Below are 72,089 nucleotides of genomic sequence, written 5' to 3'. Positions count from 1 at the left end.
CATGGGATTTTTTTTCATTAATCAATTCTGACTAAAAGTTGTGATTTGGTTCAGTGGAAGAAGGTTAAAATTTAGGACTTTTAACTCAGTTCATTTGTCATGTTTACCCCATCTCCGAATTATATGTATTAATTTCAGAAAATGATGGTAAAATTTTCTACAATTTATATAAAAAATCCTGTTTGTACATATCTTTAGGCCAGAGAAGTTTTATTCAGTTTGCGCCGGTGGAATTTCTTTAATCTGCTCATATGTGTATATTGAAATGCACTTGAAAATTAATTGCGGTCTCGTGCCAGATGTATGTTTAAGTAGGTTCGCTGCTCATGTTCAGCCATTTTTTTTTTTAGATTTTCGGACTGAGTCTCCTCTGTTTCATCTATTTCACAGGATAAATATGTTTTGCCTTGTAACCTTACTTTTCTTTTCATAATTTCATGAAACACACCTTAATTAGGGAAAAAGTACGGGAGAATTTTCCCACAAATTTTCCATAGTGTATGTCAACTGAAGTTGACCTATCAATATCTTAAAAAATGTATTAACACTTTGATGGGTATTTCTTTGTGCTTAAGGGGTTCCCTGACCACTCTTACGAATATTGCTCAGAGAGTAAAAGTACGGTATTCAATGATACAGGCAATGTCTGCTCCATAAAAGGTGTCACTGTAAATGGCAAATAGTTGTAGGCACGTGCATTTGTAGTACCTAATCAGCATGTAGAGAACGTTAACGTTTTTTTTTTTATTTAAAACAAGATTATCATAAAACTATATTAGTTATTATCATTAAAATATATATCACCATTGTGTTTTTGTAACCGCATATACATTGGTCCATCCAGGCAAATTTTTCGTGTTTTAATATTGGACTATATTGTTTGTCTTTGGAATTGAGTTTGGGACAAAAGCAAAAGGGACGATATCCATAGCAACGTGATGTTCGATGATTTTTAGACGTTAAAGAAATCGTTAAAGTTTTTAAAATAATTATTTGGGACTCTTATTGTTATTTTTTACATTCTTTCCGTGACATATCACTTCCGGACGATGAAATTATAAACCCCGCTAACTTGCACGTGCATGTTACCGTCTTCACCGAAGCTTTAATTCAGCTATACTACCGCTACAAGTACCGGTAGTTTAATAAAATGGTACTAAAATATATTTTAACTTATATATACCCGGATGTAATCTCCATTTTGTTGACAATGGCGACCGCTAAGATGTAGTCGTCTGTATTCCCCTTACAAATAGTTTCATGCGCTGGAACACTCTCTATCATTTTATCTATCTCCCCGGCTGCAAGAATACTAATTATATTAATGAAAGACAAACAAACAGTGCAAAAATATATCAAATAGACCCTTGTGTGGTAAGTTGGTAGGCATGCTCAATATACACTTCTGCGAGGTAGCGCTTCGGTGGAACAAAATAATTTTCCTCGCAGAAGTGTTTATAGAGGATGCTCATCGACTTACCCCATCGTTAACAATAAGGGTCTACATGACCCTCCCCCCGCCGTCCACGCCCTCTTCGTACATTTTACCATCGGGCCAACTGGTTTACAAGAAAACACCATATGTAGTTGCATCAGAAACAATTCAACATGTAGTTCAAGAGTCTCGTATGTTTATATACTGTGTCTCAAAGGTCTTTAAACTATTAACAAATAATTACCAACTTTATAGAAATTTACATGTACATGTAAGAGTGTCTTAATCCCGACGTCATACAGGTACACCTGGTCCATGCTCCCAGTTTTTTATGGAGTCCGGGTTGCTCATTTACATTTGTTTCTACTTTCGTGTTATTGTGGTTATTTCATGTTCTTTGCTCTGCATGTTTATTTTCTTTGTCTGGTCGTTATCCATGATTTCTATTCTTTTTCATTACTAATCCTGGTTGAATTTCCCCTAAATTTCGCTTTTATAAACGACACCGTAGAGTTGTGCTCAATCGTGCAACATTTCATAAACCTGAACACTAGTCCTAGCTACATCCGAATTGAATTATTCATTACTACCTTAACTTCTTTATAAATACAACAAACTTTTAAAACATTCACTAAAAAGTGTGCGTTTACTATACAGTATATATATTTAGAGGGATAGCAGGCTATCGAATTTTGAGAATTTAAGGTCAATGACCCCTGAATGTGACCTTATATAAGACATGACTCCGAACGTTATATGTTACAGTACAATCATGTGTACAAGTTATGAATAAATCTTTATTCATTTGTATTATTTATATTATACATGTATATAATTTACAATGTACATGTATCTTCGTGACTCTTCTTACAACGGATGTACAGGTACATACTAGCCATACTAAGAACGGAGGGGCCAGGTTTAAGCCCCGGTATCTGTACTGTTGTTTTCGGTAAAAAGCGGCGCATGCATTAAAAGCACATCAATTTGACCAATATTTCCTTTTCGTGACAAAAATATACATGTACAGGTAATCCTTCATTCTTCGCCATAGGAAATTGTTAGTTGCAGTGTATTTATGGACTTATATTGTATTAGTTTTTACCTTAATCCGGGAGGGGTAGACATTTAAACAGTGTATCTGAATTTTGTTTACCCCCCCCCCTCATATTTATGGTGGAACTTTGTTGATATCCCATTCCATTCATAAGAATATAAATAACAAAGCTTAAAAAATTATAAAATTCTTCAAATATTAACAATTTACCACCTCCTTCTACAAAATAAAAGAAAAAAAAACTGCTTCCCCTTTTTTCACCATAAAAAAAAATACCCGACCCCCTTACACATTTAGAAGGCTTACCTTCCTGGCTACTAAGAACTTGACACGGATCACACACATATGAAGCATCGCAGCCCCGACCACACAGTCCACTTTCCTTCCGGGGGTCGGGGAAGACATCGACGTCCCATTCGTCATGACACACGGGATCCGGGCATTGTTGTCCGTAGACAGAAAACGTCAACGTTAATAAGTAAACAACTAATAAACCATTTACCACATTCATTACATCTATAAATACATTTAGCTCCCTGAGATTCTGTTGATACTAGCTGGAGGTAGTTATTCGAGTGTAAAATGGTTTCCCCGTCAGTGGGTTCACACACTCATAAGTAGTTACTTCTGCCTGAGGTTATTAAGTCGTTAATACCAACATATATTTATCTTATGTAAAAATGTATAGTATACAAACAATAGACACACAGGCAGTCCTAATCATTCATGCGAAGGTAAACATCATTATCGATCCGAGAAAGCGTACATTTCTGTTAATCATTTGATCCGGTTAGCGGTAGGATTCATTTGAAGATAGAGTTCAATCAAGTTCAAAAAGCAACATAGCCAGAATCTTTCATGACTATGTGCTTATAACGTAATGTGTATATACATGTATTATGTTCATGTACAATACACATGTGCGATCAAGCATGCATTTATAAGTAAAAGAAAACTTTGCCATACTAGGTGTTATTTATATATTGTGAGGATCAGCAGGTTTATACCTTTATACATAATTTAAAAATACCATCAAAAACTCTTACTAGCCTCACAGTCAACCCGGGAAAAGGGATAGCTTTCTTTTAAGAATTCGATGCACCCACCGAACTAAAATCTAAAAGATTGTACAACGACACCGATAAAAATGTTATAAAAGAACATAAACGAGGAAAATTTTCAGTCAATGACCTTCTCAGAGCTAGGCGTAATCCTGTGACGTATTGAAATTATATTGTGGAAAATATAATATTGAAATCCAAATTTGAGATGATCTTGAACTTTATAAAAATTTCAACTAGAAAGAGAAAATAAACTAAAATAAGCACGGAAGTACTTAATGTTTTTTTTTTTATTATTATTTATTTATTCCGTATGGATATAAGACATGGAGTTGTTTTATCCAAAACCCTTCCTGCTTCAACCTCTGTGGATCGCTACAGATCGTATATATTCCGTTCCACGATTAGGATTTGCACTTTAATTGTTGAAATCCTCGAGGTCGTGGTAGCTGAAATGTTTACTTATTGGAAGTGTGTTTTTTTTTTGTAAGGTCACTCCTTCGTGCATTTAAACGTTTGTGAAAAGGTTGTTTGGATTCGCCAACATAGTTGAGGTCACAAACGGGACAGCGAAGTAAATAAATCACATTTGCACTCTTGCTGTACACATTACAGAATATTTTGTAACGTTTCCCCGTGATTATGCTAGTATATGTTGATGATTGGTGTATCTGTTTGCAGCATTTACGCTTTTTGTCACCACAGGATCGACTTGCACCTAGAATTTAGCTGGGCTTAGATATTTTTGCACGTACTAACAGATTACGCAAACTGTGGCTGTCTGTGAGCTACTCCTACAACCTAAGACGTTGTAATTCCGTTCTTCCATAACCCAACCTCTTACTTCCGATCGCCATATTGCATAACGCTCGTTCCTCCATTCTTTGAAATCGGCATGATTATAGTTTTTTTCCATTTTCCATTTAAAACGTTTTATACAGTTTCTTTACCATAACACGGGAGAAGGTGACTAAAATGAAGGAAAACAAATGACCTATATGTACCTGAAGAGAAAATCCAGCAATCCTAGAAATCCTTTGTAAAAGCAGTTAAAATGACCTTCATATTTGTTTTTTTAGCTTTTTGAGTGTGTAATTCCGGTTGATAAAATTACGGATTTTAAAATTTGCGAAACGAACGTATCAAATTACCAATGAATTGCCTTTACCAACTTTAAGTTCGTTTTGTCAAAAATATATTGTATTCCGTAAAATAAGTGATATAGTTCAAAATGGCTGGTCATTATAACAACTGTCTTCATTACAAATGTTTTCTAGGTATTGAACAAATATTTAGGATTTTTATCGCTTGATTTCCGGTAGATTAAACTTCTTTTATGTAAAATAAAGATTTACAATATTTTAAAACACATGTTTAGCTAATTTATATTTGCGGTGGCTTTCAGCATGTCAGAGGTTAGGATGGCACCAAGTCCGAAAATAGCTTGCTAGACAACCTCTATACTCAGCGTCACATAAATAACATACTGTTAAAATTTGAATAAAAATATTTTCTACCACTTTATTGACACCTACCGTCGTTTAAATTGTCTTAAATGACTTGCTCATTCGTTTAGCCATAGTTAATAGTTTCCTTTTGCCATTGATCTCTAAGTGTAGGTCAAGATATGAGGCTGACTTCACAGTCTGTAGTATCCTTTATGTCAAGTTCTTTAGGGGTAGATGCGATGTAGCAAATCACTGAAACTAGGATTGTTTAACGATAGTACATCATCTATATAGCGGAAACTGAGATTAAAGGATCTGACGAAACGATGTCCCTTCTATCGGATCAGATCAGCTATAAGGTCAGCCTCAAAAAAATAAATGAATAGGTCAAGAAGTAGAGGAGAAACAATTGTTCCCATTGGAATGAAATTGGCGATTTTGATATTAGTGGATTTCCAATTCCAGCTACCAAACTAAGAACATATTAAGGAGGTAGACACAGTGTAAGGGACACAACTCTTAAAAATCATTGGAACGTTTGTTTGCAGCATCTTACATCTATCTTATGTAAGCATCCAATTAACTTGTATTGATTTTATTCTGCTGTAAACAAAAGCTTAAGAGGCTTTTGGTGAAATTGAATATGATACAAACATATCACTGATTTCAAGAGTTATGTCCCTTATACTAGGTTTATGTAAAATGTCTATTTTTTGTCACGTTTATCTATTTTGTTTGTTGTTCGTGTATGTGTAATTACATGTTTGCTTATCTATATTTTCTGTGAATGTTTTCAGTACTTTGTATGATATATCATTTTCATGTTTATTAACATTTAGTTTCATTCATTAACTGATTACGTGCGTCGGTTGAGGATCATTATTAGTGCAGTTTATCGCCATTCCCGCGTTTTATCATTTCACATGGACTGTTACATGTAGAAATGGATTGCGGTGGTGAGTCAACGAAAGACGGATTAAATGATTGTCAATGATTTCAAAATACAATAAAACCTTTCTCAACAGAATCTTAAATGATCCAAAACCTGTCTAAACCTGACATTGTTTGAAATCATTTTATATTAATTTAATTCAGTTTACACATTTTAAAACCAACACCCATTTCAACCGAACTAATTTCAAAAGTCTGAAAAGGTTTCAATTAAGGAGGCAGACCTAGGGTAAGGGACACAACTCTTAAAAATCACTGGCACGTTTGTATTCAGCATTTAACATCAATCTTATATAAGCATCAAATTAACTTGGATTCATTTTATTCTGCTTCAAATGAAAGCTTGAGAGGCTTTGGTGAAATTGAATATGATACAAACATTTCAATAATTTTATATGATTATGTCCCTTACCCTAGGTCTACCTCCTTAAGTCAGGGTACTCTGTAATTGTTCTTATATTTCACATATTTTGTGCAATGTTAAGATATTCCTTTTAAATATATTCAAAATATCTATTCACATTTCCTATTATTTTCACTTTGCAGACGACATTAGTTTTAAAATACACCGACTAGCTCATGCCTCAAATATGTCCTTATTTTTAAACATTACTTTCTTTGTTGTGTTTGTCTGTTTTCCATGTCTGGTCTTTGTCCCTGGATTGCGTTCTTTTAATAACTGCTTTAACCTTGGTTCCCTTGATTACTCTTTCATTGGACAATCGAATCAATGAGGTTCTTGTGCACTTATATTAAATTGGTTTGCCTGATGTTTATGTCCTACAATAAGTACAATAGATAGGTAAAGCATTCAGATAGAAACATCAAAGGAAAATGGACGAATTGCCGTTAAACAATCCTATTTACATCAACATTCTTTGTAAAAGCCTACAAATAGGAAAAAAGTAAATACCGTATCGCGGGCTATTTTGGCGGGTGTAAACATATTTTGAAAAAGACATATACGAAAAATTTGAGAGTTTCTTATTTATGCTTAGGGCTTGTACAAAGTACTTAATCCCAGAATTAAAAAATCGTGAAATGCTAAAATACGCCGAAATTTGCTTCCCGCCAAAATTACCCGCTACATGGTACTTGATACTGTAGCACAATAATCACATAAGACAAGTGGTCTTCATTCGCAGATAAATTGTACATTGAATGAAATATATGGTGTTAAATAGGAGACATTTTAACATCATTATTTAAACTTGGGAAAATAGTATTACTATTGAACGAAAATGCATGTGTATTGCACGTTACAACCAGATGAGTTTGGAAATAGAGAAATTAAAGTAAGATATATTGAGGATTGATACCTTATCCGAAAGGTCTACAAATTGGAAAGAATTAAATTCGATATTAAATCTGATACATGTATATTACTCCATTTAAAGTGTATTTGACTTAATATTTATTCAGTTATTTATTTTATTTTATTGTCAAATGAACCTAAAATACCAGATATGGTTCAGTTGGGCTAATGATTCAAATTTCAAAAAATACCAATATTTTAGTCTTCATTTAAGATCACGTTAATGACGTCATAGAATTTTCGCACGTGAAAATGCGAGGTAAAAGTGCAAGTATAGCCCATGGCGATATACTTCGCGGTCATAAGTGTTCTTTTCTCGACCGTCGCCTCATGAGAGGTGTTTATGTACGACACATTGACACTATTTAGACTGGTTTTCGTTTAATTTCACAGGAAAACTTTTATTGTTACGAGTTAAATTTTTTTCGAAGATATTCGGGTTATTAATATGCACAAAAAATAACTTGTTTCTTGGAATTTGTTATAGTTGTAAAAAAAAAAAAAAAAAAAAAAAAAAAAAAGAGAAAAACATTTTGAAATCCTATTCAGCTTAAAGTACTTGTACAGTGCACTGATATAGCAAAATCACAAAAGTTTTATTCCTATCATCGCATCGTTATATATGGTACAAACCCCTGGGCAGAGTTTATCTGATGATGTGTTGCTTTTAATACTGTAGTATTAATATGCGCTATTCCGCGATGGACAGACAGGCGCAAAAATAGTACCCACGGAATTAAATTTTAACTCTGTATAACGCTGATCATTTCTCGACAGCGCGAAAAATGATACCCGCGAATATATTCACTTGACAGAATCCATAAAACCTCGAAACCTCGAAAATAATCCGTTTACAGTAAATGTGTAAAATCCGTGATTTAATACAGAAAAATCATTTTGATTCAAGAAAAAAAGTTTCAACTGGATAACATGATGTATTAGTTCTAGTTGGTTTAATTCTTCGTTTGTAAAAAAAAAAATTCAGTAAACTTCATATTTCAGTCGATCTCACTAAATTAAAGCATATCGAGGTGACAAAAATGATGATAAATGTACATGCAAACTAATGATACAAAAATACAAATAATCAAACAGCCCAATGCAATCAAAACAAAGCTAACTCTAAATATTTCGTTTATTTACTTTACTCAGTTTTCATATTTCATGTGTTTATGTTCTGTTGTATAGTGTGTCGCCCAGATTATCAAGTGCAAATTTGTTCGATTGTTTCTCCCGAAACCATTTCAAACTTGTCGGTATTTATTTGCTATGTTTTCTGATTGATATGCTTGCAAACATTTCATTAAATTATGTCAGATTTATAGTTCTAAAAAATAAATTGGCATTGGGATATTATTATATGACATAAATATCTACCCGAAAAATGAGGCATTATTAAAAAATTAGTTTACGAATGATACGTAAGATCGAGTTTGAAGAAAACTTTTTTTAATTAAAAAAATACAAACAGCAGTATTATAACGTATGCAGAAGCAAACAGAAATTGATATCAGCTCTATTATTTTTTGAGGCGTAGACCCCCTTTTTTGTGGGGGTGGTGGTGTTGATTTGTTAATTGAAGGCATGAGAAATATTTTAGCAGAAGCAGTATTTCTATTTGACATTCTACATGAGTACCGGGAAATTTTGATGAATGATCATATGTCTTCTTTAGTTGGCTAAGTAAAACTTTATTCAAAAATTAGAAATAAGCATTAAATTCCCTTTAAACATCCTAGCCCCCTTTTCCGCTAAAAATGGTACAATGCTTATAGTTAGTTTAAGATAATATATACAGATTCCTTTGCAAGGACATATATTGTACAAGCACTTGTTGTACTAAAACCCTATATTGAACGAGCCAATATAGATATTCAGTGCAATTTGAACGATTACAAAATTGTCGAGTTGACTATTTATTTTATTACAAAATTATATATTTAGTTCCATGATGTACCTATTGGAGGTTCGGCTAGCCATACAAATTGGTTTAACAGCCTTTTCACTGGAAAATATCTGTACTATGTAAGGAACATTGTTGCTTATTTCATTTTTCTGGTTTATCCTTGATTCTTGACTTTTTTATTATTTGATATCTTCCTTGCCGATTTATGACTTTTAGTTCGGTAAATTTGTTATTACTTTTATTCAGGTAACTCATAAAAGTCGCAAGTAAATCTTGTTTTTCTACTTTTCTTCTATTTTGCTCTCTTTTGTGTTGTCATTTTGTTCGACTGTTCTTTTCTTCAATTGAAATACTTTTCTTCTGTATTTTGTAATGAACACGGAGAAAATTAAGTCTACGAACTATTAAACTAAAACATATAATGACGAGAAACTTTCTGGATAGATTAAATGTACATTCCATTTATGCAATTCGGCAAAATCTGATGGACAATTTGAAGGGTCATGCGTTCTTCTTTTTTTCAAATGTAAGTGTAATTTAAACCAAGAGAGACTATATCCCCGCATCATTTTCAACATGGAGTGACCCCTGTTTTAACGGGTAAACCTTGTAAACACTAGACTTACAGACTTAAAGATAACGTGCTACTTCATCTCCATTCAACTATTTGTAACAGGCTCGGTTAATAAAGATAACGTGCTACTTCATCTTCATTCAACTATTTGTAACAGGCTCGGTAATAAAGATAACCGTTCAGGTTCTTGTTTTTATTCAGCATACATATATAACATAGTTCTGAAACAATAAATATGACGAAATTAAATTTAAAGACAATCATTAAGGTGATTCACATAGTGTTCGATTACTTGATCACAATTACAATGAGTAATCAATCACAATAAGTAATATAATAAAGAACCCAATACACACCACAATAGAATGTTCTTAAGTTCAAAAGGTCACATATACTTTTAACTTAACAAACAGTTATCAAAAATATGCAAAACTACTTGTAATCTAACATTCACTATAGTTCAATATTTGATTACTGTGTATATATATATATATATATATATATATATATATATATATATATATATATATATAATTTTGGTAAAAATGATAAAAGACAAATGAAACATCTTCCTTTAAAATAATACAATAATCAATATTGTAGCAATAAAACAAATGACGTCAGAATTCGAATACACATTCAAGGAAAGTTATCTTGGATATTTCCCGAACAGTTAAAGAAAATAAATATACAAATAGCTAGCGATTATCATTTGTGGAATGAGCTATATTATGCTCGAGTGAACCAGACAATCAGTTTAGTTAAAACATCTCGGCATATCTGAAACCAATACACAATAGGTCAATACTTGTTCCCGCAAAATCAATAATCAACTATACAAGTATTATAATCAATATCTGTGTCGATTCGACGATATGTTATGATTCACATCGGTTACTCAAGCAAATACACTATGTAAAATGAAATAGATTTATTGTGCAACTACCTTGTACATTATTTGCACTGCACATATGCACATTTCGTACTTCACAATTACAGAATCAAAAGGATCAGAAAACACCTGAATGTATTATAAAACGTGGCGATAATATGTAAATATGAAATGATCTTACATGTAACACTCATACTCCGCTCTTGTTAACATTCGAGGATCGTGCAAATAGAAATCTGCGTAGAAAGAAATAAAATGTCCCTTATTCCGTTAATCATACAATTAGAGTGTTAAAAATGTGAAAATAACTTACAGGGTCATTATGTCTGTAATGGGTTTTAACTGTTCATCAATTCATGAAAATAAAAACTGGCAAGAATTGTAGAATACAACTTGTATCAATCACATCGACCCCGAGCACCACTCTCAACTTAAAACCAAAAATTGCGCAAAATCATGACGGAATTTCGAATAACCAATCAAAACCAAAGATCAGTAATTACGTGTACTTTTCAAAATAGTCTATTTCAAATAAGGCTTTACTAATGCTTTATTTTATTAATTTATCAAATACAACAATATAAGAATTTTACAATACAAAGTAAATACACATAAAAGATAATATATGGGTAAAATTCGACACTACAACATATTTGAGGCTGACCTCTTAAAATTGTATAGCTATGTGTCTCTGGTGTAAGTCGAGGTAGGGGGCATGACCTAACCCAGTGAGAGTATACTCATCTCCGCTCTACTGATACACTGTTATCTGTTCACCTTTAATTCTCGATTTTTTTGTAACTGTCCACTTTAAAAAAAATGCCTTGATTTCATTGATACATGTTTTTGTCTTTGGTGTTAATCATTGATTCGGGAAATTGTGTGTTTTTTCATAGGTCCGTCCCTATGAATCCGACCCTGTCAAAGACTGATTTATAAATAGTATCATGATAACTGTACGATTCGGACTGATACTGAGATCAATGATTTATATTTAATTTGTATCACTAAGTACACACTGTCAAATAAGAAACGTCTTTATAAGGAAACGTTTCCAGACATGTTCAATCATTATAGCAGAATATCTCTGTTGAAAGACAGTAAGCTAGCACAATGTTATGAATCTCAATGTCAAGCTCAGACCAATGAGGAACGTTTTCCAAAATACCATTGATATCGATCGGATAGAATTTGCTCAACAGCAATTTGAAAAAAAAAGGCTGAAATCGCAATTATTTGTCATATGTCCATGACGTTGCCAAAGTATTTGACGCTGATAACGTCGTTTTGTTGAGGCTTTGTGGCAACGTCAGCAACGTTCAAAATTTGAAATTGGCACTGAAAGGGTTAAATTCTATTCATTTGTGATATATATTTTAGGATATGTAGACACGTTTTGAGGTTGACATAGATTTAGTTTATTGTATTGTACTTATGATGTCAAGCTAAAGACACGGCATAATCATTATATAATTATGAAAGGATTATTTAGGTTCGTTTCGACAAGGTAAGTCAGTTGTTACTATTGGTTTTAACGCCATTTCTCGCACATGCCCCTTAGGATGAATTTATAAATTTTATAGTTTTGATCGCGAGGATTACCGAGCTATTCAAACTATAAAATTTATTTCCCGAGATGTGAGAAATTTTATAATCAACAAGCTTTGAGTGAAGATTCTGCTTCTCTAATGCCCTAAAAACGTCAAAAATACCCAAATATGAAATGTGCGCGTAACGTTATGATTCCGATTGGTAGAAGACATGTTGACGTCACACAAACGCAAACATTCCAAACAAAAGAAACCAGACGATTTCAAAGGTTTTTTTCACTTCAAATCTTCCCGTGTCCCTTCATTATTTTTATTTAAGGTAAGAAAACACCAAAATTATCTCATTTAACTGAAATATAACTACAATGGCAATCGAGGCGATTCAAGATGGAGTCCAAGATAATCGATTTCTAAGCCAATCGATCCCTGAGAACAAAAAAAGTTAATAGTGACGAGAACACAGGTCAAGCGGTATGAAAAATGAAGCAAAATTAGAGAATGATGCTTTTTCTTGCCATAAGTATACAGAACCAAGTCGATAAGATAACCATAAACGCTCCCTTCTGGAGCTTGTTAGAATAATCGAGGTTAGGTAAAATACCCTGTTCGAGTAAAATGGACAAAACAGTCATGTGATCTAGTAATATGATCAGGGCATATAAAAGCAAGTGATTAGCATTGACATTTTTCACTCCTACGTAGATGTACTTACAAGACAGTTTGAGTGGGGAAACGCTCCTAAGCCCGTGTGGGGTCTGGGAGTAGGCCTGAGCGTCTACACAGCAGCCCAGCCGCTAGTAGGACATACTCTTACAGAGTTCTTCTTTCTGGTATCTAGAAGGCTGGGCTCCGGCCGCCACCAACACTAGTTGGTTCCCCTAACCCACTAACATCGACCTTGAGAGACCTGTATTTGGTATTCAAGGTCGTTAAAACGCCCGTCATCATTTACAATTGTCACTTTCGCTTAGACCGTCGAACTATTGAAAGCATAAAATCGTAGATTTAAAAAAGTTTACATTAGATTGGGCTTTATGAACTGCTGCATGGTTTGCCGAGACCTCAAAACACACTACTGCAGTGCGTGTTGCTGGTCACAACATTCCATGTAGTCAGTGGCAATAGCTAGAGTTGCAAAACTGTTACAAAGGTTTTCGGCGACCACATTTCACACTACCGCAGTGTGACTTGCTGGTCATACCATTCCTTGTAATAGTTATTGCTGTTGTGACAAGTCATAAGGTTATGTAGTAGGTACAGCGGTCAGCAGCGACCTCCTATCGCACTACAGCAGTGTGACTTACATGCTGGTCATACAATACCGTATTTCATAGTCTAGTTTATTTTGATATATTTTGTATTTTGGTTGTCACGTTTGTTATTTGGAAAATCATTTAATAATATTGGCTGAACTAGAGGGAAGGCCTCCCTTAGAAAATTGTTATTTTAAAAAATTGTTAAAAAATTGTTCAAGATACCCTCAGAATGCAGGATTTGAGGTTTAATATTACAAAATTTTCTTGGGGGGGGGGGGGCATGCCACTAGCAAAATCAGATCACTACGTGATAATTTCCGGTATTCTTGTCAAGAAATTTGTTTGTTCTCCCCTTACCTAAAACTCTGGATCCTCCACTGAATAAAATTAACTTCACTGTTCTTAAGAAATGCAGGTATACTGGTACGAACCTAGGGTATATATCGTATGTGTATATATAAGCGACTTCGTGCGATACACATAACACATTGTTGAAACGGCTGCGATTTACATTTTCATACACATTAAGCATATATTTCATAAAATGTTTGAAAGTTGAAAATGGCAAAATATTAATTCAAGTTATTTAACGTCACCACAAGGATCCTCTAACTGAAGTCTACACTACATGTATTATAAATAAAAGTACTTCCTTCAATACAAGATGTCTTAATTTTTTCGGCTGTTGACGTGAACACGTGTGCAACAGTCCTGTCATTTATAGCTATAGTGAAATCTATCTAACCCCTAATACTATATAACATGTCTAAACGAAACCCTGAATAATCCAAGATGCATGTCTATACAAAACCCTTAATAATCCAAAACCTACCTTAACAAAACCCTGAGAGATCATCTCAACCGTATCTCAACATATCTAAACCGTGAATAAACCAGAAACTTGTCAATACTACGAATAATTCTAAAACATGTTAAAGCCAACCCCGAGTAATCTAAATAGATGTCTAAACTGAACACTGAATATTAAAAAAAACATACCTTGACCGAACCCTGAATATTCTAAAACATGCCTTGACCGAACCCTGAATATTCTAAAACATGCTTTGTCCAAAACCTGAATAAACCAAACACCTGTCTATACTCTATAAACAAACTTGAATAATCTAAAAGCCTATCAACATCATGACACGTATCATCCTAAAAATACATGTATGTCAAAACCAAAACATGCATTATCACAGAACCTGTCTAAACCAATTCCTGGATAGTTCAAAACCCTGTCTTAAAAGAGCCCTGATACATTCCAAAAACTTGTCTAAACCAAACTCTGAATAATATCAAAACCTGACTAAACGTTCCTTGAGTATTCCAATCAATAATATCAATTTAAATGTTGTATTGGACCTTGAATGATTCAAAACCTGTCTAAACCAAACCCTGAATGATACAAAACGTGTCTAAACCAGGCATTGTAAAGGTTTCCCTTTATTAATTTAAATTTATTTTTTACCTTGGTAAACGGACACTTGTCTGAACAGATCAAATTTTAAAGTGGGAAAGGGGTTCAGACAGGTACCTATTAATTTGTTCGTTAATACATTTTTAACAATAAAGCACGAATTTGCACTCACTGTAGTGCTAGTTACGTGTACATGTCTACCCTAGTCATACAGGTAACTGTAGTTACGTGTACATGTCTACCCTAGTCATACAGGTAACTGTAGTTATGTGTACATGTTAACACTAGTCACACAGGTAACTGTAGTTACGTGTACATATTTACCCTAGTCATACAAGTAAATGTAGTTGATGTAGGACATCAATAAGAAGACGCCATTTTTAAATTTCGGACTTTTTATATGAAATCTTTATTTTTTTACAAATTCTACTTCTTGAATTATTTTTGCATCAGTTTTTTCGGCAATTAATATTATCTACAAATCATCTTAACCTGTAATCCTGCAGAGTTTATGATGTTGAAATTACATTATAAATAAAAACGAGAGCAAATGCCCCTTTCAAACAATTTTCAAAGGTTGAAAATCATATATATATATTATACAATTTACATGTACCTCTGTACCCTGCACATGTGTATAGGTCATCATAAAAGATATTTTGGTATTTGTGAACATTCAATTGAATTATAAATATCCGAGTATCATACATCGTCTGGTAATACACATTTGCCAAGTCCAAACAAAACGACTAGGCTCCGAAAACAAGATTTAAGCTAGAGACATCAAGTCCACCTTCACTAAAAACTCAACTGCTAAATATAAATTAATTATGTTATATAATATTTGGGTGTACTTAATATCACCACAGAGAGGAAAGCAATAAATTTGTTTGAAATTTACAAAGAAAAGGACAAAAAATACGTACATACATATACATTTAAGGGTTGTCTTATAAGCAACAAAAATATCACTGTGATATCAATAAACATTTGAGATTTTTTTTATGAATTTGTGCACATGTCAAGAAAGGCAATTGTTCAGCTCAATATACAGCAACAGATACATCTCTGTGTATTTTTTATTGACAGAAACTGACCGACACAGCTCAGTGTATTCTCTATTGACATAAACTGACAGTGACACAACTCTGTGTATTCTTTATTGACAGAAACTGATTCAACTCTGTGTATTCTCTTCTGACAAAAACTGACACAGCTCGGTGATTCTCTATTGACAGAAACTGCATTGAGTTCTGTAACAGTGGCGAATATAGAGAAATAAATCTACAAAGGGGACCAAGAGGGCATATAATACAAACACTGCATTGAGTTCTCTAACAGTGGCGGATATAGTGAAATAAATCCAAAAGGGGGACCAAGGGTGCATATAATACAAACACTGCATTGAATTATCTAACAGTGGTGGATACAGAGAAATTAATCAAAAAAGGGGACCAAGGGGACATGTAATCCTGTCAAATTTTTTAAGCGGCTACGATATGTATGGATTGAGACCCAATTTCTTAAAATATTTCGCTCTAAACCCTCCATATAAGTTTTCAGGAAAAGTTGTCAAATTCACCTGTGAGAAAAAAGAAGAAAAAAAGGAAGAAACCGTGCAACAAAACAAAAGCGAAAATAAAACAAAACAAAAAGCAAGAGGTCCCCAACACTTCGTCTTCGGGGACTTAAATATTACATAAATTCATCCCACATGTCCTTGGGACCATCAATTTCTTTTTATTCACAAAATATTATTAAATCATTTTGGGTCAATATTTGAGTTGCTATGCGTATTCTCAGACAAGTCCCCTGGCTATTTAATGCTGTTAATGCTATGTTCAGTTTTTCGTCTCCCTCCTTCTCGAAAAAACTTGGCATAGTATAATATACAATTACGGCCCTCTTAGAAGGTGAATATCCAAAATTGTCAATCCGATCAAGTTGATTGTTGGGGTTTAACGTCCGAGCAGCAATATTTCAGCTATATTCAGACGAGTCAACCCAAACAAGGGTGATTTCCCAGAGGACTTTAGCCCGAGGGGAATAACTTTTGTAAGGTTTGTGAGGTTAACAATTTTAGATATTCACCGAATTAGAGTGCCGTAATTGTTTCTTTATACCGAACAAACAAAGGACTGACAAAAAAATGCATGGTTTCAAATGTGCTAGGCCATCCTTAAAAAATGGTTTGTTTGCAGTGTATTGACTGAAAATTTTGAATGTTATTTTCCTGCTCTTGTATTTTGGGGATTTATTCACCGGTGAATAATAGGGTTATTTAATGATGGCATGAATTTTTTTTGGGGTTATTCAACCTTTCTTGCGATTAAAACAAAAAATATCAAAATCAATCACATGATTATATTTCATCCAAAAGAATTAATCCTTTGTTATGAAAGGTATAATGAACAGCATTAAATAGCAAGTGTCTGAGAATACACATAACAACTCAAATATGGACACAGAACGATTTAATAATATTTTTGTGATAAAAAATCCCGGTTCCAAGGGCCTGTAAGTAATTCCCATATGCTAGGGGGTGTAAGGTAGCGACTGTAGCATGAGAACTCCCTCATATCAAATTTCTTTCATACCATTATAGACATGTATTCAAGGCCGTAGCTAGGGGGTGCCAGGGGCGGATTCAGGCGGGGGCATGGCGGGCGTGCGGCCCCCTAAAATTTGCAAAGCATTAGTTGACAGAGGAAGATTTAGGCGGTTTTAGGTTGAAACTTTAATTTCTCGCTAATTTTACCACAAAAGATATCTACATTACACCCAATCTAGAAAAATATTTCATAAATTTAACCTAAAAAAAAATTGAATTTGCGCCCCCCTAATCCAAAATCCTGGATCCGCCTTTGTGTGCAACGGGTGCGATCGCACCGCCCCTTTTGAAAAAAAAACCTTGATTACATCTTAGCCTGTAATTAAAGAGAAATCATACCAGACAATCAAGTAAATTGCTTATCAGTGATCAGTTCCCATCCACCATTCAGAAAAGTTGGCTACGGCCATGATATTTAAAAGGTAGCTAGTGAAAAATGATTATCTTTCATCTTTTTCCATTTAACAAAGATTAAACAATGTTGAAAATGCCACTGAAAGGTCAACCAGCCGTATTTGCTACCAGGAAGATAACAACGGAGCGTTTTCCGAAGAAGTTAATTTGGTACTTATTGGGAATATCACCGGGTCAATATTGGACAGAAAAGAGTAAGATCTATTTTCCATTTAGATTCTACTTCACATGGTACTACTTCAGTTCTTTGTACTATCCAATACGATCCATAATCGAATATATTTGATAAATTACTGTTCAAATTGTGTCAAGGTTTTTGTGTTGATTAGTCTTTGACTATCACACAATTGCTATCGCTTAGAGTTAGATATAGATTTTTTTTATTTCTTAATGTAACTTGTCTTGTATAACCATTTCCTTATATACCCGTGCAGTCATTACACTGGTTACGATAACGTAACCCTCTATCCATATATACGTTCTCGTGAGGGTAACTATTCCGGCCCATTACTTGCATTATCAGTAATAAGGACTTCGCGGGATATTTTCATCAAAAACAAAAAACAAAAAAAAAAACGGCAGCTAGTTAATTTTTTAACCCAACATTTACAATTATTTATCTATCTTGTCATCATATAACATGAACTGAATTTTCGAGATAGGTCCAGCCTCGTATTGGATTTTCCAAATATGGTCTTCATTTCCTTATATGGAATATTACGTCAAAATTTAAACATTGTGTACATGTAGTAAATCAAAGAAGGAGATCGCAGTAAAGGAGGTGAAACGGTTATATGAGCTGAATGTATCACTGACAGGTGAAGAATTTAACAACATATATTATTTTATTTAACAGATATGCTTTGTGTATACATGCATGTGATTGTGAATGGCCTGGATTATTTTGTATGTTCAAAGAGGGGGTAAAGGAAAAGAAGTTAATTAAAAAAAACTGATAATTCCAGCTATTCCAAATTCATTCTAAGTTTTATTATGTCAGGAACACTTTGTTGTGCTTTGTAGAACAAAATTATTCTGATAGGAAAAATTTCAAATTCAATGAAAAGAGAATGTATCACAGGGTTCACAAGATGTTATTTTTTAATGGGGCTGCACAGACCTGTAATTTGCTTACCCTGTTAAAAGATTTTGAGCCTCACCCTATAATTTACTTGCCCCACCATAACAAGATCACCATTAGGTGGGAAGAGTCATAATGAAGCAAACTATAAGACAAGAAAATAAAAATAGCATTTATTTGCATTTAAATAAATGAAAAACTTCAATTAAGTATCTCCAAGAGTACTAAGAACATGGACTAATGGTTGATTTGTCCCATTCTAGAATTTCAACCTGTGTTGGTCCCTGTGTTAGGGGCTATTGTGAAAACTTTCTTAATGATCAGAATAGTAACGATAGATTAATTGATATCTAGATTCTAGTTCAGCTTGAACAAGATCAGAAAATTTTTGTATCCCCACTGAACCTCTTGATTTCATTAAGAGTTTTGTTACCATGGAATAAAGTGGTCTAAATGAGGTTTGAAACTTCTGCTCTAATTGTTTCGACATACAATTTATGCACAGCTTTTTTAAAACCAACTGTGTGGTATAATAGAACTTCTATCCCCGTCATGTAGTATCTTGCTGTGGAGTATCTTCATCCCTCCTCGCTTCTACTAACCAAGCTCTAAACTGTAAAAATGATATTCTATATTGTAGTAAAAGTGTATTATAATATATACATGTAACTAGATATCATTGAGATGGAAACATCTGGGTGCCCACATATGAATTTCTCAGTTAATTAAAACAAATCTTTAATTTGACCTTGAGGTGAAGGTTCAAGGTCAAGGGTCACCAAATATGATACACAACACATTGTCTTTGGTTGATCTACCCACATACTAAATATCAAAAATCTTCATCGAACGATAACAAGATTGACCCTAAGGTCAAATGTGACCAAATATAGTACACGATCCATTAATTGTGATTTGTTCATCTATTTCCATGCTAAATATCATAAGCCTGCATTGAAAGAAAAAAAAGTAAGTTTCCCGGACACTAATTTCTCACCAATAAGTCATAAATTTGACCTTGCGGTCGTATTGGTTCCGAGGTATCGCCGGGGGCCAATACGGCTGTGGAGACCAATATGATTTACCGAAACCTACATGTATAACAGGGTCAAAATGAAATTACATATTAATTGACAATTTTATTAACCAACTCAACTAGATGATTTGTAGAACAGATGTTTTTGCGTTTTACCAAGAACATGTATGTTTATTTGCATTGCTTAGTCTTAAACATCATTTTTTGTGCAAAGTAGAAGATTGTTTTGGGTGTTTCTGCAGCTTTTAATCCTGTTGATCAAAGTTCCTGAAAGAACACAATTCTGAAAGCACATTTTAGATATACAAATGTGCAATTCAAGTTATAGTATGCCCTTTTGTTTTGGACATTACTAAAGGGTTGCCTGTTATAATAAATTATTTGTTCGCATATCATAATTATGTTGATTAAGTTCATAACAACACACTGCTACATACGGATGAAATCAGTTCTAACCTCCCAAAAAACTGTCCTAGAACTGTCAGAAGAACAGTTCTATGACAGATTTAGAACAGTTCTCGTACCATTCTAGAGTCAGCTCTTCTGTCTTGACTTGATTAAGGATCGGATTAGTGTTCAGTTATTTTGTTGTTACGCTTACTCAACTGTTTGAGTCGAATTTAAAATATAAACAAATTTCTGCGTTAATTTTACCGTAAATATTTTATGATTTAACAACTATCCCGAAATCAAGGATAATATGTAGAAGTCTCGAAAGCGCGGGGAGGGGGAGGGGGGCACTCAAATACTTCTTTGGTAATTATGTCCTAGTCATTGAAAGCTAGAAAATAACGTCCAAAATTTTACAAACCAAACTTTGCCGAATCTTGTGAAGAGACAAACAAAATTAAAAAATGAAGAAAGTCTACAGGACATTTCTGTATATTGATCTGTGATGCAACTGAAGATACTTGTGTATCAGATATTGCTGTCTAAAATAAAGAAGAGAGGGTGGACAGGGGAGTCTTCATCCCCGCTTCCCTTACCCTAGACCATTGCTTCCCGATCCCTTTTATTAGCTTTCTGTATCTTGCATTCCCCGTTCCCCGTCCCATCAACAACCGCTCCCCGTCCCCGCCATTTTAATCACAGATTTCCGCCCACTTAACCCCCGTATACGTATCGATCCCGTCCCCCTCACAGAAAAAAACCTCCGTATAGAAAGTCTGCATTATTATATTCAACAACGTTCGACAACTACATTACTTGAATTTGTATTGACATACCTTTTATTTTACACCAAAATCAATTTATTTTTATAATATCGTTTTCGTTTTCAGTCAGAATCGCAACGCAATATACTAGGTATACCTCTAGTATGAAAATACAATTTTATGTATTCAAATATGGTGTTTTCTTCATACGTCTGTTATTTTCCCACCAAGTATGAGTTTGATATGCGAAATATTAAAAAATCGAGAACCGCGGACCCAGAAATTTTTTGATAATTTTATATTTCGATGTTACATGGTATATTCTAACCACATGAACAAATTAGACAAATCATGAGTCCGTCGCCCCGCCTTAATTAACAACACTTCTTGATCAATATTAAAATTATACAAATTCAAAATTCAATTAAAATTCGAATTGGTTGATTGGATAAAGCATAGTCAAATACAATTTACAGAAAATTGATATTTGCGTAATCCAATACATGTATTGACAAAGAACACCGTGCACCCCCTCACTCATCAACTTCATGGTGATCTTAGGTACCTTTATACCTACCGTTACCGAATCAATTTGTCACCAAAGAATATTCTCGGATTCTTTTCCTGTATAAGTCTATAATTGTACCCCTCTGGGTCAAAAAGCCAAGATTGTTGTGACTCAATTGTTTGAGATTCTTAGCCTTCCTAGGATAGAGTGTGAATAAACTAAAAAATGTTAAAAATATTACACCTACCCCTAGAAAACTGGTCTCAGTATCAAACAAAATTCTCATTCACAGCAGAATTTAGTCATTCATAATTAAGATAATGATGTACCTAACATATCTGATCAATTCAGGCGCTTATATTTTCCTTATGGGGTGACATTACTATAAGATCGGAAGAATGGGAATTTTCTACTATATCACCCGATATTGTATTTTTTTTAAATATCGTAGTTTAAACAAGCTTTTGTGTGATACGGTTCATTAAATTCATGTCTTAGCTTCAAAATGAGCCCAAGTAATAAATATTTGAACTTTTCTAAGTCAAGGTAGGTGCAAAATTGCAACTCTAACCCATGATAAAAAATGCCTCAACATGAGCTAAAATGTTAATTTTTGGCATATAAACGGTGCACAATAGACATGTTGGGTACTATTGTTTTAATTATCGATGTATTCAACATATTCTCTCATTTCAGGGGACGGCGTATTTCTCAGTTTTAATGTGATGATAAGGAGTTTTTCATAAAAAAGGGATAATTTTCAGAATTTCATATTTTCTTTAATTTCACCTATAATTGGCAATTTCTTTCAAATACCGTACTTCAAACAAACCAAGCTTTTGTATAGTCAAATACAATTATATAGTGCCTTAGCTTTCTAACTAGCCCAAGTAATAAATATTTGAAGTTTTGGTGCACCTGGTCCATGCTCCCAGTTTTTAGTGGAGTCCAGTTGCTCATTTACTTTTGTTACTTTGTATATATGATTTTAGTTGCTTTATGTTCTTTGTTGTGTGTGTCTGTTTTCCATGTCTGGTCTTTGTCCATGGATTATACTCTTTTGATTACCACTATAACATTGGTTCCCTTGATTACTCTTTCAAGTTCAAATAGGTGGAAAATTGCCACCCTACCCATGATAAAAAATGCCTCAACATGCACTTAAATGTTAATTTTTGGCATATAAAGGGTGTACAATAGACATGTTGTGTTCTAGCCTGCTCATTTAAGGCGCGTATTTTTTCAGTTTCATCTGTGGCAACATCCCTTCGGCTCCTGCGTATGGAGTGTTCATATCATAACTCATACGTTATGCCAGAGCTTGCTGAAACTACGCAGACTTTTTGTATCGCGTTAGAACTCTAACAAATAGGCTACAAGATTGAAGTCATCACTACAGAAGTTTTATGGTCATCATCATGAACTCGTGGATCGTTATGGTGTATCCATCAGCACCATGAAAACTGATTTATTCAACGGGTCATAGTTTTCCTTTCCTCGTTTGTCTACCCCGGACTTGACTTTTTATGAGCAACTCGGCGGGTGTTTCTAGGAAAGCAGAGGACGCTTACCCTACCGGTGCACCTGGTCCATGCTCCCACTTTTTAGTGGAGTCCGAGTTGCTCATTTACTTTTGTTACTTTGTATGTATGATTTTAGTTACTTTATGTTCTTTGTTGTGTATGTCTGTTTTCCATGTCTGGTCTTTGTCCCTGGATTACATTCTTTTGATTACCGCTATAACCTTGGTTCCCTTGATTTCTCTTTCATAAAAAGGCGTATTTTCGGATTTTCATATTTTCTTCCATTTCAACGTTAATTGGCATTTTTCACAAGTACCCTACTTCAAACAAAGTTTTGCATATACAAACACCTATATGTAGCATCTAAGCTATCATATGAACCAAGGCATCGCATACTTTAACGTATCACAAGCAATAAAGGGGAAAGAATGGTACCCCATACCTACTAAAACCCAGAATTCGTATGTGGTAAATTTGCATTTTTTTTAAATGGTGTTGGATACATGTATGCCAATCATTCATCGTAGTTGCGTCTTTGAAACCTAATATGTATAAAAAAACAATGATAGCAAACAAAATCAAATCATGTAAAACTGATATTTTAAACAAAAAATATACAGTTTACGTGTTAAAATAGGTGATAATCGTTTTATTTTTAAATTTCCCTTTTGTTTGAATATTTTGTCGTCATCGGGACAATAAAAGCATAATTTGGCTTGAAAATGTGATTGATACAAGAAGATCTCCATAATAAATGCCAGACAGACATTGCGTGCAGTTCCTGTATACTATAAACGATAATTTTCTTTCATACTGGGGCAGATTTTAGTGGGTATGGGTACCATTCTTTCGTTCAAATGGCATGGAATATGTTTAATGGTGCATTGCCTTGGCTGATTAGAAAGGTAAGATGCTACATAAATGTGTCTGAATATACAAATGCTTGTTTGAAGTAGGGTACTTGAAAACATTGCCCATTACAGGCGAAATGGAAGAAAATATTAAAATCCGAAAATTCCCAATTTTATGAAAAACTCATTATTGTCAGCTTGAAACTGAAAATAACTCGCCTGAAATGAACAGATATGTTGAATACATCGATAATACCATACTTTAATAATCAATATATGATATAATGAACATGGCATGTCAAAATGGTGGGCCTTGGGGTGATATAGGACTCTCGGGTTGATATACCGCATGTCGGTGATACAGATCATTTTGATCTGTAATATTTAGTTTGCATCATTCAGGCATCCTAAATATTTAGCATGATATCGCAACTTGTAATGTACATGATACGAACCGAGAGATGAGTTTATAGTTTCAGCTGCTTATAAAAAAGACCTAAGTCTACGATGTCCTAGGCGGATCCAGAGGATACATGTATAGTAGCGGCCTCTCTCAAAAATGCTCGAAGATTTCTCCCTTTGAGTCCGCCACTGGTTTAATAGCGGCCATTGAACCATACGTTCTAGATTCACATAATTTTGACTCATAATTACGGAGGAGGCATTTAATTTATTGTAAACGATTTCAATAAAAACTGTGCTCTCTCCTTTAATAACTGCGTTATTATTAGATCGACCACATACCTGTACCTTTATTTCTAGTCAACGCTGGTAACTTTTAAGCTAGGGATGCATACGTAAAATTTATGTAGCAGGCGACTACTTAAATGCTTCTTTAAGTGTCAACTAGACTTACATGTGTAGTGTTATTTAGTACATGTACTCATAAAGTTTGTGTTTGTCTGTTAGATTTTGTTTTTTTTTTTAATTATAAATTTAGTAAATTGTAAATTCATGGCAGAACAACATGGTCACATTTATCATTAATTACAACCAATTAAAACCGAATATGAGTTCACAAATCATCTAAGAACCTAATATGTGTACATCTTTGTTGTGTTGAGTTCAACACGACTAAGATGCAAAAGGCTATGTGAAGAAAATTTCATTTACAAGCAAACACGGACCCATTCACTGGAATACATGTACAATACACTCCTTTGTTCGATAAAGGGTTCAGAAAGGCAGGCCAAACCAATAAGATATGTACCGTTTTTAGCCATATACCAAAAATGTACATACAGAACTGCATTCAATCTAATTATGATATCCATAAGTAAATGTACATAAACATAACAAAGTTTTGCATTGAAAAAAAGCCATTTGGTCAGATATACATTGTTGGAAAGAGGTCTGATTCGTCATTAACATACATGTAAGGTTGATTTTATCAAAACTTAGCTAATTAGGTAGGCTAGCTCGATCCGGTTTGATCTGAGAAGGCCTAGAGTGTACACTTATATTGTTCATGGATTGGTGATTTCGTATATAGTATATATAACGTTTATTTAGAAGTCGGATGATATATTGTGGTTCTTCTGAAAGCTAGTTGAAAATGACCGGCGCAATTGAACATTAACGTTTTAATGTCGGTTGAGTCGTCTCTCTGAACGAGAAATCCGGTCAATTACATTTCATTGAGGTCGCAAAGAAACTGTTAAGTGTTGCCGAACAGTTTTCTGTTGAAAAATGAAGCTGCAGGTGCATAAGTTAAAGTCGGATGCTCGGAATTTCGAGTCGGAGGCTCGGATGTCGGAGTCAGAGGTTACTGATCGGATTCGCAAGATGGCAGTGATTTCGATATGGAGTATGGCGCATTGAGGCAGTCGCAGTTGCAGAAGTTGAATCAACAAGAGAAGAAGATGATGTTGGAGAAATAGTTGAAAAGGAGAAAAGAGGTTGGGATGAGTGAGAAAGAATAGAAGAAGAAGGATGAAAGAAAAGAAAAAGGTGAAGATCTTTCTGGATTAGTTTCTGGTAACATTAATTATAAGAAACATGTTAAGGTTAAAGACAATCATCCGGTTTCATAAAACTTCTCAAATTGAGATTTTCCTGAAATCCTTAAGCTTCCCCAAATCAAATTTGACCAATCAACATTTGGAATTGGCGATTTGAGGAAAAACACAGGACTTGAAGAAATTTTCAACTTGAGATTTTGTTTAAACGAAACCCAGGCCAGGATGTTAATATAAAAAAGTAAGGAAAAAAAGTAATAATATTAAAGTATAGCTTCACGTAGAGTTAGAAAGATTCTAGATTTATACAGTTCCACGGAATCAGTTAGTTGTTATGGTAGTTCTGATACGAATGATTCTGATGTATCTTGTAAAACTTTAATGAAACGCAAATACAGACGTAGAAAGAAGTCTGGTATTTTTTTTTATAATCTGTATGATGAGGTTGTGATTTAAATATGCTGGGTCTAAGATACATTTTGATGATTTAGAGTTAAATTTATTTCCGGGTACTGGAAATTTTATTCTGAGCAAAGATTACTGGGAAAGAGAGAGACGACCGAACATAGTTATTAGAATAAATTACATATTACACAGGACTTCATGAAAGGAAGGGTTTGAAAAAACAAAACAAAACAAAACAAAACAAAAACAGCATGCCCATATAATAAGGCAAACAGAGAATGGTTTAGCTGATTGGTCTTAGTACTTCTAAAATTTGAAACCCATATTTTGATTAAATATGTTAAGACTTGTGAAAAATCAAATTTGTTTTTTTAAATTAGAATTTCAAGTGAGAATGTAAAAAGGACGAGATATTGTATTTGTCCTCGGCGTTTCAGAGAAAAAAGTGTGTTCATGAAATGTCGCAGTTTGGTAAATTTAGAGGTATAGATCGGTTCCTCTATCACATGTGTGCAATTTGTTGGATGAAGGACAGGAACCGATCCTTACATCCTTGAAGCATGTTCGTGAAATTGTCCACATCAAAATAAATGACTAGAGTCAGAGTTCGATGTATATACGCCGAGCAAAAGGCTTTTGAATTCAATCCTATGGCATTTCGTCAAGTCAGTAATCAAAACTACTAAAGGAAGAGGCCGGTTTCTTTTAACCGCAACTCATCTTAAATCATACAAGATCGAATATAGTTGTGATACGAGGTATAGATGTAGTGTGGTGTACTTCCTAAATTTGAAATAATTTTTTATACGGAATACGCTTTCGCGCATGCTCAATCGACGTACATGAATATTGTACGTTCATTATTTTACTTAATTAAACGACATTCACCACTTTTTTAGGTGCAAAACTGTCCAGACATAGAAAGGTGTAGAACGTGTCGAAATAAACCTTCCCCCTTCTATGTATAAACATCTGCGCAAGAAGTCCGGACCCGTCCCATTTTAATGTGTAAACTAGTATGACTGGTAAACCCTTACCCATTGTTTTGAGTAAAATATTGACTTATTTAATGAATTATTTAAAATTCAAGAATTTAATATGCACCTTTTAACTTGGTGGAGCAGAACTTTAAGAAAATAAAAGGGTGTTCAACACTTCCCCCCACCCCACCCCCACAAAAAACCGACTGGTTTATCAATCACAAACAACAGGAAATGACAGTTTTACACATTTTAATAGAATGAATTGAAAAATGTTAGTGGAAACAATTTCCCATGTGCCAACCATTCCTTATGCGGGATGTTAGTGTAAACAATATTTATTCATGAAAACATACAAAATATACTATTAATTTACATAAATTAACAATTAAGATTCAGAAACAAACTCAAAGCTTTTATAAATCTGATTCCTATTAAGATAAACACACAAAAAGTAAACACAAGTATGACAGCTTGCTCAGATTGTTTCGTAGAACAAATATATAGTATTAAATGTCATAATTTATAATTATTATGATTAAACAATAAGTAGTAAAGTGTAAATAATTTAAGATATTTAAAGTTAGATGATGAAATGCAGGATATACTTGCAGATTATTAGGATATGAAACGTTTTGTCTTAATTATGAAATTTTGTACCAACAGAAATATATCACTATTTTGTTTGTCGGTTAATTCATTTGAACAGTATAATAAGAGCTTTTCATCAACCGTAACAGATAATTGTGTTAAAGGATCCAGCAAATATCTTTGTTGATTTTTGTATAAGGGACAAGTTGGTAAGAAATGACTATTAGTTTCAAGGGAACCGCGGCGACAGTGAGTGAATCAGTTAAATTCCTTACAAATAAATGGGAATTTAGAGAACTTGAGTTCATGCGCATACGTGCGTGTAACATTTGACCGAGACGACACCCGGTGTAGAAATAGACTGGGACTTTGTTGTTGAGATCTTGAAGTTTCCTTTTAAAAAGCGAAATTGAATTACATGTCCTTCTCCGGTTGAAGCAATTTCCAGAGTTTGATAGATGAAGGTAGGAAATAGCCCGCATAAAGACTGGTTCTAGTGTTTATATTTAATAAATTGTCCGTCTGTTGAGTATTATGCTCGTGTCTACTACCGACACGGTTGGGCACTATATTAATTATTGTTGACCATTTTATGAAAATATAATAATTTGTGTCTCTTACGTCTGTCTGTCAGTTTTTCCCATCTAGTTTCGTCATAGAGTTTTAGAATGCTGGTTAATTTTGTTCCACCTGTTACAATACGAGCAGCGTCTAATTGTACATTTTCAATTTTATCAATAAAAGTTTGGTTTTGATTATCCCTGGTTACATCCGCATATTCCAAAATCGGACATACAAAAGACAAGTTTAATTTTTCAAGACTAAATCTATCTAGAACTGATTTTAATTTTCTGAGAATGTTGATTCTTTTGTACAATTTGTCAATTATGTAATTGCAATGGTCTATCCATTTACCATCACTCGATATATAAACACCTAGGTGCTTGTGATTTTCAACAGATGCAATTTCGTGACCGTTCATTTCTAGTGAATGGTGAATAGGTTTATTTACTTTACCAGACACAATCATTGTTTCAGTTTTTTTGAGGATTGAATTTCACTAGCCAATCTTGAGACCATTTATAAATTTTTGAGATATCACTATTTAAAGTTTCAGCCGCGCTAATAGGATTATCAACAATAACATATAGGCTTGTGTCACCAGCAAATAGTTTGATTGTTGCTTGAATTTCGTCAACAATGTCGTTTATAAATATTAGGAACAACAAGGGTCCAAGAATAGACCTTTGTGGTACTCCAGCATTTATACACAACCAATCCGAATGTGACCCATTTAAAACAACCCTTTGAGTCCTACCCTATAAATAGTTACGAAACCGTTCTAATATACTACCCGATATCCCTGATTTTGTAAGCTTGAATAATAGACCTTTGTGCCAAACTCTGTCGAAGGCTTTTACTTATAACACAAAAGACAACTCTTATTTCTTTTCCAGCGTCAAGAGCTTTTACGAAGTCATTAGATCTGTTTATTAATTGGTTCACAGCAGAATCCCCTTTCGTAAGTCCAGACTGATGTTCGGATAGGAGTTGGTTTTGTCTTAAATGATTATAAACGTGTTTGTATACACAGCGTTCCATACATTTCGACATAATACACAAAAGGAAAATTGGTCTGTAGTTTTTTACGTCATTGGGTTTACTATTTTTAAATACAGGAGTGACATGCGCTTTCTTCCACTGAGATGGAAAGATAGATTTTTGTAAAGATTTATTAAACAGTTTGCAGAGAGGTTTGTTTAGTATGTGTGAGGCTTCCTTCAATAATCTAGGATTAATTGAATCGGGACCAGATGCTATTGTACAGTTTAAAATAATAAGTACGTCTTCTATTTCAGTTTCATTTAGAGATAGTTGTGAAAGTGTAACTTGTACATGGACCTGAGTATTGGGCAAATTGAACATGAACTGAAAAAATGTTGTACCAAGTCTGAAAAGCTTATAGTATACATATGGTTGTCTTTCTTTTATTACATTGTATGATAAAATGCACAGTTCGGATAAACGCATCCTAAACCTTTTAATATGCATTGAAATTTAGTTGAGTATCCGTTTGTCTTTCTTGTCGTCCCCCATTTCATAAACAAAACTTTGTACAGTTCTTAAGCAGCAAAAATACAATAGGTGCAAGTTCGATTTTGAGCTAGATAAAAAATTAGTTTTCGAGTTAGCAACTCACCACTTTGATAACCTACTTGAAAGCATTATTGGGCGTAATTCCGTGATAACTAACAGGAAATTTCGCAGAATGATAGGATAGAATGCTAGAAAGTCCCCTTTCAACTTTTCCTGCCGATTCAACCATAACATGTAAACGATTACGAGCGAACAAGTCCCAGTTTGGACGTTGCTCACATTTGTGTATATCTTATTAAAGGGCAACTGCGGAGTGAATTTGCGTCTAAAAAACGATATATTGAAAATAATCGATATCAAGAGATATGGCTTAATGCTTCATCTGCGTCTAGATGTTGTAAGAGGGACTTCAACAATCAAAAAAACATTAACACCCTAAAACCAGACCAAAAAGCCCCATATGACGTGTACATAGGCAGAATTCTTGATAAAATAAAAATCAGGTTTACTCCCTTGCTGCCCATTGGCCATGGAGTGAAACCTTTGGCGAAGCCTCGGGATAACCAGCTAATAGCACCAGGCTTTCAGATAGAGATAACTGCTAATCTTGTATTAATCGATCGCTGCAAAAATAGGTCATTGACGCATCGCATGTCTGGAGCAGTCAAATTGTTTATTGCAAGTGTATTTTAATGGAGTTTTTTTTTCTTTCTCAACGGACCACATCAAGTTTTAAAGTCTTAACTCCTTGCGTTTATCGGTGTCCTCATCGTCGTCGTCGTAAGACGTCAGCGCCTCCCATACCCCGGAGTCAAATTAAACCTGGGATTAATAAAACAGCTTCTTAGTGCCAGATTAAAACTTTTTTTCAGAAAAGAGTGAATTGGCTATGAGGATATGAAACTTTGCTTAGGAACCTACCATTTACATGTAACTTCCGGTATGGAAGGGGTGCTTAGTTTTTTTCTTTGATTGTTAAATTTATTCCGAACAAACAACAACACGGTTTTAGGAAAAACATAGGATGTTCAACAGCTTCATCCGCACTGCATGAGACAATATACGAAAATATTGTACGTAATAGTAAAGTCTGTGTAGCCTTTTTAGACACGCAAAACGCATTTGATACTGTGTGGCATTCTGGATTACTCAAACAGTTTGCAGAGAGGTTTGTTTAGTATGTGTGAGGCTTCCTTCAATAATCTAGGATTAATTGAATCGGGACCAGATGCTATTGTACAGTTTAAAATAATAAGTACGTCTTCTATTTCAGTTTCATTTAGAGATAGTTGTGAAAGTGTAACTTGTACATGGACCTGAGTATTGGGCAAATTGGCGTTGGTTTCATCTGTTAGACTGTGCTGAGAAAAATAAATTGAATTCTTTAGCCTTATCAGTATAATTAAAAATAAGGTGATCTCCTTTTAACAAAGGAGGAATGCTATTATCTTGTTTTTTTTTTAAACCACTAAAACTTTTAATAATTTTCCACCAGTTACTACTACACGAGTTACTGTTAGAAATTTTGTTAATAAGAGACTGTTTATATTCTTCTTTGGACGTTTTAACCTGTTGAGTAACTTTGTTTCTAATTTTCCTAAATTTTTCCCAATCTGAAGCATTATTATATTTTTTTGCATGTCTATGAATACGATTTTTTCCCTGACCGATCTCTTAATTTCATTTGACAACCAGGGTGGTTGAGAATTACGTATTGTTACAACATCATTATAGATCATTTCTATAAGAATCATAATCTGCACGATCGTATAGCCATATTTTACGTTTAAATGTTCTACAATTATTTTTGGTAAATTTAGAAATGCCATAATAGGACAATGAAAACGAATTTGTTCCGTTAGAGAAGGACCGACTCCGCTATACGCAATTGGGTTCGTGTTGTTTGTCATTATTAAGTCTAGAATAGAGAAAGAGTTTTCGGTAAAAATGTTTTGGTTCATCAATTAATTGATTTAAAGAGAACTGATTCAAAAGTTGCTTAATTTTTGAGTTATGATTACAGTTTAACTGGTTTTCATTGAAATCACCAGTGATGACGATATAATTATTATTCGTATTTAAGGCCGAATCAATGCTATGCTCGAGTTTTGACCAAGTCTCTTGTGAACTATTTGGGGGTATGTAAAATGTTCCAAATAAAATCTGTTTACCATTCAAATGAAGTTCAATCCATAATCCTTCTAGTCCGTCAATTTCTAGATCACTTCTACGGCGTTAATATTATTTTTAACATATACAATAACTACAATAACACCTCCACCTGCCTTAGCAGGTCCTCGATCGAGCCGGAATGGGCTGTGATAATTTTTATTTTTAACAGAATCATCTGATTGGTTACTATTTAACCAGAACTCAATGAACGCTAAAATATCGGAATCACTATATTCTGCCTCAGTAATATCAAGTTTTTGATAAATACTTTGCACGTAAAGATGTACGAACGAGAGAGATGATCGGAATAATTCGTTAAAATTAGAGACATCATCAGAATTTACCGAGCTTACACTGGATATAGTGTCATTTAAAGGTCCGGGGTTAGATTCAATTCCAGACAATATAAGAAGAATGAGAACGACGATTAACATAAAAAATATGAATAATTTAGGCATATCCTTACATGGGGACTTATTAGTAACAGTCACTGAAGATGGATTGAGAAATTCAGTCAAGTTTTGTTCGTAAGTTAACACGAAATTGATCAAAACGCTAAAAGTAACGGCACGTTTTTTATCTTTAGAAAGGACTATTAAGTTGATACAAAATACTTCAAAGAATGATAATCGTTTTTTTCTTAGAAAACGTGACAATAAAACGACCCACTCTTACTCGGTATTGATCAATACCGATACCCATTCAATATAAGTCACACCGGGTGAGTAGAACGGAATGGAGTAACAGCAGACCGGGCAACAACAATATGTGCATGTATAAGTGCATTTCATCTTGAGTTTATACATTTATAAACAAAGATAATGTAAACAAAAATAAGGCAACGGGAGTTGACATGTGATAGAATCTAAGAGGATTAATTTGCATTCATAAACAATTCTACAGGTGTGAAATGACGTATTGAACAAATAGTCCAGATGGTTACGCATAAGTGATGAAAATTACTATCAGAGCTTGGGTATTATAGTAAACTTTGAATGAAATGAATAGACAAGAATGTACCTTCTATTTTCTATGTGTCACCATACCACGGGAGAAAATATTCATACATTTGATTGTGTATATTTTATAAAATGATTACACAGTTGTTGTTTTTAACATACATACGCATACTAAAGTAAAATATGAGATTATTGTTTAAGAACCGTGTACAGTATGTATGTGAAAAAAAGGAATAGATGACTCAGGATGTCAAACTTATTTTAACAAAATACTGTGGAAAAAATGAGTATTAGTAGCACTAATCACGAAGATTTGCAGTATTCAATGGATGCACCTTACTTACCGGCATATGTAAAAAAATATAAGCTTGAACATGAACTGAAAAAATGTTGTACCAAGTCTGAAAAGCTTATAGTATACATATGGTTGTCTTTCTTTTATTACATTGTATGATAAAATGCACAGTTCGGATAAACGCATCCTAAACCTTTTAATATGCATTGAAATTTAGTTGAGTATCCGTTTGTCTTTCTTGTCGTCCCCCATTTCATAAACAAAACTTTGTACAGTTCTTAAGCAGCAAAAATACAATAGGTGCAAGTTCGATTTTGAGCTAGATAAAAAATTAGTTTTCGAGTTAGCAACTCACCACTTTGATAACCTACTTGAAAGCATTATTGGGCGTAATTCCGTGATAACTAACAGGAAATTTCGCAGAATGATAGGATAGAATGCTAGAAAGTCCCCTTTCAACTTTTCCTGCCGATTCAACCATAACATGTAAACGATTACGAGCGAACAAGTCCCAGTTTGGACGTTGCTCACATTTGTGTATATCTTATTAAAGGGCAACTGCGGAGTGAATTTGCGTCTAAAAAACGATATATTGAAAATAATCGATATCAAGAGATATGGCTTAATGCTTCATCTGCGTCTAGATGTTGTAAGAGGGACTTCAACAATCAAAAAAACATTAACACCCTAAAACCAGACCAAAAAGCCCCATATGACGTGTACATAGGCAGAATTCTTGATAAAATAAAAATCAGGTTTACTCCCTTGCTGCCCATTGGCCATGGAGTGAAACCTTTGGCGAAGCCTCGGGATAACCAGCTAATAGCACCAGGCTTTCAGATAGAGATAACTGCTAATCTTGTATTAATCGATCGCTGCAAAAATAGGTCATTGACGCATCGCATGTCTGGAGCAGTCAAATTGTTTATTGCAAGTGTATTTTAATGGAGTTTTTTTTTCTTTCTCAACGGACCACATCAAGTTTTAAAGTCTTAACTCCTTGCGTTTATCGGTGTCCTCATCGTCGTCGTCGTAAGACGTCAGCGCCTCCCATACCCCGGAGTCAAATTAAACCTGGGATTAATAAAACAGCTTCTTAGTGCCAGATTAAAACTTTTTTTCAGAAAAGAGTGAATTGGCTATGAGGATATGAAACTTTGCTTAGGAACCTACCATTTACATGTAACTTCCGGTATGGAAGGGGTGCTTAGTTTTTTTCTTTGATTGTTAAATTTATTCCGAACAAACAACAACACGGTTTTAGGAAAAACATAGGATGTTCAACAGCTTCATCCGCACTGCATGAGACAATATACGAAAATATTGTACGTAATAGTAAAGTCTGTGTAGCCTTTTTAGACACGCAAAACGCATTTGATACTGTGTGGCATTCTGGATTACTCAACAAGTTGTACCAACTGGGGATTACGGGAGACATTCACAAGCTTATATATAATGCATACCAAAATATTTGTGGAACAGTCCTATTTGATGGTGCAATGTCTTCAAACCTTAAGACTCGCCACGGTACGCCAAGGAGGAGTACTATCCACCTTCCTTTACCAACTTTGTATGAATGAACTTTAAGAAATACTTGAAGAACTGAGTATCGGAGCCACTGTGAAGATTGTATATTCTGGTTTGCCGACGTTAGCTGACGATATTGCTTCAATAGCTACAACTCCACATAACCTGCAAGTCATGCTGAACTGTTGCTATGATTATTCTATGCGTTGGAAATTCAAGTTTAATCCAGCTAAATTTTCTATTTTAGTTTTTGAACATAAATCACGTGTGGTTGGGCATGTTTGGACATTAGGAAAAGGCGTTATCGAAGTAATGGATACACAATGTCATTTAGGTATTCATATTACTGATAACTTAAAATAGGAACTTAAACTTGATAAAGCTTATCAAAAACGTCGTAATGCTCTGTATTCCATTGTTGGAAATGGACACAAACAACCGGATATAAACCCAGTGACTACTGTAAAACTTTACCGAAAAGTCGTCATACCAACTGTGTTATATGGCTGTGAAACATGGAATAACTTACGTCAAATTGATATCACAAAAGTCAACCGTTTTCAGCATTATGCAGTCAAAATTATACAGGACTTTCGTAGACTTACCCGCTCGGATATGTGTGAAAGTTGACTAGGTATACATAAACTGGTAACTGAAATCGACAGGAGGGAACTCTCTTTTTTTTTCAAAAACTTACAAATTTACCATATTCGTCAACCTATTAAGAAAATCCTTCTAAAATACTCTACTCACTTGTGTATAAGCATGACAGTGAAATTGGTTTCTTACCGGATGTATTCGAACTATTTGTCAAGTACAACCTAGCATATACCTTTAACGACTATGTTTCCTAGTATACATTCCCGAGTAAAACCGTATGGGCGAACATTCTCAGCCATGCAATACATACCTTTGAAACTAGCGAATTGCAATCTCGAATGAACAATGATAATGAGTTTATAAGATTCAAAGAAATCCAAAACAAATATGTCCCTGGATCTGTTTGGACTATTCCAAAGACGGCTTCTGAACTACGAATTTCATTCTATGTCTCAAAAATGATTAAATGTCCACCTCAACGTTAATATGTTTGTTTATCTGGACAACTTTGAAAGTGAAATACTACTTCAAACAATGATGGGTAAAGTTCTCCCTCATGACAAATTTAGTGACTCCACAAAAGAGGAATTTTTGAGATTGTCATTTCATTTTCTAAGACTCATGAACATTTCATATCTTTCCGAGTGAATAATTTTAAAATGTCAGTTAGGATAAATTTATATTAAACTGTGCTGTATTGTACATACATTTTGTGATTACAATGTATTTTTGTCTTTTTCCCCATCTTCAAACTTATTTATTCATTAAATTATTCATTCAACTAATCCTTATAAACTTTCAAGTCTTACATTTTCAAAACTTTTGTTTCCATAACGAATATTGGTCTTTACGAAGAGTATTTATATCTAATTATAAATGACTTGAAGTCTTCATCGGCATTCATTGTAATATATATATATATATATATATATATATATATATATAAACACAAAAATACGTTTGTACATATATATATATGTATGTACAAACGTCTCAGAATGTAACGACTCTATTCGCTACACTGCTCCATCGGATCAAATTGATACAGGGGAGATATATAAACGTATAGAAAGGTCTGAAATTTCCCAACGAAATTAGAACGGTAAAATTTGCGATGCAAATTTTTGGTCGTTCCCTCCGCGGGACTCGAACTCGTACCGCTGTGACATCTATGGCAACACCGCCTGCACAAAGTCCAGCGCCCTAGACCACTCGGCCAGCTAGGCTATATATATATATATAAACTTGTCATGTTTAGCATTATGAGTTTTCATATAATCTCACTTGTCTGTATTTCAATCCTAAAAGGTCTTCATGAACAGTATTTTCCCATGAACATTACATATACACTATCACGGCTATTCCCTTCCTAAACTTACAGTCGTCATGGACATTTGCATGAATGGTGCATGTACATAAATAATTATGTTAGTTGAAACTTATGACTGACTCATCTTTTCAAAATGAATTGGTGTGTGTGTGTGTGTGTGTGTGTGTGTGTGTGTGTGTGATCATAATGTTTTGAATATATATTTGTTGTATACTTATATCATGTTTATTGAATGTAAATCTCTGTAAAGAGGAAATAAAGATTATGATTATGACCATTGATGTATGATAGATGATCATTACGTAGATCCTTTCAACGATTAGTCATTTTGTATGGATTTAGTTTATGTAATTAGTACTGTCTCCACACTCTGCTCAATCGGGCATCCTCTAGTTTATGTACTACGTCTCAGAGATAATAAGAAAGAATATAATAATAAATTAATTTGCGAATTGTTAGAATTTATTTCACCAATAGGGTTTGAAGGATCTTTTAATTCAGATTCAGATCAATCTTGTCAGGGGGTACCCAATCATACGGGTGTTATCAAGTTTTGAAGAGGGAGTGTGGAAGTATGTATACAAAGAAGCCTCCTATGGTACTTTACGTAGTCTGCATAAAAAAAAAACTGCAGGAAAATCATTAGCTAATGATGGAAGTTATCATTTGTTAAAACATTTGTTATAAACTTGCCTACATCAAAGGACAATACTATTTCGATTTATGGTTGTGATTTCATTTCGTCTCGATTTCCTTCGATTCATTTAGATGTATTTCGTTTCGATTTGTTTCGTTTCGACTTCGTTTCGCTTTTTACAAGAACTCATCTTGAAAAGACCCCTTGATCCCCTTACCAGGTTTGGTAACAACGTGCTAGATTAGTTATTTTGTTTTGTAGTGTTCCTAAGTAGAACCGCAATTGTCTTCATCTATAAGTGTTTTCCAATGTAAAAGTTCAATGAGTGCAGTGAGGTTCTACGGCAGACGATGATTTCAACAATTCACATAGACTCGGTTACTCTGACCTATATAAGGTAATCTTGGTCATATTTACAGTTCATGTGAAATGTAGGTTTTTTGGAAGAACTCCATAAATGCCATTGCTTTGTTGTTAAAAAAATCGCTTCAGTTCGAAAATTTTCACTTTTTCAAGTGCCTATAAGCCATCGTTTAACTTTATGTAAATAATACCACTTATAAAGGTGAACTAATCTCGTAGCATGTACCAGGAAGTAAAAAGATAACAACGGGGCGTTTTCCGAAAACTGACGTTCAAAGAAGTTAACTAAGTGCCAATATTTGGGAATACCGGACAGTTAAGAGTATGATCTATTCTCATTTGAGAATTACTTGAGTTCATTGTATCATCCTCCATTTTTCGTACAAAATTTGATGAATTTCTGCTCAAACTATGTCAAGGTTCAAATTATTAAAAAAACTTTTTGTGTTGGTTATAGTCTTTGACAGAGATGTATAATATACATATTGTATACTTAAGTCTCTGTCTTTAATTATCATTTGTTTGTCATCGCTTAATACAACGTGGGTAGATAAATATTTCATTTTTAGTGCAGCTGGGCGTATATAAACTTTACATCACATTCACAGTCGTTACAGTTTATATATATTTATAACTAATGATGCATTATCATTGTACTGCATTTGGACATATAAATTTGAAATAATTTTCTACATTACAATTTGTAGGCTATAAATATTTATTTATCTACAGACAGTTATTTGTTTTATTCTAATCAGTTTTGAAAAAAGAAAAGATTGAAAATATGAGTTATCTTTCTTTGCTTGAAAAAAAATCCAAATAAACTTGATTCAAACTAAATGATAAATAAGGATATTTACTGTATTTGATAATAATACGTCCATTGTGTCCTTTTATACAATATTATATACTTCATACAAAAATAAAACAGAATAATAAGAGATTTGCCAAGCGCAGCATGGAACGACAACAATCAGATGCCGATTCAAGGACTGGCATGCCGGACGTACACCCCCACCCTATATCTGTAAGACAAAAAAATTTCATTCAATAGCATCGCATTATACAATGTGGATGGATAAATATTCCATTTTTTAAGTGCAGCTCAGTGTATATAAACATTAGATCGCATTTATACACAGTCGTTACAGTTCATATATATGTCTAACTAATGATGCATTATCATTATACTGCATTTGGACATATAAATTTCTTCATTACAATTTGTGGGCTATAAATATTTATTTATCTACAGTTTTTTTTTATTCTAATCAGTTTTGAAAAAAGAAGAAGTTGAAAATATGAGTTATCTTTCTTTGCTTGAAAAGAACCAAATAAACTTGATTCAAACTAAATGACAAATAAGGGTATTTACTGAAGTTGATAATAATACGTCCAATGTGTCTTTATATCCCATAGTATATACTTCATACAAAAATAAAACAGAATAATAAGAGATTTGCCAAGCGCAGCATGGAACGACAACAATCAGATTCCGATCCAAGGACTGGCATGCCGGACGTACGCCCCCACCCTATATCTGTAAGACAAAAAAATTTTACCACAAGTTTCACCCAATATTATTTTTTGCCTTGCTTTGCATGGCATTGAATTCAATTAATGCCCCCCTAAAATCAAATCCTGGATCCGCCCCTGACAATATCTAGACATATGTTCGCTTGAAGCACAATCTTTGCTTCTATCAAAAGCCAAGTATTGACTCCGGCATCAAAATATCATAGCGAAATTTATACCTCCATTATGATAATTAGCCTTCCCCCAGTATGATATTTAACCCCTGCGATATTTTGACCCCCCAATCACAAGTTGAATAAAATAGAGGGGTAAATATCATAAGGGGTTAATTTATTGCATCACAGGAAGGGGTTAAAATATTGCGACAGGGGGGTTAAATATCAAAACAGGAGGTTAATTTATTGCAGCGTGGGGTTAAAATATAGCAATAAGTTTAAGCTATCGCAGCAGGGGGGTTAAAATATCACAGCAGGGGGCTCATATATAGCAGCAGGGGGTTAATTTATTGCAGCAAGGGGTTAATATATTTTTTAAAGAGACCTGTATTTTCTCTTGATATAACTGAATTAACAGTTATATTTTGATACACCAGTATTACAATGTAGTATCTGTTTTTTCTTGCATGTAACAGATTATCTCAAAATGCAAATGCATAGCTTGGCTAAGTGCTGAATGATAAAACCTGCAACTTGGTGAACTTTGGACAAGTGTGGGCACATAATTTGGTTTTGACACGCTTCAACATGGGAGCTTATTTGAATAAGATTCAGATGATATTTTTTAAAGTTTTTACACATTGTTCCTAAGGAAATGGTAGAGGGTCAGATAGTTTTTGGAGGTTTTTGCCCCACCATTTTTTTTAATCAAGGGCTGAAAGGCAGATATTTTAATCCCTTGATGCGATAAATTATCCCTTCTGCTGCGATATTTTAACCCCCTGCTGCAATAAAGTAACCCCCTGCTGCTATATATGAGCCCCCTGCTGTGATATTTTAACCCCCCTGCTGCGATAAATCAACCCCATGTTATGACATTTTAACCCCCTGATGCGATTAATTAACCCCCTGTTATGATAACTTACCCTCCTGCTGCGATATTTTAACCCCCTTTCTGTGATAGATTAACCTCCCTCTATGGGTGTAAAAATATCATAAGGGGTATGTTAAAATAACCCAGAGAGTCAGTATTTTATACGATATATTGACACCGGGGTTAAAATATCAGATGATATTTTATCCCAGGGGTCAATATTTTGTGGGGGTCAAAATATCATATGACACCGGTTATTACCAATATTGTATTTTGATAGTAACTGTTCATTGATAGAATTAATTGCCTGTGACTTGGAGCAAGTTAGGAAGACCATGTTAGTTTTCAACAAATTGAAACATATGGATTTGCAGTTCCATTGATACATCTGGGTTAGAAACAATATCCGCACAAAGAATTTCTGCTTTTAGGGTGTTTTTCAATACCTTAATCTTGGAACCTTATGACTCCGATTCTACTTTTTTTTGGGTGTGACCCTGATATTGGGGTGGGGGGATAGTTTCCATTTCAAACATAGCTCTAACTACGTAGGAAACAAATCAAGGTCCCTTTTTTCCATAAAATGATGAAGTTTTAACCCCTTTTTTGATCTTATAATTGACAAAAGCTTGTAATGATCCCTTCAAAAGGCAGAAAACAGCTTCCCCTAAATAAACTTATCTTAATTTTTTGGAGACCCATTCTGTGGTAACCGAGAATTTTAAGACGGCCTTCTTTTCCTGTCTCCCTTTACCCTCATAAATGGCCGACCCCTTATAACTTGGAAACAATAAGAGATATATGTTTCAGAAAACTGATTGTAAAAATGCAGATTGGCTTTATCATGAGGAATCCTTTGCAAAACTTTTTAAATCATAAAATACTTTAAAATCAATTAGTTTTTTTTTTTTTTGTTTTTTTTTTCAGGCATGGCCTACTTTAGCCCCAGTACTACATTCTGCAGTTCGCCATACCCCCCACCCACCAATTTTAAGAAATAGGTTTGAGATTGGAGATTTTTATGATTTTATTATGCAAATAAAAATAATTAGGGAACCATTAGCTGTATAATAGGATTGAACCGGCTTCACTTAAAAATGTGTCAGCTGTGTATTTCAGGAAACTGAGTTCAAAAAGGGCACAATTCCCACACAATTTCATATTAGTATTTATTCACAACTACAAATTTTCTCTTTAATACAAACAACATTTCTTTTAACTCTGGTCAGTAGTATGACAGGAGTTGTTATGAAAAAGAAAAGAATATATAAGGTACTTCTGTAAACCAAGTTCAAAGTATCATTTCATGTTTGAGAGAACAAATGTTCCTTGTATAAAATGAATTGTGTCCTAACTAGTACCTCTCTTTGAAATATATTTAGTAATTTGCCTGGAATTTCAAAAACAACCTAACTGGGATGAGGAGCTCTAAGAGTGGGACGAGGGGCGCAGTGCTGGACTAGCGCTGTTTATTATTTAGATGATATTGAGCCTATTTTGTTACATTGGTTCATCCTAATCTTGGGTCAGATTGTCCTTTAATGTATTGAGAGGGCATATAGCTCATGACACACAAAGTGAAATAAGTTTCTGTATGTCAGATTTCAATCCTTATAAGTAGAACTATTTCTCGTCATTGTAGGTTGGTTTTTTGTGTACCTTACTTAAGTAAATACTTCTGGACACTGTGATTGTGCTAATGTACGAAATCTTTTAGTTATTCCTGCCAATCCCGGCTTTGACATTAGAATACTACTTTTAAAAAAATGTATTATGTATTAGAAAGCCATAATATTATATTTTTCTTTAAATTTGTGTGCCATTAGTAGAAGGACAGGGAGAGACACTTTACAATATTGGTTAATTTCAATATTTCCCTAAATTAATGGAGTAATATGCAACGAACGTCTTCAAAAACAAAAGCAGACAATTTTTATACATCATTTTCTAATGATGAAAAAAAATCAACTTTTAATATTAAAAATACAATTTCTAATATTGAAAATGCGTACAAGTGACACAGTGATAATGAAATTTAGATTTTTAGTATTAAAAATTTATATTCTAATATTGGAAAATGGTTTTCGAATATTAGAAATTTTTTTTTTTCAAATTAGAAATCGGATTTCTAATATTAGAAAATGATTTTATATATTAAAAGATCATTTTTGAATATTAGAAAATGGATTTTTAATATTAAAAATGATTGTAGAATTTTTTTATATTAAAGATCATATTCTGAAATTAGAAATCGATTTTTTGATATTAGAAATTGATTTTTTAATTTTAGAAATTGGATTTTTAATATTAAAAATTCATTTTCTTCAGTTAAAAAATTAATTTCTCTTGTTAAAAAAAGTTTTTATTTTTGATAATAGTAATTTCATGTTTAATAGAAAATCAGTTTCGACATATACATATCAGATTTTATTTTGATGTCTAAATGTGTCGATAAAATATGCAAACTTATAAAATGTTGTATGACAATTGAAAAAAAAGTGCCAAAAGATAATGATTTGGAAAACAATATTCAGAGGTAAGAGTAAAGGAAAAGGGTTTTGTTCTCTATTGATAGATCAATGGATACGGCAATATTCGTTTTTTTAGAAGAACTAAATTATTTTTTTTTATAATCAAACAAAATACTATCAGTATCTGATGAAAAAATATGAAAAATTGAATAAGTTGAAAATATTCTGTATTATTTAGAAAAAAAGTTATATAGTGAATATATGACAGTGTGTGTTCCATTTTTTGCCAGGTCATTGATACAAGAAAGGTGTGTAACTCGACCACTCCACGTGAATGAACACAGATTGTACTTGCCAGGTCATTGATATAAGGAAGGTGTATAACTCGACCACTCAAGGTGAATGAACACAGATTGTACTTACATAAGGTAATATATCATCTGTATTGATGTGGCACGTGGATGGAATTAGGGTAATACATTTTTTGTAAATAGTTGGTTGTCACGCAACAATCTTTGGATCATCTTGTAAATAGCAATGAAATTTAATTGTTCATACAAACAGGTTTGTTATTTATTATTCTCATGTTGATAACAAGCTTGCATTTAGTTTAATACAAATAATATCCTGCCATTTTTTTCAATTATGCCTGTTTGAAATAACTTTTAACTCTTAAACTATGTTTACTTCAGTCATTATATAAAAAAATATCGTTTGGTTGACAGAAATTTAGGAAGTTTTTGACTAAAGAGAAAAAGGCCAAATTTTGGGTCAGTTGTCGATGAGACAGACATTTTGGAAGTTGTTGATTTATGTAGGAGTAAGTGTCAAATTTAGGTTTCTGTCAGATATGTTGGAAATCTATATGGTAAAGACTGTTGCCTTATTCAATTTATCATTTTTTTTTCTATTATTTTTTTTAATTAAAAAAAATGTCCCTGGTACTTTTATCTATTGAAAAAAAAAATTCAAACAACCTATTTACCATTCCATTTTTTTTTGTTGAAATATTTTATTCAACTGTCATACTTTTATCGATATTGATGTTTTTTTTTCTCTCTCCTTTTAATGAAAAAAAAATGAACTTCTATTTCACTGCTTCTTGTCGCGTTTCCTATTTTTTTTTATACTTTTCTTGTCACCTCTTGTCTCTAATTAGTGAGACCTGAGAGCACCCATCGTTGACAGACCGATTGCGTCAATCTGACAGGTCTGGGACCCCCGCTAACTTGTATCCCTGACTACGGTTCATGTCTGTAAGTTAATATTAATACAATGATTTGTCACACACAGACTGTTAATTTCAAAACTTTTTTTAAGACCTACGATTTTTATATATAATTTAGGGCCATCATTAAGAATTAGTTTTATAAGGTCTAAACTCGTTCGAAAGTTATTAAAACTCAAATCTGTGAAACTGACGTTTTAGAGTTTTCTCCTTGAGTATTAATCTAAATATCTAATTCTCTGTTTATATTACAGAATTATGACATCTGAAAGCTGCAGCTTCTGTCTGTTACTAGAAAAGACCAGCACTCCTGAAGTATGGGTCCACAATGTGAGGAATCCCTCTGTTCAACATGTAGTGAGCACCACAGAGTACGAAAAGCAATCAGGGACCACAGCACCATACCTTATGAAGATTACCTAAAATTACCATCTTTTATCCACAAAATTCAACTCGACTGCAAAGAACACAAACAAAAATATCAATTTTACTGTAGGTCTCATGATTGTGCTATCTGTCATAAATGTTTGCTGGAATCTCATAAAAAATGTGAAGAAACTTTACACATAGATGATGTGATCCACAATGTAAAATCATCAGCAGTTTTTGAAGATTTATGGACAAATATAATGACAACTCATCAAGCTGTCTTGAATGCAATCATTGATAGGGAAGAAAATGTGAAAAAACTACAGAAAAAGAAGGAAAAACTATCAACAGAGGTGAAAAAAAGAACACAAAGTCTTATTGATCAAATTAAGAAACTAGAAAACAAAACACTATCAGAGTTAGAGTCAGTTGTAAATGAAAATATAAATGAAATCAAAGCCACCAGAAAAATCCTGGAATCAAATAAAAGAAAACTTGGTGAATTATTGGAACAGGAAGAACTCATTAAGAACCATGCATCAAATTTCGAAACATTCATTGCAACAAAACAAATAGAGAGAGAAGTTCAAGAATCAGAAGAAATCTTACACAAATTATCTGAAAAAGGAGCCATGGATAATACAGACATAGAAATGAATAAAAACATCACAGCAGACGACACAATTTTTGGAATAAAAACTCTGTGTGACATAAACAAATTCAGATTTAAAGGTAAATAAAATATGTTTAATTTATAATGATTTAATTTATCAGAAATCTTTAATAACAATATCAGAAATTTTTCTTTTTTTTTTGTAAGAAGTTTTTGTCACAAACATGTTTTAATTTACTGACTTAGTTAATAATCTTTAATAACAGAACTTTTTACTTTTTTATTCACATAAATGTAATAATTAACTTGATTAAAATCTTTTAAAAATTATACAAAATTTGTTTATTTAGTATAATGAATGATTGTTTGGAAATTATTATATATTATTATATTATATTATATTATATTATATTATATTATATATTATGTACATGTAAATTACTTCAATACATACATGTACATGTCATGTTCACGTGGAATTATTTACATTATTTGTTTATCTTTTTTGTCACTTGTAAATATAAGTATGTGTGTATTGTTTTCTGTTATGTCATGTTCATGTACTTGCAAAATGGGATAGATAAATTATGAAATGGGGGATTGGGGGGGGGGGGGGTTCCCATTGTGATTTTGGCTAGTATTTGCTCATTGAAGCCCAAATATAGAAATTAGAAATTTCATTCAAATGGGGGGAGGGGCGGGGCCCAATTCCCTGAATCTGCCACTGTGCTTAGGCCAAAATGAAAGTATGTGTGTTTACCGTCACATGTTTATTTTGTTTTGTTTTTGTTTTTGTTTTTGTTTTTTTTTTTTTGGGGGGGGGTGTACAATTGCTGACAGTGCTGGCACTGGAGGCCACCATTGTTGTTTAACACGATAAATACCAGTACCGGTGACGGAAAAGAATTTCCAGAATTTCAGAAAATTGCCAATAAAAAAGTTAGGGTCACAGCAATAAAATGATGGTCGATTGGATGACTGTAAACATACATTTTTTGGCCTTAGGTTAACACTTAAATTTTATAATTATCTTAAATTAGTTCAGATCTAATGAAGGTTAATTTAATAGGAAAACTCAAGTGAAATGATGAACAAGGCCGGTGAAGCTTTTTACTGTGATGAATACACCTAGTTAGTATTTTTCTACCGGTAGTAACACTTTTTAAGGCCTTGCCATTTCAAATTACATTGTACATGTACATGTATTTTAATGGTTGAATGATTTGGAATTTTTCTCATGATAGACTAAGACAATGTTAATTTATCAAGAAGAACAAGGCTCAGTGGAAGTGGATTTTAAACACTTGGTGAATTTGGATTTTTCAATGTGGACGAGGCCATCATGATTGATCATGATCGATGTGGATATTAACATGATCAACGACAAACCTTCTATTTAGAAGTTGTGACACATTTCAATATAGCCTGTGGAATATGAATGCATCATAAGGACGCAGTCAACATGGACATTTTAAACATTGGATATTTTCTAGAGACTTTAACAATTCATGGAGTCTTCTATTATGTGCTCAGCCAATATTTTTTTTTTTGATGAACAATGTCTAGTGAGAATTTATTTATATATATGTTGAACTTACATGTAGCTATCTAAGGTTTTTTCATATGTACATGTATAATCCATTGTGTCTTCAGCTGTCCACATATCTTGAAAAGCTGTAGATACAAGTACAGTACAGGTGTTTAGTGATCATGGTGTTTGTTCGTCCTTCAACTCCCCTGAAACCCCTGAATGGAATTTAATGGAACTTTCACATATTCTTTATACATGTATTATGATGCCATTGTGCATTTCCTATTTTTTTTCCTAACTGAATGACGTTTGGGGTTACCTGATGCGAAATTTATCTGGATAAGTGGTGGGGGAGAAGGGCTTTCCTAATCTGCAACTTCTATGATATCGCTGAATTGAATTTGATGTTACTTCCGCAGATTATTCATTACTTGATATTATTTTGAATCTCATATTTAGTTTTTGCATCTGAATTGTTTAATCATTGAAGGGGTATCCTAGATGTATATGGTTTTTTGGGTAGGAAAGCGGCAGGAGGATATCACCAAGTGAGGTTTGCTTACAGGTTTTTTTTTAGTACATGTAAAGAATTGTTATTTTTATTATTGAGATATCTCTCTTAGAATTATGCAATGTATGTAATGAGTGTCAGTCTCTGTAAGAATTTGGCAGTTGTTGAACCATGGTATGAAAAAACCAACAGTTTTGCTAGTGTAATTTGACTACATGTATTTGCTCTAAATTCAAAGAAAAAAAGTAAAAATTTTTCATATCATTTTGATAACACGAGGTATAATCACATTGAAATGCACATAAAATGAAGAATTCAAGGGCAGCAAATTCTGTCAAAAATTTCATTTTTCTAACATTCTCTTGAAAAAATTTCTGGACAAATCCAGAGATGCAAAGATCAAATTATGGTATGATATAGAGAAAGTATCCTAGCATAAATTAAATTGTCAGATTGGTGGGGTTTTTACAACCATTTTGCCTGATTCTTACAAAAACTTACACTTATATATTAAGTTCAAAAAGAGATACAATCCATTAATTTAAATTCTACATGTAAGTAATTTTTAAGTACATTGTAATGGACATTGTAGTTCTAAGGGAGACAATCCATTTTGCCTCCAAACCATGTCAATGCTATCCATCAGTCATCATTAGTAGGAGTTGATGATTGTAACAAACAAAACTTTTAATCAAGATTTTATCATTTTGGGGACTTACATGTAGTTGTTTTATTTTTTATTGTTTTTTTTTATTTGATTTTTTTGTTTTGTTTTTGTAGACTTTATTACAATATTATAACAACATTTACCACTTAATTTTTTGTAAGTAATTTTAGTGCAAAAGAAATTTAAGTTTTAAAGTCGATATGACAATTACTTAATTATACCTCTATTTTGGTATGATGCCACATTATCTTTGCTTGGCTTTCACACAGATAATTAACTGTTATCAATCAGTAAATAAATCAATCAGTCAATCTCTTCCCACTGACACCATAAATAAAGCATTCACAAAATTTATACAAATTACAGAAATGAACAAACAAAAAACATATTAAGATTCTAACAGGTGTGGATCCAGATAGGTTAAAACAAATCTGCAGTCCTATAATGGTGTCACTCTGTCGTCAGTTTCGTCACTGTCGTCGTAGATATTTCATGTTGATGACTTGAGTATAAGTATATAGACCTTAAGGAAATTAAATCACAAATGAAAGTCCAGTATTGATTTTGGGGTTTTTAACTTGAACTGATTGTGAATGAGGGGCCAGAAACAAATCTTTTCCTGTTTTGCAGATAATAGCTTGAGTAAAGATGAATGGATCTTACAAATTGTACATCAAGGTGGCATACCCCATCTCAAAAGAAAGGCTTGGATTGCCCACATGCAAAAATAATTTATTTTTTCAGCAACAGCCGGAGTTAAAAGTCTTATTTGAATTATAACTCACATTGTTTAGGGATGGTGGCAATATTGAATCATATTTTTTAATCGTATGACGGAGAACAAAATTTTGGCATAAATTTGGAATAAACTTATTTTTTTGATAACAAACCAAGCCAGACTCCCCCAACTTTCTCATTTTGCAGTCCCCTGATTGTAACCTTATTCCTGCATGCACGTTTATATATAATGCCTTACTTTCCTATGAAGTTTTATCAAAATCAGTCAGGCGGTTTAGGAGGAGTTGCCCTTCTGAGATTTTATTATTGCAGCACTTGAGTTCAATTATCTCCCCTTGGCAGTAATTATATTACTTCATGCACATCTAAACATGTTGCAAACCTTTCTATAAAGGTTGCAAACCTTTCTATAAAGTTTCATCAAAATCCCTTTCATTGTTAGAGAAGATGCACTTATGATTTATAAACATGAAACATACTCGATTTGGATTATCTCCCTTTGTAGTCTCCCTGACAGTAACCATATTTCTTCATGTACATCTTCATATGATGCCAGCTTCCTACAAAGTAGGGTGGTTTGATTTTATAACGAGTTAAAAATAAAAAATAATTCCAGAGTTGTAGTCATATACGACTATCCACCGGGAGGCGCTGAAAATTTTGGTTATATATCACCAGAAATTAATACACAATAACTCTCAATAATTTTGGGGTGAAGCGAGGAGCTAGTGCCTCTGAGGTTTGTAAGTAGAAAAGCTGAGGACCTCTGATTGCCCTTGCGATCAACCCTTGATTGAAATGGTACCTTATAACTCACCGATACCAATATCTCAGGCTGATAACAAAGGCAATATTAAAAATTGGGGTGCATTAGTAAAAACATTTTTTGTGGTGGATTTTGATTTTCATTCTCCAAATTATTAATTTCAGCCCCCCATCCCCTCCTTCCTCCTTTCAGTAAAATATGGTCAGTGCTGCCTCAACTGGATATTGTGTGGGACTTCACTTTACATTGGCTTGTAATGTAAAGCCTCAAATAACAATCTGATAAAAAATAAAATTAAAGAGAAGCTAAAAAATATTGGTCTGAGGGAGATAATCAAAAAATAATTAAAAACTTGATTTGAAACAAAAAGCGCAGCTCAAAATTTAGATATTTGATAAAGTGAATTCTGTCTAAATCAGACACTTTGTTGAAGATTTTTATATCAGTGTAAATGTAGATTTTGGAACCTTAGAAAACCAACAACCTATACAAGTCTTAGAGGAGCCAATTTAAATTTGAAGGATGTAGGTTTAGACAAGTTTCACAGTATGTAATTCATACAAAAAAACATACATAGATAAATAAATATAGTGACTTTCCTTTGTTAGTTCAGTCTGTGCTTTTCCTCATTTGCCCAAAACCTGAGGCTAGTAAAAATTGATTCGGGTTAGTGAAAAGTCTGAGAATTTAAGTTGCATTCTTATAAAACAATTACTGCAATTGACTGTTTGGACCAACAGCTGAAAGTTTTGATGATACAGACAGTAACAGTTAGTAAATAACACAGTTTTTGTGTAAAACGTGGATTAAAATGTCAATTTTCATATCAAATAGCATAAACCCTACAAATCTGGAGAGCATAAATCACCTTCAATTTACTCTGATAAAAAAGATAGTTGAACATCAGAAGTTTATCATGATGATCCCAACTGGTTATACTCCACCCAAAAAGAGGGTCAGGGTAGTTAGTAGAAAGGAAGGGTCTAGATACATTCTGGAGCACTCAAGAAGTCAGGCTGGTTTGTACAAATGAGAGTCTAAATCCATTCTCCAAGATGAAGGCAAAAAATATTTGTGGTAGGTCCTCAGTTGCTGAATCCATAGATGATGATGAAATGCCATCATCTCAAACAGCCCCAAGTACATAGTACTGGAAGATGATATTTACTCAGTCAAGATGAACATGGAACAATTGAGATGAAAGCAGACAATTTCTTCCGACACATACTTCTATGCCACTGGAGAGACACCAGACCTGAAAATAGAACCGAAAAAAATGTTGTACTTACAAGCACAAAATATGCAACTATTTATCTCATGGATTTTATTTTTAAACCAAACCTGTCCTAACAGACAGAAAGACTGATACCCAGACCACTTTATACACTTGACTAATTAACCTGAGGTTAATAAACTACCTCCAACCTAACACGTAACAGACAGACATGAAACCACAATATACATGTAAACTTTAGGCTTGACTAATCAAACAGTTAGACTGGCACCTTGACAACGTTATACACTTGACTAATTAATCAGAGGTATATAAAAACTACATCCCAAGCAAACATGATACAGACAGACAGACAGACAGACAGACATGAAATCACTATATACACTTCAGGCTATACTAATCAGACAGTTAGACTGACACCTTGACCACTTTATACACTTGACTAAGTAACCAGAGGTATAAAAACTACCTACAAGCCTAACATACTACAGACAGACCAACAGACAAGAGATCACTTTATACACTTGACTAATTTACCACATATATATAGAAAATACCCAAAAACCTAACAGACAAACAGACTGACATGACATCACTTTATACACCTGACTAATTTACCAGAGGTAGAACAAAAAACTACCTCCAAACCAATAAAGCTACAGACAGACTGACATGACATCAATATATACACCTGGCTAATTTACAAGAGGTAAAAAAAAACTACCTCCAAATCAACATGCTACAGACAGACAGACACGAGATCACTTAATACACTTGACTAATTTACCAGAAGTATAAAAAACTAGCTCCAAACCCAATATGCTCCAGACAGCCAGACAAAAGGTTACTTTATACACTTGACTAATTTACCACAGGTATATAAAATACCTAAAAACCTAACAGACTGACAGACAGACAGACAGACAGACAGACATGAGATCACTTAATACACTTGACTAATTTACCAGAAGTATAAAATACCTACCACCAAACCTAACATGCTACAGACAGACAGACAGAGAGACAGAAAGGAGATCACTTAATACACTTGACTTATTTACCAGAAGTATAAAAAAACTACCTCCAAACCTAACATGCTACAGACAGACACGAGATCACTTAATACACTTAACTAATTTACCAGAGGTATAAAATAACTAGCTCCAAACATAACATGCTACAGACAGACAGATACAAGATCACTTTATACACTTGACTAATTTACCACAGGTATATAAAATACCTAAAATAAAAACCTAACTGACAGACAGACAGACAGACTGACACTTTATACACCTGGCTAATTTACCAGAGGTATAAGAAAACTACCTTCAAATCAACATGCTACAGACAGACAGACACAAGATCACTTAATACACTTGACTAATTTACCAGAGGTATAAAAAACTAGCTCAAAACCTAATATGCTACAGACAGCCAGACAAGAGATCACTTTATACACTTGACTAATTTACCACAGGTATATAAAATACCTAAAAACCTAACAGACAGACAGACAGACTGACATGACATCACTTTATTTACTTAACTAATTTACTAGAGGTATGAAAAACTACCTCAAAACCTATCAAGGTACAGACAGACAGACACGAGATCACTTTAAACACTTGACTAATTTACCAGAGGTATAAAAAAACTAGTTTCAAACCTAACATGCTAAAGACAGACTGACATGAAATCATTTTATACACTTGACTAATTTACCACAAGTATACAAAATATCTAAAAACCTAACAGACAGACAAGACTAACATGACATCACTACATTCACTTGACTATCAAGTAGAGGTAAACAAACACTGCCAAAACTAATGTGTGACAGACAGACAGACATGAGATCACTATATACACTTTACTAATCAACCCAAGATATAACAGCTACCTCCAAACCTAACGTGTGACAAACAGACTGAATCACTAATCTGTTCAGTATTGAAATTATTGCCATATTCAACTCAGGGGATACCAATCCATAAAAAATAAACACATTTTTCTGAAATTTGCACCAAAAATAGATCTTATTTACTGAACATTTTCACCAGAAGTTTCACTCCATAATTTGTTTTGCCTAGCTTTGCACGACATTAAATTCAATTAATGCCCACCCCCTTAAACTCAAATCCTGGATCCGCCCCTGATTAATGACATTTTCAGAGGCATAAATCCAAGGAGAGTCAAAAATCCCTTCTAAATACAATTTTCTTACAGCAAAAGGTAATAAAATACATAGAAAACTGATTTCAACAAAAATAAGTTAAGATATTATAGCAAATACCTCAAAAATCAGAAAATTAAATTTATACTGTAAAGGGAGGTAATTCTGCAGTACATGTACAGTTTATTCAAGATGACTCTTTATGATTGCATGTTTTATTGATTTTTTCATAAAATAAAAAAGAAATTCATGTATTTTCTTAATTTCAGAGCTGACCAAACAACATAAAGGCTTGTGTACTTTAAAAAATCCTCCAAAAAGTTGAATCAGAATAGAGGTTTTTTTTTAGTGTGTTTCTTCCAATGTTTTTTGCTGTCCTGAACTTTACATCTTTAATAGTATTTGCAACAGATATGTGGGGCAAGGATCAAATATACATGTACAAGGGATTTTTTTTTCATTCTGTAATTTCATGTGAAAATTTTTATTTGGTCCTGTGGAACAAAGTCAAAATTTAGGACATATGTTTTGGGGGGTTATTTCTGAGAATTAACGGAATAAAATTGAAATGTGGCTAAAAACAAAAAAAAAAATATTTTCATTTTGTCCATATCTAAATGGGTTTCTATGGAATTTTCAATGTAAATCTCTTAATTGCTTATGGCATCATGGTAAAATTGGGCAAATGAGCTAATTATTGTCTCATTATGAGTTTCTGCACACACAGTGTCATAATAACAGCAAATAAACACCATTCATAATCAGTGGAAAGGGTATAGGTAACAATTTGAACATTTAGAACTTGTTTTTGATGGGAAAGGTCATTTGGTAAAATAACAGTTTTTGTCAGTTGTTGCAACCTCTTGTAATACATGCACAACTCTGTACTGCATTGGTCTGCAATTCTGAAAACAAATTTGATAGAGAAATGTCTTGAAAATGTAAAAAAAGCATGATTTCCCATTCTTTTACATATATTTTGGATAAATATGCCACTTAAGCCCCTACCAAGTTGACAAAAAAACAGTTATTTTGGAGCCGGTCTTACAATAAAGAGCCTCAAAGTAGAACAAAACCTGACCTGATATGAAAAAGAAAAATCCAGTTGAGTTCACATGTACCACATAAGCATCAAAAAATGCATTTTAAAATATCTGTTCACTATTTTTTTTGGCTGTAGGGATGAAATCTGAGTATAAATATCATATTTGCCAAAACTCGCAATTTAACAGCCCTGGTCTTGGATTGATTTAAATTACATCATCTGATAGTTTAACCTAAAAGACAGCCTCTGTTATTTTTAAAGTACATTTAATGTGTCTGGAGCACTTCAGAAGCAAGTTTGGGTTCATTCATTTACTTTTAGCTTCTAACAATGAGTTTTTATATATGTACACCTGTACTAAGTGAAAATGCTCTAATACTGCAGTATCATGTATTAAAACACATATTTTTGTCTTAAATCAGATGGAAACCTGACTAGCTGGTGTTTTGTACTTCAGAAACATGCGATGCAATGGAAATAAAGAAAAAAAAAACGACAGAGTAAATCTTCAAATATTTGAATTGAGGCCATTTAGAGGACACTTCTTTATCCAATCTGCACAAAGTTGAAGTCACAACATACATGTACACCATGGATATAAAATTTGCATAAATCTTTTTTTTTTTAAACAAATTTCCGTAAAACTTTGCAGTTAGACTAAAAAATTGATGAGCTTTACACAAATGAAGTATTTATTTGAGTTTCTGAACAAGCCGATCTAAAAGGTAAGGGATCACACTTAATTCCCCCAAGACTTTTCGTTGTATACGAATATAGTGTGTTTCTTCCTAATTTTGTCATAAATGCACTACGAATAAACTGTGTTATCATACCTGTACTGGCAAACTTTATCGCTCACCTAGTCAAACTTGGTCATTTAGTTTCTAGAGCTGGACTCTTGACCTTACTGTACTATTTTCACAAGAATCATTTAATTAATAGAGTAAAAGTATCGAAAATGGTCATACGTGCGAACTTACACGATTTAATCATATTTATTTGTCCCGCAAACCACAGACACGTGAGGACAGGTCCCTATATGAGTGCCCCAGAGGCTCTGATATACAAAAAAAAATGTACATGTAGGGACCTGCCGATACATCGGTAACTAGATGTGCATTGTATTGACCCATATTGTATAGAAAAAGGGAAAAAGCCAAAAAATATGTGAAAAGTCTGTCAGAAAAAAAAGGGGATACACACCAAGAGGGACATGTCCTCAAATACCTGTGTCATCAACACGATTAAGCAGGTCAAATTTCTCCCAAAACCCAAACTTAAGAAACTTCGAATTTAAACCCATAAATTTGTGTTTCAATCTCATTTCTTTGATAAGATGCATCATGAATCTGACAAAGAGCCCAAAAAGTGTGACTTACGGTGAGTTTTGTGAGACTATTTAAAACTGGACCAAAGCGTTTTAGTATATTTAGCTGATCCTGAGATGCCTTCTTACACAACTTACCAATATTATGAATATCAAAATTATGCTTTAATATAATCAACTTCTATAATATTTTTTTTACAAAATAGCGGAAGTCAAATGTCTCAATTAAAGCCCGCTCTGGTTACGGGAACAACAAACATATCATGGAACCGGAGTATTCTGGTTTTTGACTTAAACTGGAGTGAACCAGCCCATTTATTGGTATAAATAAATTATCACATTATTCAATATTTCAATATTCTGTCTTCAGTGTAGACACGTCTTGAAAAAAAATGGACTTAGAACAGACACTCCTTGCCTGGAGAGTTTAGCCAATCTCCAGATGCAATAATCCCTTTAAGATTCAGTGCTGGAGATACTTTTTTTTTTATTTTAACCACAATTGGTGGTGGTTAAAACAAAAACATATCTTCAGCACTGAATCCCTAAAGGGATAACAGATGCAAGAATTACAGGACAAAAATCATGTTAGGAAACTTATTCAATTTGGCAGATACATGTAAGTCATTTTTAATATTATGTTATGTTATTTGAAATACAATTTAAAGTAACAATGGTTTCCGCAATAGACAACTATTTCTCGAAATATTTGGAACTTGATTAAACCCAAGTGGGTCCAGTATTGTATTAAGATTAAACAAGTACACAGGAAAAAATTGTTCTTTTTACTTATAACTTTCATCAGGAAATAACGCATGGCACGCAATTTCAATTTTCTTTTCGAACCCCACTAAGTTAACAGTATTTGGCCAATTTGGGAAAAAGAACTGCGATCAGGTGACTTGCGTTTCCATAGAAGAGCGTCCTTAAGCTCAAAGGGTAAAAAGCACAGCAACACCGACTGCGTTGGAAAATCCCCCCCAAACAAAACAAAACAAAACAAACCAAACCGAAAAATAGTTAAGAACAAGGAGTGGCATGTATACATATGGACCATCCATTGTTTACAAAAGGACCGTTCATTGTATACACAGGGACTGTTCAATGACACACTGCCTACAAAAATGATGATACTATATAATTTTCAATCTGCCCACTGACTGTCTTAGAATTTGAACTCCCAATGCCCTGCCTTATTTCAGCATTTTACCCCCACCTCCACACACACAAACCCAGATTTCGGCTTTAAAGGAGAGATGTTTATACATGTATGTACATTGTAAATATGCATGGGTGGTACACACATTCACTACCTGTAATATTGGTAATACCATTTCACTATTAATGTAAAAGAAAACTTCTGAACGCTATTAGTGGATTCAGTGGGAGAACATGTATATTACGTCCCAGAAGTTTATCCTGGGGGTGGGGGGATATTCCAATACCATATACTTGAATGAGTTGATCGTGTTAGATTTAGTGGATATTTATTTAAATTATTATTTATTTCATTAATCCTTATACAAGTACATGGAAATAATATACTAGTAATAATTTATTCCTTTAACTGTCTCTTCCTTAACTGTAACCCCCAAAAACACTCAATGGGTGTGCTTAGTTGTACTTAGACAGGCTTTTCAGGTTACACACAGGGCGTGTTTGTGCTACTGTTTTAAAGAATTACACTCAGCAATTATCGAAATATTAGTTGCTCTCACTCATGCAGAATAAGGATATGATTATTTATCAAAGAATCAGCTTTGGCCTTTGTCAAACAAACAAAAAAAAATATTGTATGATTTCATGAGCGGATCCAGAGATTTCGAAAAACTGGTTCCAGAATAATGGGTACAAGGCTAAGAATTGCTGATCTGAGGTACAAAACATAATAAAAAATGTCATTAACAACTGTCTATACAATATTATATAATTAGTCGTGAAGGACAGTATCCAATTCCAAAATGAGATATATATATAGTTGACTCGCTGATTAATCTTTATTCTTTTTTTTTATTTTTGCAAAAAAAAATTTAAAAATCTTCCAACAAAAATGGGATTTAAACTTCTGACCCCTACATTCCAAATCTGCCAGAGGTTCAAATATGTACTAATAGTGGTTTTAATAATCATCAAAACAAGTGCTGTCCCTTTGGCAGTTACTGTGCTATGAGTTTGTCCGCTGTATAAATAATGACTGGTAATTATCTTAATGCTATAAAAGGATATGTTAATTAATCAGCGTACATTCTAATTGACACACTGTTCAAGTCTTGGTTGGTTGACATTTTTTGGGCGTGTAAATTTCGGGCAGACAAGGAGAGCAATTGGAACTAATTTGCCATTTCCGCTACACTAAAAAATAACCTCAGATGCAAAACGGATAATTTCTTCTTGAAAAAAAAAATGCCGGAATTGTAGTCATACACGAAAATAATGCTACCCACCAGGTGGTGCTAACAAATTTGGCTAGATATTACAAGAAATAAAGAACAATAACTAAGTGAAGAATGTTGGTCTCAGTATCGTATTAATTTTCCCATAGACTTCTATAGTGAAGTGCATATTTTTAGGATTTTTTAAAAAATATGTAAATTGATTCAATAAAACTTTCACTTATGTAGCATTTCTAAGGACATGTGAAAAAATAATTTCCCGCAAAGAAAATAGGGTGAGTCCACGAAGATTGGACAGAAAAGTGGTCTTGAACTATAAATAGCCATTTTCCCTACTTTCACTTTCGTTTTGCACTCACCAAACCAACCTTTTCAGTGGAACATTTTTATGATATTATGTTAGATTTTCTTTTAAAAAAGTTCTTCATCTTACAGTGTGATGTTTGCTCTAGTTTTTAAGTCATTGTTCATGTCTTTTGACAAAACATTAGTTTGTAGAGAGGCAAAAAGAAAATGCACTATATTTTGATGGCATCCATGTTTTGACGCACACCCGCTCAGGGATATGCAATACGATACTGGTACCTGTTGGGGCGAAGCGAGGAGCTAGGCAAAAACAGTAATGGTAAAAAATATTTTCAGATGTCATATTAATCAAATATAATACACTATAACACCATAAATCATTTGCTTTAAATCTATAAATGGATCCTACTAGACATTAGCATCAAAATTAACTTTTGGCGTCTCAAGTGGAGACAACTCTTCAACTAAATTAAAATAAATATAAGTTCCTATGAAAGGTAGCAAAGAAGGTCAAAAGTAACGAAATTGAACCCGTGAACAAAACATTATTTACAAAATACAGTAAATTATGCGTAGTAATAATATGAAATGGGGAAAAGTTAGAATATAACATTTGGAGATTTAGGAAAACAACAAATTATCTGTTGGTGCTTTGTTACTTAGCAAACATGAAAACTGTGCGTTAAAGGCTTTCAATAATAAAGTTCTAACACTTACCTTCCTAATAAATTGTCTAAACTTAGGAAAGCGTTGCAAACAAAACTATAAGTTCATGTTGCGTTATGAGTAAATATGAGTTATCTCCCTTGCTAACCATTTTAAAAGACGCTAATCTATTGTAAAGGTACTCAACAAATGACTCGAATTAAATAACAAAACTTAAAGATTACAAATGAATTCTACATTACCAAAATTCATCACTTTAAACAAAAATAAAATACTTCACAAAAAAGTTGAGGGGCAACTGCCTTTACGACCCTTTTAATTTGCTTCCGAGAATAAGTTACCCAATTGCAAACAAAATAACAAAAATATAATTGAGTTGCACGCATTGCAAAAATGCAACCGAGAAGCCTCTTTAATTAAGTCTTGCACTTAAAAAGGAAAATAAAATTTACTAACCTGAAAATATGCAAAGGTCTGTGAATGAAAATACTTTATTACAACTGGCTGGTTAAACTCCAAATCAGGAATGAAGGGTAACTACACCAAAAGGGGCATTCACAGATTTACCATAGTTGATTATGGTATATGGAAGATAATCCTCGAGGCGCAGCTGAGAGCATTTCTTTTTCATATGCAACTATCGTATAACCAATTTAGCTCATACTTTATTTGCCGAGATATCAATGAAGTTCAATCATAAACATCATCATTAGACCAATTGAAGACTAATTAGAACTCGTGGAAGAAACTGCAAACGGAACTTAGGACAAACCCTATAATTGGTATTCACATGAATGTCAACTCACCAACAATATACAAGACACCAAAAAAAAAAAATATCTGTCATATGAAAGATGTCAGACAACGTACATGTAAGCTTCGGAAACATTCCTCTGCTTGAACCAGATAGTGACGAATCTACGAATTTTCGTTATATGATATTCCAACCCAAGACTTGTACTTTCAACAGGAAAATTGAAGGAAAAAAATCAAGTTACATATACAAATGTACTTTCAACCGACATAAACCATTTTTGACGGTAGGCCCGGTTCAGCACCACATTATAAAAAAAAATTATACAAGGATTTTATAGTTACGTGATACATACACTTAATGTGCAATGCTATTAAAAACAAGTACTTTTTTTCAAACTAGAGGCTCTAGAATGCCTGAATCGCTCACCTGGTCAAAACTAGTCTTTATAACTTTCTAAAGCTGGACGCATGACCTAACCGTACTAATTTCACAAGAATCATTTAATCAACACAGAGCAACTTAGTTAACCGCCCGGTTTTCATATTACAACATAAATCTCTAATTGTCATTTGTTTTCTAGGGCAATAACTCATAAATTGAGCAACAGATCTTTATGACAATTTCAGAAGAGGTCGGTTTTACCATGCTGATCAATTTCCCCCCTAGAAAATTAGACTAAACCCTTTGGTTTTCAAGTTATTTCAACATGTCCTCATTTTTGTTAGTGGCGGCATTTATTTCGGCAGATATTGTTAAGGATATCCTAACAAAGATTCATGCAATGTTTGGTTACAATCTATCCTATGGCTTGAAGTTGTCTAAGAGAAGATTTTTAAAAAATCCATTTCAGTACCCATAACTGATTCATTTTTCAACGGATCTTGCTGAAAATTTCGGCATTCACGTACATGTAGGTAATTCCATCATGCTGAACAATTTTAATCACTGCCAGATTTTAAAATTGAAATGTAAAATTCAGGGAAAAAATCCATTTCAGGACCCATTACTCATTCATTTGTCAACGGATCTTTCTGAATATTTCGGCATAGGTCCACCCCATCATGCTGAACAAGTTATTCCCTACCAGATTTAGCTAAACAAAACTGTTTTTGCGTTTTGGCGTAATTCTACAATATGACCCCTATAGTGTATTTTTAGTAACGATGGCCATATTTTCGCAAAATCAAAAATCCCCACATACAGATTGTTAAACATGTTCTACATAATATTCATGCAGAGTTTTAGTTTAATACATCCAATAGTTAAGAGGAGAAAATTTTCAAAATTGGAAATGTGTAATTCGGAAACAAGATCTATCTCAGGACCCATAACTCATTCATTCGTCAACGAATCTTTCTAACAAAGTCGGCATAGATCAATCGTGATTAACAATGTTACCCCTATATCAGATTTTAGCTAAACACATCTGTTTTTTAGTTATTTGCATAAGTCTACAATTTGACCCCTGTGGTCAATTTTTAGTAACGGCGGCCATTTGTCTGACTTGGGGATATGGAGGAACGGAATTCCAACCTCTCACGTTGTAGGAGTAACTCAATACTTACCCCAGCAATGCTAGAAATGTCTGCCAAGCTATTTTCTGACTTGGGGATATGGAGTAACGGAATTCCAACCTCTTACGTTGTAGGAGTAACTCAATACCTACTCCAGCAATGCCAGATGTTGTCTACCAAGCTATTTTCTGACTTAGGGATATGGAGGAACGGAATTTCAACCTCTCACGTTGTAGGAGTAACTCAATACCTACTCCAGCAATGCTAGAGTTTGTCTGCCAAGCTATTTTCTGACTTGGGGATATGGAGGAAGAGAATTCGGACCTCTTACACTGAAGGAGCAATTCAATACCTACTTCAGCAATGCTAGAGGTTGTCCGCCAAGCTATATTCTGACATGGGGATATGGAGGAACGGAATTCGGACCTCTTACATTGTAGAGGTAACTAAATACTTACTCCAGCAATGATAGATTTTGTCTGCCAAGCTATTTTTGACATTGGGATATGGAGGAACGGAGTTCGAACCTCTTACGTTGTAGGAGTAACTCAATACCAACTGCGTCGGAACTAGAATTAGTAATTATTCAGCAAAATTACCTTACGTAATGTTCTGAAATATGAGTTATTTTACTGAGGCTTATAGAATTGTCGCACTTTAATTCTTGCTGCAAAATCCTGACATTCTGTTACGCTTATTATAGTATTTGTATGCTGTTTTCTTTTATAACTGCAAGATGCTTGGCTTTAGAGGCATGGACGAACACCGTGATCTATGTACATAACCATTGCTGGAATTCTTTGGACGGGCATCTAAAATCTTTCAGGGTGGTTATAATCAACACAAGGTACAGCCAAAGCATATTACATAATGGGAAGACATGGTCAACCTAACCGTCAATACCAGCCCACATGGAAGGTAGCCGTCAATAATATTCATGAGAGGGTCGCTTTAAATTTGAATTTGAATTAAGTGATTCGTATAATAAAAATATTAATTAGGTATAAGAATAAGTAGATCTTTTTAAATATTGTCATATTTTTTTTTCAAAAGTACAATCAAGGGCGGGAACTTTTGAAAAAGGGAATTCTGGATAGTTCCCGAAAAAAATGGAGTTCCAGGCTATTTGCTAATTTTTGCCAAATTTACAAAATTCTCCAACAACTACATGTACGCAGACTTTTTGTATCGCGCAAGAATTCTTACAAGTAGGCTTCTGGAACATGGTTATGTTGCTACAAGATTGAAGTCATCAATGCAGAAGTTTTGTGGTCGTCATCATGAACTCGTGGATCATTACGGTGTATCCATCTGCGCCATGAAAACTTATTTGTTCAACGTGTCATAGTGTTCCTTTCCTCTTTCGTCTACCCCGAACTTTTTATGAGCAACTCGGTGGGTGTTTCTAGAAAAGTTCTACCCTACCGGTCCATCTGGTCCATGCCCAAGTTTTCAGTGGAGTCCGAGTTTCCCATTTGCTTTAGTTACTTTGTGTGTATGGTTTTAGCTGCTTTATATTCTTTGTTGTGTACGTCTGTTTTCCATGTCTGGTCTTTGTACCTGGATTACATTCTTTTGATTTCCGCTATAACCTTGGTTCCCTCTTCCTGTAGGTACATTATTTCAGCCACGAATTAATTAAAAGTTTGACCCATGGCGGATTCAGAGATTTATTCCTAGAAGGGGTTTCCACATGAGAAGAAGGGGGATTCGAGGCCAATATTTGATCATTTTGTCCTTAACAAAACCTCTTCCTCCCTCCACTGGATCCGTCACTGATCATTACTCTTCCGCAAGGCTGTGAAATTGTCGCTTTTGTAAATTTGCAGGATCGAGGACATCTATTACTGACTGCTCATGGCAATATGTCATAACAAGCGCATCTTACAATGTTACAAATATTCCCAATAAACATACGAAAATCAAGTAAGGAAAAGAGATGAGAAGTGAAGACTAACTTGAAGTGTTAAAACACCGTTGATATCCTGACCTCTGTCCAATGAGCATTCCATTATGTACTGAGCGCTTCGTGAACAAGATCTATGAAGTTGGCTGTTAACGTCTGATCAAGTGGAACTGTACAGTAGTCTTTGGGACTGACCATTTATCTTTTAGGGGCAGATGCTTTGCGTTTTTAAGCAGTTATGATTCCAATTTTGGATAAAAAAAAAACATTGTGACCAAACACACAAATAAATAAACAAACAAAAAATAAAAACTTTAAGGTGAATGCTTTTTAAAATTGCACTCTTCTAAAACTTGATCCTTCCCGCAAGATGTTTAATGGACAGGTCTCTTTAAGATTTCTCAGAGGGAACTATGATTGCCGGATATCTCGACGGAAGAAGGATCTGGATTTATAGTGTTATGAATTGTCTTGTACAATATTTTGGTGGAGTTGTTTATAATTTTGTTTAATAATCCAAGCAACAAGCATTTACGGATGCAGGCGGCCCCCCCCCCCCTTTAAAAAAAAAAAAAAAAAAAACTATGGTAATCTGCTAAATATTGTATTGAATATGGCAATTTTTATCATATTCTTTAGTAAACCTGTCATAATCTGGTTTCCTTTATACTGATTTTGGCAATTATGTCCCATTCATGAAATCCTGGATCCGCCCCTGAGAAGATACAGTAAATCTAATTTACATTCAAAGTCGATCTTGGCGAAAAGTGAACATGTCTAGACAATGTCGCCCAATGGAAAGAAAAATGGAGTATTGTTGGTACAAATGAGCAGCCAGAGTAATTACTGGAAACTATAACTGCAACTAACAAATATTCTACCCTAAAGTGCATGCAATTTTTACCGTGTTATTGACAATGCGTGCATTCTCCGCTACTAGCAAAAGTTCGTTCTGCAATGCGCATGATCAAAAGATATTTGCGAGCTACATTGGGAGACAAGAGACTGTCAAACATTGCAATAATTAATGCATATTCATAGAGACATATCTGTGTGCATATCAGATGTTATTCACAATTTTGCCACCAAAAAAAAAAAAAAAACAAAAAAACAAAAAAATAATAATTAAAAAATAAAAGATTTTTCTTTCCTATGATAATTCATTACATTGTGAATGATTCTTTCCCATGCTTTCTTTAGTGGTTTAATTTCATGAAAATCGATACACTCAATGTATACTAACATGAAATGTCTAAAGACAACAATAACAAAACTGACGACAGCATGATACCATTATTCCACCGCAGTCAACAATGATGAAACTGACTATAGCATGATACCATTATTCAACCGCAGACAACAATGACGAAACTAACCACAGCATGATACCATTATTCAACCGCAGACAACAATGACGAAACTAACCACAGCATGATACCATTATTCCACTGCCGACAGCAATGATGAAACTAAGACAGCATGATACCATTAATCCACTACAGACGACAATGATGAACTGACGACAAGATGATACCATAATTCAACCGCAGACGACAATGACGACACTGATGAGAGCGTAGTACCATTATTCCACCACAGACAACAATAACGAAACTGACTGTAGCATGATACCATTATTTCACTGGCTGTACTTGTGTAATTGATACAAAAGCTGGTGTCCGCGATTGTTTAATGGTGAATTAATAGGATGTTACACCATAAAAAACCAATCAATTAATAAAACAACAAATAAAGCCTTTAGATAAGAAACCAGTACAGTAAATACAAAATCCGAAAATGACAGAGTACATCGAAAAGGAAATTGTCGTAGACGACAATGACGAAACTGAAGACATCATGATCCCATTAATCGACGACAGACGACAATGATGAATTGACGAAAGCATGATACAATTATACCATCGGAGACAACAATAATGAAACTAACGACAGCATGTTGCAATTATTTCACCATTTTGCCAACCATAACGAAACTAACTATAGCATGATACCATTATTCCACTACAGAAAACAATGACGAAACTGAAAACAGCACGATACCATTATTCCACTACAGACGACAAGGATGAACTGATGACAAGCATGATACCATTACTCCACCGCAGACGACATTGACGACACTGACCATAGCTTAAACCATTATTCCACCACAGACAACAATGATGAAACTGACGACATCATACCATTATTCCCCCACTGACGGCAGCGTAATACCGTTATTCCACCTCAGACAACAGTGACGATACTGACTATAGCATATCATTATTTCACCGCAGACGACAATGACGATAGCATGATACCATTATTCCACTGCAGACGACAAGACAATGACAACAGCATGATACCATTAGTCCATCGTAGGCAACAATGACGAAACTGACGACAGCATGATACCATTATTCCACTGCAGACGACAATGACGACAGCATGATACCATTAGTCCACCGCAGTCAACAATGAAGAAACTGACGATAGCATGATACCATTATTCCACTGCAGACAACAATGACAAAACTGACAAAAGCGAGATACAATTATTTCATCGCAGTCAACAATGATGAAACTGACTGTAGCATGATACCATTATTCCACCACAGACGAAAATAAAGAAACTGACGACATCATGATACTATTATTCGACGGCAGACGACAATGACGAACTGACGACAGCGTGATACCATTATTCCACCACAGTTAATTATCTGTTTCAAACTTTTCCTGTTTAAAATGTTAATTAATACTAGTGAAATCGAAAGGAACCCTCTTAAATAAGGCCTCCAGCATGGAAGGTATGACCTCTTTAGCAGATACAATCAGGAAGACATGTAACATATCATCATCAGATGGTAGCGATAAATTGGACACATCTTGACAAAACATCAACAAGACCACACTTTAACAGCCCTTCCATGGACACTAGAGTTACAGCCAAGCAGAGATAACATGGCGTCATACCATTGTGTTTGAAATGCGCAAAATTAACCCCATCATGGGAATATCTTCTGAAAATGGCCAGAGACAGGACAGTACAAACAAAAAACAGATTTTAGTAATATATGTTTTATTTTTTTTTACACCAGCAATCTGAATACTATTACAAGACAATTTACACAAAAAATCTCAAATGTGCTTGGATTAGAAGTAAAATTCTGGATACTTGAAACAATTCAGGAACAATAACTCTTCTCTTCTAAAGTTGAATAAAATCAGACTAATTATGGAGGACTGCAATGGCTTGATAATGTTTCACAGTAATTTTGAATTGAAAGCATATTTAATTTACACACGATCAAAATTGACATACATGTATTATTAAGTTATTGCAATAGTAACTTTAGAACTTAAACTTCTATAGCATTAAAAAAATTACCAAAAAGTTAAGTGGTAAATGTTGTTAAAATAGTGTAATAAAGTATACAAAAAAGATCAAAGAAAAAAATAACGAAAAAAAAAAAAAAACAAAAAAAAAAAAAAAAAACATAAGTTCCCACTATGAAAAAAAACTTGATGATTCAAACTCGTTTGTTCTCAGAAACAAAATTTAATTACTGATGACTGATCGACAGGATTGACATGGAAGCAAAATGGATTACAATGTACTTTAGAATTAATATTATTGGACTGGATCTGTATTGAAACTAAATAATTAAATAAGTTTTAAATCAGGTAAAATGCATGTCCATTGCCCACAAATATGAAAAAAACAATTTTACTCAAGGATACTTTCTTTATCTGAAAAGATTATACTTTGATCTCTACATCAATAGATTTGTTTAGAATAATTTTTTAAGAGAATGTAAGAAACAATAAATTTTTGACAGAATTAGCTGCCCTTGAAATGTTAATTTTGTGTGCATTTCATTAAGATTATAAATCACCTTACCAAAATGCTTTGCTTTTCAAGTGCACTGTGGTGTGGTGTTAAAATAAAAAAAAAAACAAGTAATATTGACATATATTTGTTTTGCCTCATAACAATTTTTCCAATTTAGCCAATTACCAATAATGTTTTTAAATTTGGAATTATCTACAACTGAATGAATAATTACAAATGAACACTATATGTACATGTATTTTATACATGTTATTAACTTCACTCTTCAACATGCTGAAGTGCAAGTTCAAACAAATAATCAAGACACAATGTATAATACATGAAAAACCTTTCATAGCTTAGTTCTACATAAATAAAAGTTCTCACTAGAGAAAAAAATTCCATCTTAAAAAAAAAGAATCCAAATAGTCTGCCTTTCATGCGATAATCCATATTGGCAGAGCACATCATTAAAGACTCCGTGAATCGGCAAAGCCTCTTGAACGAGTCCATGTTGACAGCATCCTAAAGATGAATATATATTCCACAGAATGTATTGGAATGTGTCACTTCTTTGATGGACATTAAATATTAGGTTTGTCATTAATATCCATATTGATCATGACATATGTTGGATTCGCCCATTATCGGAAAATCCAAATTCACGAAATGTTTAAAACCAACTTCACCATGCCTTGGCCATCTACATGTAGATACACGAATATTGTCCTTAGTGTTTCAGAAGATAAATTTTAAATCATTCTACCATTCAATGTACATGTACATGTAATTCCATATGGTTAGGCCTCATTAGTTCTAAAATAAAAACTGGGTTTATTCATCTCAGGGAAAATCCTAACTGACCTTTTTAACAAGTCACTTGATATTTCCTATTCAATTGTCAGACTTTGGTTTGGTGGAATTGAACTGTGAATAATTGATGTAAACAAACTTACAGTGGGTATCCAGGGGGTTCATGGGGTGATGGAAAATTTGTGTTACATATATCTTCATTAAAAATATCCAATGAGCAAATAATGACCTGAGTGCCCTTTGGGGACCCCCCTTTTTTAAATTTCTCAATCCAACTCTGTAAGTACATACACACGGAAATGAAACATATATATATATATATATATATACAAAAAAAATAAACAAATATTGTAAATGAATAAATGTGCATTCTACTCATGCCATGTACATTTATATATTGATAAAAATTACATTTAAACATAGATGATGTACTGTACACACGGTAAGTATTGAAGAAATCTCCATGCATTTACAATTAGTGAAAATACATGTGATTTCCAGTTTATTTACTTTAAGTCAAAAATATTTCAAATTTCAAGAAAAAAAAAATGAATATACGTGTAACTTCAGAAGAATTTATAAATGTACAGTACATGAAGAAATGTATTTATTTTTTTTTAAATGAAATTTGAGGTGAATATACATGTACAAGGATATCACAAGTTGTCAAAGTTGAAGGTGAAATGTCTTGTATAACAATTCAAATCCTGTATAAAAATAAAAATAAAGTATAATACATGTTTTTACATACTACTTCTTTTACAGTTTCATTTTAATATTTGAAAGTATTGTTTTTTAAGAGTCATTAAAAGGATGCATACATGTACATGCATTCATAATATTTATAACTACAATAAGTTATATTTGTTTACAGTGCCTAACATGTTCATTGTTTTAAAGAGTCTTTTAAAAGAATATACATGTATATACATATATGATATTCATGACAAATAACAAATAAATATTTTTTAAATCATTTGAGTAGGACTAAATCAAAGATAGAAACATGAAAATGATAAATACAACTATATACATGTACAAAAACAATGAAGTGAACAGATTTTCACTGATGACACATCTAGATACATGTACAGGTATTTGAAAAAAAACAACTTGATGAAGACCAAGACTTATTAATAAAGAAATATAAAATAATTTCCAAAAAATCAATTATTTTACTAAATAAACTGTTCAGGGTTTGACATTAAAGGTTGCCCGATTGCCCGGGGCAAGTAAAAACGACATCAAAGTTGCCCGACTGGGCAAGTGAAAAAAACATGTGCCCAAATTACATTATTTCTGATCATCGCAGCTCTAAAACATCGAAAATTACTTCTGTATAGTTCGCCATTCTTCCCGACCTTGCTGACCTAGATTATCATTGGATAGTTCTCTGATTTTCCCTTTGCCAAAAATAGATTGTATGATATTAATGTCGACCAATCAGATGCGTCCAATTGTACATCTATTTTTGTTATCCAATTGAACATCGCGATTTATTTATGGAATTTCTTACTTTGGAAAACTGTAAGAAATCTGTATCGAAAACTTCGAAAATATGAGAGAAAAAGAGAAATAAAATTCTATAGAAGATAGTTATTGTTGTCCATTTGTTAAACTAAAGATGTGAAATAAAAACTCCTCACATGAATACTTGTAATTTCTTTGCTTCTTGTTTTACCCCTTATTCCCGCAAAAAATATGACGGCTTTTCGATTTATTTGGCTTGCAATTAATCAGTTCTCCCCAAGTGTCGAGGGAGTAAGCATGGCCAAGCAGGGGACACTTGACTGTTTTGGGGTAACTGGGGTCCCCGAAATTCCACAGAAAAAATACAAAAGCTGACTATGAATTAAAACGAAAACGTGGGTTTAATGATGGATGGCTGAAATTTATGTTAAACCACTGTCATCTGCATTATAGTTGAACAGTTTCTTGCCATCCACGTCTTATTAAACAAGGGTTTCTGGTTTAAACACTATATAGTGACACAAAATTCTGGGCAAGTGAATCACATATGTCACTTGCCCGACTGGACAAGTGAATATAAAAGCTAACGTCAAACCCTGAAACTAATTTAGTATCATTTCTTTTAAAGATTTTTTATTATGTTAATTACAAAATGTATTACATTTATGTAAATAAAAAAGTAAAAATGTATTAAAGATAATTAAGTCAGTAAATTAAAACATGTTTCTTAGAAAAAAATTCTGATATTGTTATGAAGATTTCTGATAAATTAAATCATTATAGATTAAACATATTTTATTTATCTTTAGATCTGAATTTGTTTAATAAATTAATATTGTTTTAGTCCATCAAGAGAAGAAAAAAACACTAAATCATAATAAATGCACCATTCAACAAAATATACATGTACATGTTATAATCTTATTAGTCATAAAAATACAAACTGGCATTGTTCCTCACATGAATCATACATTAGATTTGAACCAATTATAAAATACAGGTATAGGTGTTAACATAATTACAGTGGTGGGTTCAGGGTGTAGTCCCCCTTTGAATAATTTTTAATTTTTGCAATCTATGGACCTTAATGAGCAAATAATAACCTGGCACCCCTCCCCTTTTTCATAATTTCTCCATACACCCCTGTTAGTGCTAAATATATAAAATCAAATACACATACATGTACATATATATTTACACAACAACTGACTTAAAAATCAACATTTTATACATGTAGCTGTACATGTACCTAATGTGAATCTATAAATTGAAGATATTTCTATTTATCATTGCATTTGCAAGTACATGTAATCACTGTTGTGGTTAATTTAATGTCCTTAGTAGTATCTTTCAATAATATACATGTAATTAATATTTCAAGAAAAAAACACAATAAAATTTATGAAATAAATAAAACTTTTAACAAAAATATGTTGATTTTAGTTGAAGCAATGAAGACTTATAAGGATATCACATGTTGCCAAAAAAATTCTATGATATTAATTCAAATCATGACTAAAAAAATGCTACATGTACATTACATGACTGTACTTTTTTAATTATTGTTTTAAAGAAATTTATTTTTAAAGGCCTACATGTAAATACTGGGTATGAATAAATCACTAATACATGTACATGTACTTATCTTTTACCACATTCATATCTTGATGTGGTACATGTATGGTGTTAGATATTTACACAAAGTAATACTAGTATTAAAATTTTTGATTTTAATTATTTTCAGTTTTCAAATGAGAAAATTTCATTTATTTAGAAACATGAAAATGCAAATATATACAACAAAAGGCAAACATTATTTTCAATGATGACACATCTACATGTAGATACATGTACATGTATTTGACAATCTTGATGAAGGCCAACTCTGATTGATAAAAAATGTAAATTAAATTTATTTTACACTGTACTCAATATGAATTTTCTGTACTATTTGAAACTTTTAATAAGTTAATAATTATCATATTTTTGTAAATCTTATGCCAAAAATTAAATCATGTATCTTTTCTTTTTATCAAGTTAATTATCATATGAACAAATTTATGTTTATTTATGTCTGACAATTAAGAAAAAGGTGGAAATGTCTGATATTATTAAAATTACTTTAGAAAAACAAACCCTACATGTAAACAAATATTTAATAATTTATTTTTTATGAGAATTTTGCACTGAAGGTATTGTTTATCTGCCATCCATATTATCTCACAATTGCAGAGCTGAAATACCATGATTTCCCGTCATATTTCTGCTATTTACATTTAATGAAAGAAAAACCGAAGTTCCGAATGAAAATGTTACAACTGGTACCTAATATGAAACTCACCACATATAGTATTCAATTGGCAGGGAACCAGAAATATGGCGGGAAATCATGGTATTTCAGCTCTTCAATTGTGAGATTATAGGGAACATTTCAAAACATCCATAGAAAAAAGATGGCGGATAGACAATACGCTGAGTGCAAAATTCTCATAAAAAATAAATATGGAAATATTTCGATCTCGGAGGTAAGAACGAGAAATAATTGTATGAAAGTTGTAGTACAGAACGACATGAATTAAATGCCAACTTTTTTAAAGGAACTTATGAGTAATTTAAAAGATAATTAAAAAACTGCAAACAGACTGAGGTGAATTCGAGTATACATGTAAAACAATAAAACATGTTTTCTTACCTTGAAGTTGAAATTGAATTAATCTCAATAATTTGTTTATCTCAGTGATGGTTCTCCATCAAAAGTCAATATACAGTAAATATCCTGACCACCTTATTGTAATCAACAACAGTGAGATGATGATTCACTTTATCATAATGTACACACCGAGGGCCAAACAACTCATCATCTCCACCGGCTACAACTTCATGTTTATCTCCATCCCTTGAAATTAGTAATAAATTAACTTTGTTATAATCACACACAAAAATATTCTGGTGTTCATCCATTGATAATCCAAGAGGCCGTGACATTGTATTGTGATCCTCGAATGTGAAGATAACTCTGAGGTCAGAATCTAAGACAGTAACTGTGTTGTTGTTCCAATTGTTGACAGAACAGGTATAACATATTCTGTTGCCATCTGTGTCTATATATGACTCACCACGAACAGTCTGGTCATCATGGAGTTTGTCTATTTTTTCTGTATCTATATTAATTTTTCGGATTCCTACCCAAGGTACACAGAAGTATAAATGTCCATCACTATGTGTAATTCC

General features: G+C 33.4%; 3 protein-coding genes and 1 long non-coding RNA gene across 12 annotated transcripts in view; 1 reads left to right on the top strand and 3 right to left on the bottom strand.

Moving 5' to 3' along the window:
* LOC148600618 (uncharacterized) overlaps positions 1–3,451 on the bottom strand; it is a 4,378-nt gene extending 927 nt beyond the window's left edge. The window contains exons 1-2 of the mRNA XM_088559137.1: positions 2,799–3,451; positions 1,184–1,301 (exon numbers count right to left, since the gene is read on the bottom strand). Coding sequence (XP_088415263.1) covers positions 1,184–1,301; positions 2,799–3,003 — 323 coding nt within the window. The 5' untranslated portion in view covers positions 3,004–3,451. The remainder of the gene's footprint in view (positions 1–1,183; positions 1,302–2,798) is intronic.
* Positions 3,452–17,992: 14,541 nt separating this feature from the next.
* On the top strand, positions 17,993–48,062 carry LOC148600617 (uncharacterized). Of its 8 annotated transcripts, none has more exons than XM_088557517.1 (4): positions 17,993–18,084; positions 43,284–43,421; positions 44,476–45,322; positions 46,448–48,062. In XM_088557517.1, the coding sequence occupies exons 3-4, from the start codon at positions 44,539–44,541 to the stop codon at positions 46,450–46,452; spliced, it is 789 nt and encodes a 262-aa protein (XP_088413643.1). In that variant the 5' UTR covers positions 17,993–18,084; positions 43,284–43,421; positions 44,476–44,538; the 3' UTR covers positions 46,453–48,062. The 8 variants fall into 8 exon arrangements, with proteins under 8 accessions (XP_088413643.1, XP_088413646.1, XP_088413645.1 ...); XM_088557520.1 differs by lacking the exon at positions 17,993–18,084 and adding an exon at positions 18,466–18,679; XM_088557519.1 differs by lacking the exon at positions 17,993–18,084 and adding an exon at positions 19,410–19,429.
* Positions 48,063–48,782: 720 nt separating this feature from the next.
* On the bottom strand, positions 48,783–58,888 carry LOC148600616 (uncharacterized). The gene is made up of 2 exons (XR_015917747.1): positions 58,615–58,888; positions 48,783–49,210 (listed from the first exon to the last, which is right to left on the bottom strand). It is a non-coding gene; the product is annotated as an uncharacterized LOC148600616 (long non-coding RNA).
* Positions 58,889–65,805: 6,917 nt separating this feature from the next.
* LOC148600615 (uncharacterized) overlaps positions 65,806–72,089 on the bottom strand; it is a 12,122-nt gene continuing 5,838 nt past the window's right edge. For both annotated transcript variants that reach the window (XM_088557153.1, XM_088557154.1), the window contains exon 2: positions 65,806–72,089. This exon is cut by the window's right edge and continues 1,051 nt beyond it. In XM_088557153.1, the coding sequence (XP_088413279.1) occupies positions 71,616–72,089 (474 nt within the window). In that variant the 3' untranslated portion in view covers positions 65,806–71,615.

This window comes from Perna viridis, chromosome 13 (genome assembly GCF_037379345.1).
Source record: "Perna viridis isolate PV_CMFRI_1.1 ecotype Kerala chromosome 13, ASM3737934v1, whole genome shotgun sequence".
In the NCBI taxonomy this organism is placed as follows: domain Eukaryota; kingdom Metazoa; phylum Mollusca; class Bivalvia; order Mytilida; family Mytilidae; genus Perna; species Perna viridis.
The sequence above is the reverse complement of the archived record's forward strand: the minus strand, read 5'-3'. Positions and strand labels throughout refer to the sequence as shown.

Coding starts and splice junctions, on each gene's coding strand:
- LOC148600617 (XM_088557517.1), top strand. CDS start 44,539: ATGGGTCCACAATGTGAGGAATCCCTCTGTTCAACATGTAGTGAGCAC.